The 72,089-nt window shown below is 35.3% G+C and overlaps 1 protein-coding gene across 2 annotated transcripts; it reads left to right on the top strand.

Moving 5' to 3' along the window:
- Positions 1-32,798: 32,798 nt before the first annotated feature.
- Positions 32,799-33,883, top strand: LOC100246477 (probable glutathione S-transferase). Of its 2 annotated transcripts, none has more exons than XM_059743138.1 (2): positions 32,799-33,162; positions 33,287-33,883. In XM_059743138.1, the coding sequence occupies exons 1-2, from the start codon at positions 32,851-32,853 to the stop codon at positions 33,632-33,634; spliced, it is 660 nt and encodes a 219-aa protein (XP_059599121.1). In that variant the 5' UTR covers positions 32,799-32,850; the 3' UTR covers positions 33,635-33,883. The 2 variants fall into 2 exon arrangements, with proteins under 2 accessions (XP_059599121.1, XP_010646030.1); XM_010647728.3 differs by having other exon boundaries at positions 33,251-33,882.
- The last annotated feature ends 38,206 nt before the right edge of the window (positions 33,884-72,089 follow it).

Below are 72,089 nucleotides of genomic sequence, written 5' to 3'. Positions count from 1 at the left end.
AAAGAAAATAAGCAAGTTAGCTCTCCTCTTGGTGATCACTTCAAGCTTAGTAGGAAATGTTGTTTTACTTTAGATGAAAAGAAAAAGAAGATGAAAAATATTCCTTACTCCTCGGTTGTGGGGAGTTTAATGTATGTTATGGTATGCATAAGGCCAAATATAGCTCATGCAGTTGAAGTTGTGAGTAGGTTTTTGTCAAATCTAGGAAAAGAGCATTGGAAGGTAGTAAAATGGATCTTCAAGTACTTGAAAGGTAGCTTAAGCACATGCTTATGTTTTGGGGGAGCTCAGATAGTCTTTGAAGGGTTTACAGATGCAGATATGATTGGTGACATTGATAATAGAAGATCTACACTTGGGTATCTAATCACTTTTGTAAGAGGAGCTGTGTCATGGTAGTCTAAATTGCAGAAGTGTGTTACTTTATCCACAACATAAGCTGAGTATATAGCAACCTGAATGAATGAAAGAGATGTTGTGGTTAAAGAGTTTTCTCCAAGAACTGAATCTAGAACAAGATGAGTAGATGGTTTATTATAATAGTCAAAGTACCATGGATGTAAGCAAGAGCACCATGTATCATTTCCCTAACCAAACATATTCATGTAAGATATCATTGGTTAAAGGATATAGTTGAAGAAAAGGCAACCAAGTTAAAGAAAATTCATATAAACAACAATGCCTCGAACATGTTGACAAAGGTTGTTCCTAAACAAAAGTTTCAATTGTGCATTGGTAGAGCGGGTTTCAACTCCATGTGATGGAGTTACAAATTGGCATTCCTCCCTCATGTGTTGGAGGGGGAGATTGTTAGGCTATGCTTGTCAGCCTATGAGCCCATATATTAGGCTATTTTATATTTAGGTATTCCCTAAGCCCTAATATATATATATATATAGCATTAGGGCTTTGGTATTATGAGAGAAGGGGATTTGATTGAGAAAAGGAAAGAAAATCAACGTTGTTTTTTGGGCACTGTTCTAAGCCTCAAGGGTGAAGTTATAGGTTTCTTGATCAACTTGTTGGGGGAATTTATGTAGTATGTTTTCTCCTTGATTTCTTTTTGATAATTGTTTTTGCGGTGATGATTATCACCCTAAGCATTAAGATATTTATATAAATTTTCAAGGTGAACAAACCTATGATGACTTAATTATTGTATTCCTATTTTATTGAAGTGAAAGAAATTTTCTTTGTGGTTTTTTACTTCCATTTGGAGGGTTTTTCCCCTTATATTTGGTGTCTTTTTTTTAGTTGAATGTTCTTGGATTATCATTCTTGATTCTTGTTAGGTTATTATTATTGTTGAGTGGTGGCTATTATTGTGGAGAATTTTTTCTTGGCAGGTGAATACTCTAGATCTCTCCTTTTATCTTCCCAACACCTTTATCACCCTGTCATCTAGACTACCCATACCAGATAGATGCAATAGGCTAGTTCACTGGAGTTGTCACACCCCAAATTCTTGGCAACCCAAAATTCGACTCGTGACCTAAGGTCAAAGGTTTGACCCTAAGGGTTACTCCTATACACACTGGCAATCAATCCTGCTAATATGATTTTTCTTGAATAAATAAACATCTAATCCCAAATAAATTTATTAAGCTAAGATTTTATTATATGATTTTTTTTTTCCAAAACCAATCATCACCTATTCATAAGTATCATAAATCTACCAATAAATCCTACCACCTAAGGTGATAACCCAAATATTTACACTAATCTCTAAGTCAAAATTATTTCGAAAAATATTTTACAAACTAACAAAATATAATTTAAGTTACAAAAGTTCATATAACTCAAATTAATACATGAAAAAAGGTAATATAAATTAAAAACAACCATTATTATTGTTCTTTTACTTTCTTAGGCTTTCTAGAACACTTTCTGATCTTTTTGTGGTTTCTTAGAAACTATATCTACATCTAAAAATTTTAAAAAATAAAGGGTCGAGCATTTCCACATTGCTAGATGCTGAGGATACCAAGGCTTGGGACAAGCAAGAACTAGCCACACATACACTATGGTGGCCATGCATGCAGGTTGCATGCACATGAAAAGGACAGTGCATCAAGAACTCCTTTAGCATTTTGGATCTTTGGCAAGCTAAAGTTCGATGAAACAAACTAAAGAGAAGATCGGACGGTTGTACCATCTGTGGTTCAAAGTCGTAGTATCGGTCACTGACTCGAAAGGTCCCAAGGCGTATCGGTCTCGTTGTATCGGCTTGGTATCAGATGATACGTAAAATAAGCTAATTAGAAAATTCAAAAAATTATAAAAATATTATGTAAATCATTAGAAAAATATATGCAATTAAATAAGCTCAAAAAATTAATAAAATAAAATTGTCTCACATTTAACATTATTTAAATAGTTATAAAAGAATATGCTCAAAGTTATTTATGATAATGCTAATAAAAGAAAATTATTTTATTGCAAATATAATAACATTTTTACTAACAAACATACAATGCAATAATCAATTCCATGTTGTGACAAGGGGGTTCAAAATCATCATCATTAGAGTCCTATGACGAGTATACAAATTGGGATGACAATTCTCGTAGTGAGGATGTGGTTGAAAGAGTTGTTCATAACTCGAATATGTTGGCTGAGGTGATTGGCTTGATGATCCATAATCAAGAAAATATGGTTTCGAAGGCTGTTCGGGATTAACACCATATTGATAGCATCTAAAACCTCGATAAGCAATGCTACTACTAGTAGAAGATTGATCATATCCATAGGAATCATTAGCTCGTGTTCCAGTATTTGAATATCCCTTTGGATGCATCATTGGAAATCAAACAAAATAATTTGTACTAAAAGTACTGGAAGAGCTATCATGGTCTCTAAAGTTGTGATATGATCTATCATCTACCCCTCTAAAATACAACCTTGATCCTATACCCAAATTCTGTAAGGGCTCATCAATATGGTGATAATTTGATCTATGATAATCATGCCCACTAGAATAATCATCATCGTTAGGAAATGTAGTTAGTCTTTCCAAATGCTTTCGTTGTTCTCATATCCTCGGTCAATATCGATGATCTCTATCTTATGTGGCATAGCAATTTTCATTTCCTTGTGCCCATGACATGTCAGGATCTACTTGACTAACATAACCACCCCTAGTGCTACCATATCCTCCAGTACCCTCACCAGTGCCACCGACTCCTCTACTGCCCCCACTAGTGCCACCACCCCGCCTATTGCCCCCCCCCCCATTGTCACCATCATCACTACTAGAACTTGAAGAAGTTTTTCTAGGAGCCTTACCTTTATGACATGAATCAATATCTCTTTCTTGTGTAGCATTACTTGTACACCTACTAAATCTACGATTTGTGGCACCATCATCTTCATGAACTGTTTCTCTACCTTCTTCATTAGTGGGAAGACCTTTATCCAGCCAATCCAAATTATCAGATGATAAAATAGGCTCCTCTCATTCTCGTATCCACTCATCTAATATATCATCATGATTAAAGATATGATTCAGATCAATTGGATTGTATAAATCTTCATTGTTTCACTCTTACATCAAATTCTTAACTCGAAGTTGCCTATTGTAGTGCACATAAACTAACTTATGCAACTTTTTCATTGCCAAACGATTGCGCAACTTTGTGTGAATTAATGACCATGTGCTCCAATTTCTTTCACAGCCTGATGAAGAACAAGTTTGGCTTAAAATTTTAACAACAATGTTTTGGAGATGTGGACCTTCGTCGCCATAGTTGTTCCACCATTCATCTATAATAAAGAAAATGCATACTTATTAATCACTATGATATATTTAACAAAAAATGATGATAATTTCTTATTAGTAATAGACGTAAATGTATTGAGTACCTGGAAGAGATTGATTTATTACTTTCTTTGTAAGTGCACTTCCAAATTCTCCTTGGCCATCAACAAATAATTTCACCTACATCATTAACAGTTTTTTTTGTTAATGCACATTGCATATACAAAATGTATTATATAAAGGTCACAAACTATTATTATACCTTGTTAATAGCTTTTGCTTGTCTATCCAAATATGGCTCTAATCTCTTGATAACCTCCTTTAATCCAATTTAATTTCTAAATGGTTGGAGAAATACTTTGAATATTGGAACATTAGATTTAAAAAATATGTTGCCATAAGTTAAATAATGATCAATTTATAATAATTTGTACTTGAAAAAAATAATAAAAAACATATAAAGAATTTTTTTATTACTTACAGCATACAAATCTCTGTGCAATTGACCTTCCCACCTTCTATCAATGACTTCCCAATACTTTTTCCATTGCTTAATCGATGTCTTGATAGCCAATTTAGCGCTATCCATTGCTTCATAAATGACTGATAGTGTGGGCTTTTTATCTTGATCAACTAATTTCAATACTTTGACGAGAGGTTCCATGATGGTTTGAACTTCCCCTATCTTATTCCAAAATTGATCAGTTAAGATAAGGTTGGATACCTTATCTCTTAGAATTTTTCTGCTCCCATCTTTATTGAATTCACGCCACTCATTTGTTGTGCACATTCTCTTCAAATCAGCCTCATAACATATAAGACTCTCAAGTGAAATGAATTCAGTGGCAAAACGGGTTATTCTTGGCCTTAATAGATCTCTATCCTTGGTGAACACTTTCATCAAATTCACTACTTTCAAGCTATTATAAATAAATCATGTGATCATCTTAGCTTGATCTAATGTCTCCTTAATCTGCTTCATGATTGCAATATCTTCAAGTATTAAATCAATATAGTGGGCTACACAAGGAGACCAAAACAAATGTTTTTGCTTCTCCATCAACAACATAATGGCTGCTTTAAAACTTGCCTCGTTATTAGTGACTATTTAGACAACATTTTCCTCCCCAACCTCCTCTACAACTTTATCCATAAGGGAAAAAATGTAGTCTATTGTCTTAGGTATGTTGGTAGTATCAACGAAAGAATGGTATATCATACTTCTATCACAACAAATCATGAAATTGATGATAGGCTTTCTAGTCCTAGAACTCCAACCATCACACATGATTGTGCACCCATATATAGGTCATTTAGCCTTCAATGTTGTTATATATACCTCAAGCTCTTGCACCTTCTCTTCCAAATATGTATTTCCAATTTTCTATCCCGTGGGATCCTTGATGCTTGGACCTACTTTTGCTATGGTATCAATCATTGATTGATAGCAAGGCCCACTGTCAACTGCATTAAAGGGTATTACATTAAAGAGAAAGAATTTAGAAATAGTTTTGCCCACTTTCTTCATGCCTTCAGTAGAAAATAAGCTTTTTATTGATTTCTGCTTTGATGGGAACATGTAGGGATCAATTCCTTTTGGAGGTGTGCTAGCTCCTTCTCTTACATTGAAGCTACATGTTAGTCCATGCTTAATCAAAGCATTAGAAGGTTGTGAGGAACTAGTACCCTTTTGATGCTCTTGTCTACCTTCTTCAAAAATTTGACTACTTTCTTTCATTGCTTGTTTCATTTGTCTTCTTTCAAATTCAGTCATAGCAACTTCCTCAATTTCATAGAAATTTTCTTTATTCAAGGAAATCAAAAGTCGTTCTTTTTTTTTTCTTTAACTGTGCTTTTTCTTTTGAAGTATCAGACATATGTTGTCTAACACTATGTGTCACTTTTACTGGTACACGTGGACATCTTTCCACTTGTCCAAATATATGTACGATGTGTTACTTTAATCTTGTTATACCGCCATGTATAACTTTCCCACAATATTCACACTTCGTGGTTCTTCTACTACCACCAACAGGTTCTACATGCTCTCAACCGATAACATGTTTTGAAGCCATTTTGAAATTTTAACCTAACCATGTATAAAAGGAAAACAACTTATTTTTCAAATTAAATATATATAAACACATTTATATAAGAATTATAACATTCAATTTTCCACTCATATGTTTTATATTGTTACCAAATAAAAATAAATTATACTAAAAAGAGCAATAAACACGATCTCACCTAAGTTCACCATATTTTATTTTCCACTTATTTATATTTTTTTAATTAAAATAAATAATAGTTAAATAAATGAATATTTTTGTAAAAAAATTTCTTTTTAAAAAGTTTGTTTTGATAATTATTGATTTCCTATTGTAATTTAATTGTATAATATTACAAAATAAAAAATCTACATGATATAATGAAGTAAAATTGATTCAAATATAAATGTAATTTCTCTATACCATGTAAATACACACCATTGAATCTGTATTATTAAATCATTACTTTTATAGTTATGATTATTTGAAAAACCAAATTGTTTTAAATAATTATTAATTTTCTAATGTAATTTAATTTTGTAGTATTATAAGATAAAAACATAAATTAAAAATACAATATCTATATCACATAAAGTTTACCATAATGTATTTTATATTAAGAAATATAATTTTTATACCATGCAAAAATAATTTAGTGAACCAATTTATTGTTTTGATAATTGTTGATTTCCTATTGTAATTTAATTGTAGAATATTATAAAATAAAAAGTCTACATGATATAATGAAGTAAAATTGATTCAAATATAAATGTAATTTCTCTATATCATGCATGTAAATGCATAGCATTCAATCTATATTATTAAATCATTACTTTTATAGTTATGATTATTTTGAAAAAAAAAATAAATAAATAATCATTAATTTTCTAATGTAATTTAATTTTGCAATATTATAAGATAAAAACATAAATTACAAAAAATGATATCTATATCATATAAAGTTTACCATATAAATGTATCTTATATTAAGAAATAAATTTCTATATCATACAAAAATAATTTAAGTGAACTAATTTATTGTTTTGATAATTATTGATTTCCTATTGTAATTTAATTGTAGAATATTATAAAATAAAAAATCTACGTGAAGTAAAATTGATTCAAATATAAATGTAATTTCTCTATACCATGTAAATGTATACCATTCAATCTGTATTATTAAATCATTACTTTTATAGTTATGATTATTTGAAGAAAAAAATTGTTTTAAATAATTATTAATTTTCTAATGTAATTTAATTTTAAAATATTATAAGATAAAAAAATAAATTAAAAATACAATATCTATATCATATAAAGTTTACCGTATAAATGTATTTTATATTAAGAAATATAATTTCTATACCATACAAAAATAATTTAGTGAACCAATTTATTGTTTTGATAATTATTGATTTCCTATTGTAATTTAAGTGTACAATATTATAAAATAAAAAGTCTACATGATATAATGAAGTAAAATTGATTCAAATGTAAATGTAATTTCTCTATAGCATGTAAATGTATATCATTCAATCCGTATTATTAAATCATTACTTTTATAGTTATGATTATTTGAAAAAAAAAATGTTTTAAATAATTATTAGTTTTCTAATATAATTTAATATTTCAATATTATAAGATAAAAACATAAATTAAAAATACTATATCTATATCATAAAAAGTTTACCATATAAATGTATTTTATATTAAGAAATATAATTTCTATACCATACAAAAATAATTTAGTGAACCAATTTGTTGTTTTAATAATTATTGATTTCCTATTGTAATTTAATTGTAGAATATTATAAGATAAAAAATCTAAATGATATAATGAAGTAAAATTGATTCAAATATATATAAATGTAATTTCTCTATACCATTTAAATACATACCCTTCAATCTGTATTATTAAATCATTACTTTTAGAGTCATGATTATTTGAAAGAAAAAAAATATTGTTTTAAATAATTATTAATTTTCTAATGCAATTTAATTTTTCAATATTATAAGATAAAAACATAAATTAAAAATATAATATCTATACCATATAAAGTTTACCATATAAATGTATTTTATATTAATAAATATAATTTCTATACCATATGAAAATAATTTAGTGAACCAATTTAATATTATAAGATAAAAAATCACATAATTTAATAAATTAAAAATATAATCTCTATATAAAATAAAAACATTACATATAAATATATTTAATATTATCATAATATATATAAATATATCGGACTCATTGCGGCTGGCGTTGAGGCGGATACAACTCAGCCGAGTTGTATCGAACTTGGCCAATTTTTTGAACCCTGGTTTAAATAGTGAACTTCGGTTTCCCAAAACTTAAAAAAAATATTTAAACCCCAAAGCTTAAGGTTCCAAGAAAAACCCCAAAATGAATTCATTTATGTGATACCCAGTTCTCCAAAATAGACCCAAAAGGGTAAAAGATCTAGAAATCTAAAACCCAACTAAACAAGGGTGTGTTTAAGCCTTAACTAGAATATACACACCTTCGAATCTCTAAGGAGATTCAACGAAACATATCTTTGGGTTATTGGGATCCATCAGAAAGCACATTGTCTCAAGAAAGGCTCTGCTATCATTTATATAGCGGTCCGGATCCAAAATCAGAATTGACATCCCTTTAATAAGAATTCACGGTTGAATCAAATCATTCCTGGCAGAACATGACCAAATTTACAAGACCCTCTGGTCTCATTTTCATCCTTGAAACCAAATAATCATAGACTGATAGTACTGTTAGAGGCATTCCGAAGAACCAAAACAAGTAGGTTGTAAAGCTCCTTCATCATGGTGATCTAACTACTAGCCCTCTCTAAATCTTTGAAACAGGGTGAGATTGGTGTTTGAGAAGAAGGTTTGCATGTATGGACCTAGTGTCAGACTCGATCTCCATGGCAATGGCTCGCACCCATTCGCGTAGTCTTTTGTGCTATTCCAATTGATAGGTGAAGCTCTCAAAATACTTGTCCATAGAGGAAGGTATGGTATGAAGGCGTATCATGAAGCCAAGCATGATAGTTTTCATATACTCCCTACATATGCTCTAATTTTTATCAACAAGCACCGAGTGCTATCTTATATTCATCCATCTCAGTTTCCTCATCCTCAAATATAGCATCAGTAGGCGAATCATGATCATCATATTCTCTGCTCTTCTCATTGACATCTCCTTTGGGCTTCTTCTAGCACAGGGCCTCCCCTTCTTTATCCTCCTAAATTTCAACTCATATGAAACGTTTACAAAATAGTCACTAGAAAACTAGGAGGAAGAGGCCAAAACAAGTATAATGGAGAATAGAGAAAACTAGAAGAGAATAAACAGGCAAAATAAAAATCAAATAAAGCCACATCTCATGATTTTTCAATGGGCTCATACTAGTGGAAAAAATCACAAACAAATTCAAAGCAAAAGTGCAACCAATAACTCTAAATGCCCCATAGTGAACTTGATAAAGAGCCTTACCAAATTTCAAGTCAAGCCAAGGAAACAAAAGAGGAAGAAACAACAACAAATATGTATGAACAACCCATAAATTAACAGAGAATCAAGTAAGGTAGTATTAAAAATGAGAAAACGCAAGGGTTCACAATGAACATACTTGGAAGTCCTCTGCTTCTCCAAAAACCAACGAGCTCCTCTTCTCTTTGACCAGACCCCTATAACCCAAATGAACTCCCTCTCCTCTTCAATGTGTGCTCAAAGTTGAAAACCTCTCCTACCCTCCAAAACCACCAGCCCGTGTTTTTATGGTAATTGGCAGCCGTCCATCATGAGGAGTCCTCCTCTCTCCAAATTCTATGTCTTCTCCACCAGAAAAATCCTTTTGAATTTCAAAAACCAATCCATGCATATCACCTAAGGAGTTCCACCACTTTCAAAAACTTCCTCATCCATGTTCAACTCTCCAAAGGTGATCTTCAATAACACCCAAAAGAGTTTTTTCCTTCTCAAAGTCTTACAAAAATCAACTCTTTCTTATCCATTGGTAAATTTCCCTATAAAAACATAAAATTTTTATATCAAACAAATGAATAAAAATTTTAGATAATGATAAAATATTAATAATAATAAATAGAAAAATAAAAATAAATATAATAAATAAATAAATAAATAAAAGTGATTGATAATAATAAAAAATAAAAATAAATAAATAAGTAAATAAAAAAAATAAGCCACGCAAGCCATGCAACCATGTAAGTCATACAAGTCATGCTAAGAATGTCTAATGGGCCCAGTGTGCCTAAGTGAGCTAAGTGGGTCTAAGTGACCTACGTAGGCTTAAGGTGGTGCCTAATGAGCCCAATGTACCTAAATGGGCCTAAGGTGAGCCTAACCGAATCTAACCTAAAGTGCACCTAAGAAAAAGTCTAATCTAAACTCAAATGGCAGCCAAAGTCACAATGAGGAGCCAGATAAACCCTCAACCAAAGTTTCTAAGGTGGCTTAGAAAATATAAACTACATGAGAAGTAATGGGCCACCAGGGAATCGCTATAAGGTACCAAACGAATACCTAATAGGACATGTGATAGGAAGACAAAATGGAGGGTCTACAAATATGCCCATCCTCGGTAGAGATCACAAGTGTAGGAAATGTGAGTAGAAATACAAATAATGAATGGAATGAGCAAAAAAAAAACACTAGAGATTTTGTCCTAGCACATGACAAAGGTAAGCTTGGAACATAGGGTCGCAATGACAAGGATGAAACAACTCTATGTGGGGGAAATGACAATGAAGGGAAAAAGGGTATGTAATGAGTAGCACAAAGATGAAAGGGGTGAAAAAAAGGACTCAAGGTCATGGATGAGATGAATGGCTTTAAGTCATGGACAAGATGAACGACTTTGGATCAGAAATAGGATAAACGAATCTAGGTCAAGAGCACAGGACCCTAAATATAAATAAAAACCCTAGGTCATGGATGAAATAAAAGACTTTGGGTTAGGAACTCTAGGCTTTAAGTGCTATGAATGACTCTAGGTCGAAAGCTTAGGGCTTTAAATGCTATGGAAGACTCTAGGTCAGAAGCTTAGGGCTTTAAATGCTATTAATGACTCTAGGTTAGGGACAAGAATAACAACTCTCGGTCATGAGCTTAGGGCTCTAAATGCTATGGATGACTCTGGGTCATAAATTAGAAGAACGACACAGGGTCTTAAGCTCAAGGCTCTAAATGGATAGTCGATTAGGATGCTTTTTAACTCATGGTGTCAAGTTAAGACCACTCATAGGTGGCTAGAATGATGAAAACAAAACATCTTAGGGATGTAAAGGATACGAACGACTCTAGGTCGTGAGCTCAAGGTTTGGAATGCTATGAATGACTCTAGGTCATGGATGAAATCAGTAACTTCGAGTCACGATGAATAGCTCAGGGCCATGGATGACATGAACGAATTTGGGTCATGATGCAATGAGTAACTTTGGGTCACAATGAATAGCTCAGGGCCATATGAATAGCTCATGGCTAAGAGCTCTAGGCTCTAAGACTAATCTGCTAAGAGGAGAATGCAATATGCAAACCCCAGGTCAAACCACTCATGAGTGACCAAATGATGAAGGCTTAGCTCAGAGTTGGAAAGGTTTTGAGTCTTAAGAAAATGATAGCTCTAGCTTACCAGACTGAGAGCCTAAAAGGAAAAATGATAGCTTAAGGCTACTAAGTTCAAGGTCTATAATGAATGGATAGTTCAGGGCTATGAGACTTAGGGCTTAAGAGAATTCAAACTCAAGTTTATAGTGGTTCGGCACTTCCTTGCCTACGTCCACTCTCCTCAACCTCCTAACCGAGTGAGGGTTCCACTAACTTGAAGCTTCAACCAAGCTTCCAATCTTCTTACAATTGGATTTGGCTCTAATGGGCTCTTAGACAACCTCTTCAAGATTCAACCCTCTTGAAGGCTTTAACACTCAGATTTTTACAAGATATATTCCCTCGACCTAGCTTAAGGATAGCTCAAATACAAGACAAAGCTAGGATGACACACAAGAGTGCTCTAAAGGATATGCAAGTGGTGATTTAATGCACTATGAAAGAAATGAGAGCTTTTTTATCAAGAACATGTAGGTAGGCTATTGAATGCAAGTGTTCTCTAGTCAATAAATGAAGTGGAGCTCTCAATTTATAGTTTTCCAAGCTTGGGAGTTAAAAACAGCAAAAGGTAACCTCGTCCAGTCGAGCTAGGGGTCGACCAGTTCACTAGCCGTTGGAGCATTTAATGCATGGCAGGTTATCGTTGCCTCAACCGGACCTCGACCGGTCCTCGGCAGAACATCGACCAGTAAGAGAAACACCTTGACCGAGAAGAGAAAGTTACTGAGAGAGAAAAGGTTTTTGACCTCCCTCGACCGGACGAGCACAACCGGTCGACCGATTCCTCAACCGGTTGAGCCTTTTTGGCCCTGAAAACCTTTTTTTTAATTCCTTTCTTCTCTAACACTTAGGCAAGGTCTTTAGGTAAATTATTAAGCCAATTTTGAAACATTTTGCCTAAGGTACATTAGTTAAAAACTCGGGTTTTAATGAAATCGACATTTTAAAGAATAAACCGAGTTTTCAAAGATGCATGAAACGTGTGAAAATCCTAAGTGCACTTATGCATTCATCTTACATTAGTTTCCTATTATCACAAGTCTTCCAAGCGTCTCGATCTTGTATCCATTTGGTCATTTGATGAATTTTCGAGTTTATACCTGAGATTCTTAATCATTAAACCAATTAGTCACTTAACCATGGTTTGTTATCATCAAAACCTGATTAGGAGAACCCTTGGGCTAACAAAAAAGATGGCTCAAGGCTATGGGGCTCCAGACCTAAGAAAAAAGGGCCGCTCGAGGCTATAAGGCTTAAGGCCTAAAAGGAAAGGAATAATGCAAACTAACTTAAAAGCGAATAGGAAAGAAACGGACTTTGAGTTGCAGGCTCCAAATGCCAAGAATCACACTATTAGGCTTAGGAAGGAAAATATGCCCCAGTATCCAAGGTACTTGCATTGTTGAGACAAATAGTAAATCAGTCATCTGCTGAAATCAATGGGTTGGAAATCAATACATCATGGTGAGAATCTTTGAAAAATCTGAATTGAAAGAACTCTTTGTGTCTTAAAAGTTGCTCTATTGACAAATCTTAAAAGATAAATCTCGAAGTGTGTACATCACAATTCATCTAAAAAAACAAAGCTCAAAGTGCACAAAATACTACTCATCTGGATAACCTAATCTACAAGGTAGCTATGACGAAAATAATTTATCCCATAAACGCTCGACTAGAGAATCCATCAATGCTCCTCAGGTGAAACCTAATGTGATCCATCTCTATCTCAATGAAATCATGTAGGGAAGTCTTAATATCATTAATCGTTGGAAGTCCCAAACTAGTGCTCAATCTAAAACGAAGTTGGTCGTTGTCTCAATCTTAAGGATACTCAAAGAAAAAATGGGGAAATATGCCCAGTATAAGACCTGATGTCAAAGTGATGAGGTAAATCATCCATCCTCATACCTCTACCCAAATAAAATCTCATCAAGGAGAAGGGAATATGCCCCAGTATAATATCTGATGTCAAAGTCATGAGGTAAACAACCAAAAATGATCAAGGAGAGGAGAATATGCCTTAGTATAAATATCTAATGTATAATAAAGAATCTACCAACATCAATCAAACATCTCTATAACTATGAATAAGGATAGCCATACAACCCAACAACTAATAGGGATCTCAATGTAAGAAGGGAATATACCCCAATGTGGATATCTGATGCACAATCGAAAGGATGAATCCAATATCTTGAATCAACTATCTCTAAACTCAAAAACAAAAATCTATCAACCATCAATATGCCAAGCAAGAGGAAGAAGTCGAATGTCTCTACAAGCATCATCCATAAGAGAAAACATAGTAGCAACTATACTTCAACCAATTTTCAAAAGCCTTCCCAAGTGAAGACTCTCAAAGATAACATTTGATCTCATGGCCTCAAGGTGGTCTTAAGACATGAGACGCAATGTAGGCCAGGGTGAATAGATAAAGAAACGAAAAGAAACTAAACTCAAATACCCAATGATCGAACCTATACCTTTATGTATAATGTACAACACATAGGAGAATCTCATGAGCATGTGAACTTAAGAGTAGTCGATGGAAATATCGTTGGTGAAATGAAAAAAGAGAAGAAGTGATCAAGCCATCAATGGATCATGTAAATGATGTGAAGAAAGCTGTCAGGTCAGGAATGTGCATCGGTGTTGGAATGGGACGAAAAAATGGAATAAATAATAGAAGAGAAATTATGGGAAATCAAATGAAGCTAGTGAGAAAGCAAAAAAATGACGATCAACACATATCAATACAATAAAAGAAAATCATATCACCAATGGTAGAACGATGGAGAAGACACTGATTCGAAGACCCTAGTGAAAGGTTACTCAACTCTCATACCCACAATGTATATGAACTTTGATCCAAGAGGCAAATGATCTCATAAAACTCTCGCAACAACTCTCATCACCCCTTAATGCATAACAAAAGTGACTTAAGGAGTGAAAAGCCCTCATGGAAAACTCACATGAACCCTCCATGATAAATAAATCCAATGAACAACCCTCAAATAGCAACAAAACAATGGAGTAGGATACCATATACGAACATAACACTGTGCTTTTTCTTACTTTTTTTTGTTCTTTTTTTTTTTCTAAAATAAACAAATGTGAATACTCTAACCATCAATGAATCATGCCCCAATGAGGAAAGATATAAAGAATGAGAAAACTCTCCCCAATCACTAATGAAAATGTGAACCCCCACCTAGGAGATAACCTCTCAAGCTAAAATCTTAGAATCAATGCCAAATGATGGGATGAATGGAGTGATATGACTGTCCTTTTTGCACCAAGATGTGAATAATTATCAATCCAAGGGAGCGAAGAGATAAGATGAAACAAATAATGATAAAAAAAAGGAAAATAATGGAGAATGATAAAAAAAATGACAGAACCGTGAGATGGGGTGATAATATCAAGGATGAGGAAAGTAGGCTTATAAGTCCAAAGCTCATGAGACTTTCCTAGCAAAGCATACCTATACATCAAGAAGGCCCCAACCCAAGTGTAGAAATGGTAAGCAAGGCTATAAGAGAGAAAAAGGCTATAACATACCACATAAGACTCAATGGGCTAGCAACGATCTATATATATCGATAGAGGTGATAAAGTGTAAGGCTAACTGAAATGATGGCCACCCATCCTACAACCATGGTCTCAAATGTAATACTTCTTCAACTGATCCACATTAGTCGATTTTGAGAACTGGTTTCCATCTAGATTTGTCAACCATGTAGCCCCATCTACAATCAAATCTAGAATAACATAAGGCCCACTCTAACTAGGTCTGAACTTTTCTCTAAGGTCTCTAACCAAATCCTCTCTCTATAATGGTCTTAACTTGACCCGTTTCTTAAAGGTATGGGCCATCTTCCTCTGATAAGCCTGAACATGATATGTTGCTCTCAATCTCTTCTCATCTAAAAGGTTAAGCTAATTAAGTCGAGCCTGAGCCCACTCTGTTCCAGAAATCTACTGCTCAAGAACTACTCTCAATGAACCCATCTTTGTCTCAATTGGCAAAACTGCCTTCATACCATACACCAAAGACTAAGGTGAAGCTCTTGTAGAGGTGCAAAAGGAGGTACGGTATGCCTATAATGCAAAAGGGATTTTCTCCTACCAGTCTCAAGATTTCTTGACCATCTTGCTAAAAATCCTATTAATTTTCTTATTTGTAGCCTCTATTACCCCATTAGTCTATGGCCTGAATGCAGATGATTTGTGATGCTGGATGCCATACCTCTATAACAAAGTGTCAACCTCAGCTTGAAAGTGTACCCCTCTATCTAAAATCAACTTGTGAGGAGCCCCATAACAACAAATGACATGTGATCTGATAAAACTAACAACTCTAGCAAATGTCAACCTTGCATACAATGCAGCTTCCACCCATTTGGTGAAATACTTTATGGCGACTAGGATGAACTCATGACCTTTGGAAGATTTTGGTGAGATCTTCCAAATAATTTCAATACCCCATATTGAAAATGGCCATGGTGAGGTCAAAGCATGTACCTCTAATGGCAGTGCATGAATGAGATCACCATGTATCTGAAACTCTAGGCATCTTTGAACAAATTGACAATAATCTGTCTCCATAGTTATCCAGAAATAACTTGTCCTCATAGTCTTATGGGCTAGCATGTGTCTTCCCATATGTGAACCACAAACTCCTACGTGAACCTCCTCATCACACAGCTTGCGGAAGCTTGATCTAAACATAATAGAAGCATACCATCAGTTGATCTCCTACATAGGATCTCCCCACAAATCACAAATCTAGTGGTCAACTACCTCAATGCTCTCCCATCCTTGGCTGTGGCTACCTCATGTTATGTGCCAAATTTGAGAAACTGATAAATGTCATGATACCAAGGTAGATCATTTCATACCTCTATTTCTCCAATAAGATAATAGTTAGAAGGTGCATACCTCAACTCAATCAGCAATGGACATATATCCACATCAGTTCCACAGAAGAAGCTAGGGTAGCTAAGGCATCAACAAACTGGTTTTGCAATCTAGGCAGATGAATATATCTCAAGTCCTCGAATATCCCAATGAGTAACTCTAAATAGGTGTGATATAACCTAAGCTTTGCATCCTTAGTCCTCCAATCTCCCTGAATCTATCTGAGTACTAGATTAGAGTCACTAAACATCTCCATTTTTCTTATGCTAAGCTTCAGTGCAGTCTCTAAATCGAGGATACAAGCCTCATACTCAACAATGTTGTTCGTGGAAGGATGTCGATCTGAAAATGCCAAATGAGCAGACCTCAGAATATGATCACCTTGAAGGGATACCAACAAAACACCTATTCTATACCCTGAGTGATTAGCTACACCATCGAAGTACATGCACCAACTTGATAAGCTAGTCATAGCAATAAACTCCTTATCTAGAAAGTTATCATCAACTGGTCTGCTCTCAGATATCAGTAATGAGACCAAGTGATCGGTGACAATGCTCCCCCTAATAGACTTTTGAGAAACGTACTAGATATCAAACTCCGTTAAAAATATAAGCCATCTGATAAATCTACCAGTCAATACGGGTTTGTCAAATAAATATCTTAACAGATCTAGGCAAGAATTCAGATGCACTGAGTACTCTGTCATGTAATGCCTCAATCTCTTCATGATCCAAACTAGCGCTAAACAAAGGTGCTCAATCATAACATATCACATCTCATACTCTAGCATCCTCTTACTCAGATGATAAATAGCTTACTCCTTCTCTGAGTCATCAAGTGGAGCTAACATACATCCTAAGGCCATATCTGAAACTACTAAGTGTAGAAGAAGTGGACGTCTTGGTATAGGAGGTACTAAAACTGGAGGGGAAAGAAAATACTCCTTAATCCTCTCAAAAGCAAGCTAGCAATCATCATTCCAAACTGTTGGCTAGTTTTTCCTCAAAAGACGAAAGATAGGCTCACATATGTTTGTCAATCTAGTTATGAAATGACTGATGTACTATAACTTGTCTAGGAAACCCCTTATTGTTTTCTTAGTCTTTGGCATGGGCATGTCAAGTATGGCTCTAATTTTATCTAGGTCAACCTCTTTGCCTCGCTCACTGACCTTATGCCCCAACAATTTCCCAAAAGTCACTCCAAAAGTGCACTTCTTAGGGTTTAAACTCAATCTGAACTTTTGGATCCTCTCAAAGAATCTCTTTAAAGATATTAGTTAATCTGCTCTATCTCGAGATTTCATAATCATATCATCCACATATACCTTAACATCCTTATGCATCATGTCATAAAACAAAATGGTAGCGACCCTTTGATAAGTGGCTCCTGCATTCTTCAACCCAAATAGCATAATCCTATAACAGTAGGTATCCCACTCAATGATGAAGGTTGTCTCCTCCATATCCTTTAGAGCCATCAAAATCTGATTATACCTAGAAAAACCATCCATGAAAGACAACATTGAATGACCTACAATGCTATCAACCAACAAATCAATATGTGGGAGGGGAAAGTCACCCTTAGGACTAGCTTTATTAAGTTCTCTAAAATCAACACAAACTCTAACCTTGCCGTCTTTTTTAGGAATAGGGATAACATTAGTCAACCACTCTAGATATTCAACCACTGATATAAAACCAACATTAAGTTGTTTTTGAATCTCCTCTTTCACTTGTAGGCTCCAACATGGGTGTAATCGCCTCAACTTCTACTTAATTGATCTAACATGTGGCAGAATAGGCAAATGGTGTTGAACTATGGAGGAATCAAGGCCAAGCATGTCCTCATAAGACCATGCAAAGACATCCAAGTATGACCTGAGTAAATGAATAAGTTTATTCCTCTCATCTGTAAGTAGGGGTAAACCAATCTTCAACTCTCTAGGTTGATCCTCTAGACCAAAATAAACAGTTTTAACATCCCCTGTAGCAGGTGAAACTTTCTCGTCTATGGGATCTAAGTCATGATAGAAAGAATCTCTATCTGAATCAGGCTATGCAATCTCATCATCTATATCAAATATCTATAAAGTGGGTAAGTGGGGTGCAGATATAGAGATACTATCATAAGAGACAGAAGAATACTAAAAAAAAAAAAGAAAATACTCAAACCTATAAATGAAGTAATAGAAACATTATCAAAGCAGGAGACAAATCCTGATAAAACATCAAAGGAAAGAGGTGGGTCCACAAGGTCGAACGCTCCCTCAACTAGGCTAACAGTGCCCTCAAATAAACTACTATCATCCTTTAAAGCTCTAGAAAAATGATAGTCTAGATCTCCTCAACAACCTTAATGGTAGACACCCTAAACAAATCAAATGACCAAGTAAGCTCAGACTGAGTAATGCTAGTAATCTAACTCATACCCAACACGTCCATCTCATCTCAATACTCATCATGGGGGACAACTCCATCAATCATCTTAGTGGGATCAACGACCACTCCATCATCAATGACCTCCACTAGGAAGCATAGGGTCAACAAACTAGCTTCATAAGGAAAAAGTGGAGCAATCACCATAGAAACAAATGTGTCAGGAGTCCCATCATCCAATTGTAACTAATGAAATAATAGCTAAAACTCAATCTCTCTATCTGTATCAACCACATAATCAATCTCCTCTAAATGAGGTCAAATCTCTAATCCTCTAACAAAGTAATCGACCAAACTCTTCTTATAAGGGAGAATAGGATAATCAAATGGTACGTGAGACAATTGGGCCCTCACCCTCTCCTTGCGCAGTCACGCCATGAATCGATAATCAGCTTCAGTAGGAATGAACCTAAGTCCAAATCTTGTATCATGATCAATGGTAACTATAAACTCATTAGGCATATGTTGACGTCATTCTAACCTCATGCTAGGTAGAAAAGACATACCCCTCATCATGTTAAGAACCATTGTACTGTTGTGTTGATCAAATGAAATAGCTACAAAATCTCTATAGAAGTCTTCAATCTCAAGAGTTTATACCTCGTCGAATGTTAACCCAATAAAAAATAAGTCATCCTCACTATGACTAATATGAAGCATTGGCTCAGAAGATGCAAACATATCTTTGGTAGATTACACCATGATGACCTGCCCATTATGAATGAATTTCACCTTTTGATGGAGGAAAGAAGGAATTTGTCCAGTTATATGAATCCAAGGTCGGCCTAGTAGTAGGTTAAAGGATGTGGGAATCCTCAAAACCTAGAATAAAGTAGGAAATGCAGTTGGACCAATCAGTAAATCAATCACCAAGGTACCCATAACCTCCCTCTTGGTACTATCATATGCTCTAGCTGTCTGAGTAGAGGGACCAAAACCTGAAGGTGCGAAACCAAGGGCTATAGTGGTGGCTAAGGTGTAGACGTTTAGGGCTGAGCCATTGTTCATCAAGACAATGAGACTCTATAGCTTGAATAACCAATTGAAATGTATAAAGGGCGAGTGTGGTCTGAACCCTTAGGTGGCAAATCATCATCTAAAAACACAATACAAGTGGCTTTGTCAATTGTCATCATGTAAATCAACCCGTGGTGGTAATCTCTACCCTGATCTGACTCAAAGCTTGAATCAAAGCATCTCTATGAGTAATGGAAGATGGCAATAAACTCCAAATAGAAATACAAGTCTGGATGTTCTGCAACTGTCTTAAAACCTCATCATTCTCTTTCCTAACCTCCTCACAAGAGGCTACACCCTCAAATAGCGTAGTTGTTAGAGGTGGAGGTTAGGCTATCCTCCCACTATGGATCACAATTTGAACATCCCTATCCTAAAACTTAACATTCTTCCCACGTGCATACAATCTGCATGCATGGCCACCCCCTCTCTCTTTTTTCCTCCTTAGGTGCACAGTCCCAAAACTTAGATCACTGTAATTCTAATTTTAATAAATACTCCAATGATTTTTGTATGCTTTTGTATTTGTTTTAAAAATACATGTGTCCCTCTTCTTCATTATTTGGCCAAAAGGATGCATGCTTCCCACATGCATACAATTTGCACGCATGGCCACCCTTTCTCTCTCTTGTTCTCCTTAGGTGCACAGTCCCAAAACTTAGATCAATGTGATTCTAATTTTAATAAATAATCCAATGACCTTTGCATGCTTTTATATTTGTTTTAAAAATCTTGTTTTCAATGAAGTCACTTCACTTTTGTAATTCCTTCTTAGAAATTTTAGGTTACTAAAAAAATAATTTTAATAAGCTTGCTGACATACTTCCTTTCAACATGCACCTTTCTTTTACTTTTCTTGATTTTTAATAATTTTCTCGATTTTAATAAATATGAATAAATTCTATTACTCGGAAAATAATGGAATTCATCCAAATTCCTGTGATCCTTTTCCATGAGCATTAGAGAAATGAAATTTATAGAATTAATTCATGTAGAAATAAATTAGGCAATGGTGAGGCCTAACATAGATGATAATTTCATTTGATTATTAATTCTAGTTATTGTGCTTATCGAATGATGATTGTTTATGCCTCTCATTATGAGATATATGCATTGTTTTATACTTGACGCTATACACTAACATTATTTCTCATGAAACACTCAATTAGCTACTCAAGTATGCCCTTTATCCTTTCTCGTCGGTTTGATTATATGTCTATCCATATCTTGACCATTTTATATTGTGTTTATTGCTAATCCATAGATTAACCATCAATTTTCATACTTACCTTAACTTGATTAGTAAAGACCTGATTTTAAGGCTTAGAGGGGTGCTATGACTTATTGCCATACCTTTCAAATAGGTAACCTAATTCCCGAACCCAAACTCAATTTTTCCTAGACCTGTCTTTTCCTTTTAGGAGTTACGCTTAAGGTTTTCTTTATTACTTTGTTTTTTCTTTAAAAAAAAAAAAAGTGATAACTCTAAAAACAATTTTCAAAAAATTATTTTTCACAATAAAAAGCAAGTCTCACCATTGAGTAAGAAAGCACGTGAAAATGTAGGTCCACAGTAGTCATACTTGGTTGAACCAAGTTGACCAAACCCTAATCGATAAGGTCCTGGATAGTGATTACTACTCAAAAAGTGCTATTTTATAGCTTGTAATTAACTCTTTTAAAAAATTTTGAGTAGTATTTATTACCTTTTAACTCAATTGGCATGTTAAGGACCCTTGCAATCGTTTCTAATCAAATTGTATTAAGTTTTGGTGTTTTTGATAGCTTTTTTATCACCAAAGCAATCTAAGATGAGGGAGAGTTTTATATAATCCATGGCAAAGCAAATGGAAGCTCATTTACAAGAAGAATCCAAGCTTTGGAGCTTTGTAGTCCTTTGCCAAAAGCAAATCATGAATGCAAGGAGGAGAAGCAAAGAGAGAAATCTAACATGAAGAAATTCAAGAGGACAACAACTATTGGACACATTTCGAGTACTTCCTGGAGTCCATTTTATGCATACTATATTTTTTTTTTTTAAGCTTGGGAAGTCAGTAGTCCAACGCTTCAAACAGTGTGCGAATTGGAGCTAAAATGAAGAAGTTATGGTCGTTTAAAGACAACCGCGCAAAGCTGAACGAAAATTTTGCAGCTGTGTGCCACTTGATAAGCTATGGCCGTTCGAAACCACCTGCAAGCACACGTGTGCCACTTCACAAGTTGAAACTCCATCTTCGCAGCTGTGAACCACCTTGCAAAATCACCTCCAAGCTATGAATCAAGTTGCAAATCACCTTCAAGTTGTGGAATCACCTCCAAGTTGCGAAATCACAAATTCAACTTGCAAAATCAAAGTTTAAACTTGCAAAATGGATAATTCAACGTGTGAATCACCTTGCGAAATCCACCTGTGCAATCTCAGATATTTGCAACCGACTTAGTTAGATTTTTTCTCAAGATATTTTGTGTAAATTTCTATTTTCTCCTTGTAATCAGTCAAAGATATTATTGGGATATTTCTTAGAAAATATCTTTTGTATATATATCTTTGAACCAATGTAAAGAACCAACGAATATATGATAGATCACATATGTAATCCGACGAGAGGAGGATCATAGTAAGAAATATATTTTACAGAGCACTTGCTCTGTTTTTCCTTCATATTTTTGTTTTCTCGTTATTTTTATTTCTAACCAAACAAACTCTGAGGATGTTTCCTCAAAGGATGAGTGGCTAGGATTTTTGTCTCTTGGAGTGAAAAAGCCGAGTAAGTTTCCGAATGCAAAAATTGGAAGTTTTGTTGTTTCAGTTTTTAATGAAGAGAAAGTGTGATCCGTTAATGGTTTTTATATTTTTAGTTAACTTAAAATGCCTTGAAATCACCTAGGCCAACACTTAGTAAGGCAAGTGGTCTCCATCCATTGAGATACACTAGTTTATCTCTTACGAGCCTTTGGGAGGTGGTTTAAAGGTAGGATTTTCTAGAATAGCCAACACTTGGTAAGCTTTTGGACTCCAAGGAGACATCTATTAGTTATCTTTTGCGAGCTTTTGTCGGGTAATCCAAGGTTGAAGATCACCTTGAATGGCCAATACTAGGTGAGAGGTATGAACCATTGTAAGATGCATCAGTGAGAGGGATTTAGTGTTTGAACCCATTAAAGGGAAGCATCTGTACCACATCGGTTCGAGAAATAACTATATGTTAAATCCCCAATGCGAGGAAAAGATTCAAGTGACCGGAACTCTATTTTTGTATAAGGAACCTGAGCCTAGTGATCTGAAACTCCAAGAAATGCTTTTCTTTGTAATTAAAATCAGTTACTATTTTTAGTTAGCTAAAAACCAACCTTTTCAAACATCTTTATGTTTTCTTTTAAAGCTAACCTTGAAATGAAAAATCACCAATTCAACTTTGAATTAATATCAATTGTGGAGTGAAAACCCATCCCAGTGAACGATCCTAGAGCCACTATGCTATGCTAGCTGAGGCTATCCTAGTACATGGTATAATAGGTTATAAATTTTTTTGATTACTCCCATTTGAGGACCGAAATCAAGGTACACCAGCTGGGCATGAATCAAATGGCGCCGTTGTCGGGGATGGTGCCACTTTATAGTGATATCACCTTTCCAGAGTACTTGTGATCTTCATCACAAGTTTGGTGGCTTTTCTTTTCTTTTTACTAACTCTTTTTATTTGTTTCTTTTTCTTTGTTCATATTTTAGTATATCTTTTAGTTAGCTTTTAGTTTACCTTAATTTTTTTTTCTCCTAGAATTGTTTTTCTTTTGTTTTCTTTGTTTTTATTTTAGAAGTTACTAGTTGTGCATGCTTTATTGGATACGAGATAGCGGAGGAAGCCATGGACTTCTTGAGTTATGTGACTGAAGTTTCAAGAGGATGGGATGAACCAAATGCTAGAGATAGGGAAGAATGAAGTCTCAGCCTAATACCAAGGGTGAGATGTATATTTTGAATGACGACATAGACATGAAGGCAAATATTGCAGCTATGACAAGGAGATTGGAAGAGTTAGAAATGAAGAAGATGCAAGAAGTGCAAGCCATCTCTCAGACACCATTGCAAGCTATGCCTTGTGCCATTTGTCTATCTTATGAGCACTTGGTGGAAGAGTGTCCTACCATTACAATGACGAGAGAAATGTTTGGTGATTGCAACACCTACATTCCAATTAGAGGAACCATCCAAATTTCTCTTGGAAACCACAGCCACCTCAGTACCAGCAACCTGCTCAAGCACCTCAGCAAGCCTCGAACCTTGAACAAGCTATGGTGAATCTTAGCAAGGTCGTGGGAGACTTTGTTGGAGCTCAGAAATCCATCAATGCTCAACTCAGTCAAAGAATTGACAGTGTAGAGAGTTCATTGAATAAAAAGATGGATGAAATGCAAAATGATCTATCTCAGAAGATAGATAATCTCCAATATTCAATTTCAAGGTTTTCCAACCTCAACACAGTGCAAGAAAAAGGAAACTTTCCTTCTCAACCTTATCAAAATTCCAAGGGTATCCATGAAGTGGAGGCTCAAAAGAGAGAATCTTCAATGTTGAAGGAAGTTAAAGGGATTATCACTTTGAGGAGTGGTAAAGAGGTTGATTTTCCCACATCCAAGCTAGAGCATAAGGTAGAGAGTGAAACAAAGAAAGAAAAGACGGAGGAAATCAAAGGAAAGAAAAATGGGAAAAGCATAGAGAAAGATGACTATGATCTTACTATAGATGAAAAACCACAGAGGATAGTTATCAAGGAAGAAATGATGAAGAAACACATGCCTCCACCTTTTCCCCAAGCTTTGTATGGTAAAATCATACAGAGCAAGTCTCAAGTGAGAGATGCAAACTTCATATGGGATCCAGGCAAGTTGAATCAGGATCAAATTTTTTGATAGACTTAGTCTAGCTAGTCTATATCTTTTTATTTTATTTTATTACTTGTTTTAATTTTGATTTCAATGCTTTAATTTTACTTTGTTTTGATTTAACATAGGTTTTTGGATGATCAAAATTAGGAGGAATTTCAAAAGAGGTGAAGGAAGGTCTAAAGGAGCCAACAGGAACCAAAAGCAAGGAATTCCAGAGCCCTGCGAAATTTCGCAACCAAAAGAGCCCCCTTGCGAAAAGGGGCTTCCCCTGCGAAATGATTTCGCAGCCCAAGACCCCTCTCTGCGAAATCAAGGTTTTCGCTGCGAAAATGGTCATCCTCTACGAAATCATTTTGCAGCCCAAGCCTCACCCCTTGCGAAAATTTTCACAACTGTGAAACGCCCCTTTGGCACATGAGTGCCATTTCGTAGCCCCACACTCCCATTTTCCAGCTGTGAAATGGCCTGCGAAATCACCTTTGAGCTTCGAAATGGGCTGCGAAATGGCCTGCGAAATTGGCCCTTGGCTGCGAAAATGGCCTTTGACTGCGAAATCACCTTTGAGCTACGAAATTTCCCTTTTGCTGCGAAATCCCCTTTTGACTGCGAAATAGCCTCCAGGCTGCGAAATTGACTTGCGAAATGGGAGGGGTTTGCAAAAACACCTTGCGAAGTCAAGGAAAGTTGCGAAAATGCCAACAAAGCCCCACGACCATGCATATGAAGAGGAAAGCCCCATGCACCCTGAGATCACACACACGAAGCCTCTCACTCCATCTCTGACCTCCCTAAACCATCACAGCCCATAGCTCCAGCTGAGAGCTCCAGTTGAGGAGACTATGGCATCCAAGGAGACTACTAGAACAGAGGTCAAAGTCCTGATCCAACCCACTTAGGAAGCCACCACAGATGCATCAGCTCCACAGGACCTTACCATTACTTGATCATCTCTTTACTTTTTGTCTTTACTTATTATATTAGTTTAGATAATTCCATGTTTTTATGTTTTATATTCTGGGATTGGATGTATTACTGATGATACATCATATATAGACATCATTTTTGTTTAAACTTGGCAATTTTCTATTTCCTCTACTCACTAACTCGTTTGTTTTTTTGAAACATGTGGTTTCTCGTATACAACTCAGACTCCATGTCACTCAGGAGGTACCACTTTCTCCACATTTTTCAATCGCTTTTGTCACATTGAGGACAATGTTCAGCTTGGTTGAGGGGAGAGTTGAGGAAGGAAGTCTTATTATTAATGCTAAGTTATTTTGATAATTTAGTTGCTTTTTGCTTAATTTTTAAAATTTTTTAAAGTTTTTATTCTACTCTCCATGGTTATTAAGGAAACATTCTCAAAATGAAAAAGGAGAAATTGAATTTTTGTCTTTTTACTTGACTTAGATTTTGTATTATGCTTACTAAAGTTGATGAATTGTTGAAACTTCTATTGAGTTCAACCTTAGTTCTTCCACTTTAAGCTATTCACACACTGTGCACAATAGGTTCCGATTATAAGATGAAAAACTATTTCCCTCTTGACTTCGGAAAATTTAGACTTGGTACCTTTGACCTCATTTTAATAGTGTTGGGACACCTTATAAAAGGCCAATGAGCCTTTGAAAAAAAGCAAGAAAAAATGTTTTACTTGCCTTGAAACCTGAGCAAGGTCTGAGGGGTATATGGTGAAAATCTTTAAAACCTGGTGCCCTAAGCCTTAATTGGTTGGGAGCCACCGGCCTTAATGCTCGTTACAAGGGTGAATAGGTGAGTTTAACATACTATAGGTGCTTGGGTATTAAATTCATTCTCAAAAGTCCGGGGTAAAATCCGAGGAGTTAGTGGTTGAAAGATCCTTAAAGCTTGATGCCCTAAACCTTAATTGGTTGGGAGTCATCGATTGATGTGACTCATGGTAGCTTAGCTTTAAAGGCGTATCAACAAAATTTATACCTTAGATACTATTACTAAAGTAGCCAAGCTACTATAGCATAGTGGTTCTAGGATCGTTCACTGGGAAGGGTTTTCGCAAACACAAGTGATATTCAAATTAGGAAAATAGGTGATTTTCTTATGGATGTTAGCTTTAAAAGAAGATGTAAATGTTTTAGAAAGATTTAAACTAATCTAAGCTAACATTAAACACTAAAATGAAAGGGTGTAAAAACAAGTTTCTCAAAGATAGGATAACTATGCTCTGACTCTTATGCAAATTGGAAATCTTAGGATAGGCTTCTCGCGTTGGGGTTGCAACTATGGTGATGCTTGCTTCCCGAACCGGTATGGATTTAGCAAATCAAGTTTTAATCCTTTAAAATGGCAAAACAGATGGTAGTGAATTTCATCGATGGTTATTCACCTTAGACTTCCTTTGAATGGCTCGTAAGAGATAACTAATGGTCTAAAGCCAAAAGCTTACCAAATATTGGCAACTCAAAGTCATTCCAGGTGATAAACTCACCTTTCAATGGCCATTGAAATTGGTTCTAACGGATTAATGAAAAACTTGGAATTGAAAACCTCACCTTCCAATAGCTCGTAGGAGATAACTAATGGATAGAAATCCAAAAGCTTATCAAGTATTGGTCGTTGGAAGTTGTCCAAAGGAAATAAAAACCAAACTTTGCATTAATGACCCTTTAATGAAAAATGACTACCTTACCTTCCGGGTGCGAGAAATTTCCATGGGATTGCATCCAAGCCATCACATAACATCCATACTTTGAGAAACTAAAAGTTTTAGCCAATCATCCTTTGAGGAAAAGCCCTCAGAGGCTGTTTGGCTACTAAGAAAATAGAAATGGGGAAGAACAAGTGAAGAGAGAAAAATAGAGCTTTATATATTTCTAAGTGTGAAACGTAACACGCATGTTATATAGTCTTTACAAAAGCAAAAGCTTGTGATTGGTTAGTTACAAGGATAAGAAAGGAAATTACATCAAAAAATACATAAGAAAATATCTAAAGTGGAGTCGGCAAAAACAGAGCAAAATTCGCACCACGCATGGGCTGTGCGAATTTTGAAGGTGTTGTGGGAATTTCGCACAACACAAGGTGTCGTGCGAATTTCGCACAACACAAGGTGTCGTGCGAAATTTTCGCACAAGCCTGGAGTAGTTGGCTTCCGAAGGCCATATCTTCCTTATTTCAGCTCCAAATCGTACACGGTTTGAAGCGTTGGATTCTTGACTTCCTGATCTTTGAAATGGTATATATAATGTAGAAAATGGACTTCGGAAAGTGCTCCAAAAGTGTGAAAGAAGAATGCAGCTGCTGTCCTCTAATTTTTTCACTTTGCTTTCCTTTTCTCCATTGTTCTTTACTTGCATACTTTGAACGACTTTGGAAAAGGGCTATGGAGCTCCAAAGCTTGGTTCTTCATGAATTTGAGCTTCCAAAAGCTTTGCCATAACTTGTCCAAGTAGCTCCTCCATCATTTGGCATGCTTGAATTGATTCATAAGCTGATAAAAACATGTAAACTTGCCACAAAATGGTTAAAACCAATTACTAAGGACCTTAATGAATTAATTGGGTTAAATGAATATGATTACTACTCAAAGGTGCTTAAAACCATTATAATTAGGTCTACAAAATAGCACTTTTTGGTAGTAATCATCGATGGACCCCCGTTACATGGACAATTTAGAAAACAATACCTTTTGCTTTGTACTCCTACAATGAAAAAAAGTGTGAAATAAATGAGGTGCATTCTTAACCTATTGGAGGTTCATCAATTTGCTAAGCTTTGAAAAAGAACTAGGTTATGGGGAGAGATTAGTTCAACATACTATATTCAGAAGCTAATAAATAACACTTAGATTTTTGTGGAAGAGTAAGGTTTGACCCTTTGGGAGTGGAAACTCTTTTAAAAGCTTAAATTTGCATAATGTCTTCTCTTTATGAATTGTGATTAGACAAGTTATTTGATAACTCTTGTTGAAGTTTGAGTTTTATTTCTTTAATGTTCCATGTCAGAGTTAGATCATCATGCCACTTGAAAATTGTTTTTTGATCAGCATGATGTTGTAAATTATAGTATTGTTTATTTTATTTTTCTCTCCTTTATTGCTAAGGGACTACCAATATGTCGGTTAGGGGGAGTGATTACTACTCAAAAAGTGCTATTTTATAGCTTGTAATTAACTCTTTTCAACACTTTTGAGTAGTAGTTATTACCTTTTAACTCAATTGGCATGTTAAGGACCCTTGCAATCGTTTCTAGTCAAATTGTGTTAAGTTTTAGTGTTTTTGATAGCTTTTTGATCACCAAAGCAATCTAAGATGAGGGAGAGTTTTATATAATCCATGGCAAAGCAAATGGAAGCTCATTTACAAGAAGAATCCAAGCTTTGGAGCTTTGTAGTCCTTTTCCAAAAGCAAATCATGAATGCAAGGAGGAGAAGCAAAGAGAGAAATCTAACATGAAGAAATTCAAGAGGATAGCAATTGTTGGACACATTTTGAGTACTTCCTGGAGTCCATTTTATGTATACTATATTTTTTTCGAAGCTTGGGAAGTCAGGAGTCCAACGCTTCAAACGGTGTGCGAATCGGAACTGAAATGAAGAAGTTATGGCCGTTTGAAGACAACCGCACAAAGTTAAGCGAAAATTTCGCAACTGCAAAATGAAATGCACTTGCGAAATTTCGCAAGGTGTTTCGCAGCTGCGAAACCACCTACAAGCACACGTGTGCCACTTCGCAAGTTGAAACTCCATCTTCACAGTTGCGAACCACCTTGTGAAATCACCTCCAAGCTACGAATCAAGTTGCAAATCACCTTCAAGTTGCGGAATCACCTCCAAGTTGCGAAATCACAAATTCAACTTGCGAAATCAAAGTTCAAACTTGCAAAATGGATAATTCAACGTGTGAATCACCTTGCGAAATCCACCTGTGCAATCTCAGATATTTGCAACCGACTCAGTTAGATTTTTTCTCAAGATATTTTGTGTAAATTTCTATTTTCTCCTTGTAATCAGTCAAAGATATTATTGGGATATTTCTTAGAAAATATCTTCGGTATATATATCTTTGAACCAATGTAAAGAACCAACGAATATATGATAGATCATATATGTGATCCGACGAGAGGAGGATCATAGTAAGAAATATATTTTACAAAGCACTTGCTCTGCTTTTCCTTCATATTTTTGTTTTCTCGTTATTTTTATTTCTAGCTAAACAAACTCTGAGGATGTTTCCTCAAAGGATGAGTGACTAAGATTTTTGTCTCTTGGAGTGAAGAAAGGCGGGTAAGTTTCCGAATGCAAAAATTGGAAGTTTTGTTGTTTCAGTTTTTAATGAAGAGAAAGTGTGATCCGTTAATGGTTTTTATCTTTTTAGTTAACTTAAAATGCCTTGAAATCACCTAGGCCAACACTTGGTAAGGCAAGTGGTCTCCATCCATTGAGATACACTAGTTTATCTCTTGCGAGCCTCTAGGAGGTGGTTTAAAGGTAGGATTTTCTAGAATAGCCAACACCTGGTAAGCTTTTAGACTCCAATGAGACATCCATTAGTTATCTTTTGCGAGCTTTTGATGGGTAATCCAAGGTTGAAGATCACCTTGAATGGCCAATACTAGGTGAGAGGTATGAACCATTACAAGATGCATCAGTGAGAGGGATTTAGTGTTTGAACCCATTAAGGGGAAGCATCTGTACCACACCAGTTCGGGAAATAACTATATGTTAAATCCCCAATGCGAGGAAAAGATTCAAGTGACTGGAACTCTATTTTTGTATAAGGAACCTGAGCCTAGTGATCTAAAACTCCAAGAAACGCTTTTCTTTGTAATTAAAATCAATTACTATTTTTAGTTAGCTAAAAACCAACCTTTTCAAACATTTTTATGTTTTCTTTTAAAGCTAACCTTAAAATGAAAAAGCACCAATTCAACTTTGAATGAATGTCAATTGTGGAGTGAAAACCCATCCCAGTGAACGATCCTAGAGCCACTATGCTATGCTAGCTGAGGCTATCCTAATACATGGTGTAATAGGTTATAAATTTTATTGATTACTCCCGTCTGAGGACCGAAATCAAGGTACACCAATTGGACACGAATCAGATAGCATGCCAAAGAGTAGTACAATGGTTTGTATCATTTCATAAGCCCTAATTTATACAATTGAATAAATAGAAACCTATATTTAAAAAATTGAAACAAAAAAGAAAAAAATAAATGAAAATAAATAAATGAAAAAAAAATGAGAAGGATGTAACCCAAACATAGCAAAACAATCTCGAGCAAAAGCTTAAATACAATAAACTAACTTCAAAACTGTTTTGCTAAATCTAAGAAAAATATTAAAGGAAAAAAATATAGAGATAGCTTCCTTAGAGGCTTGTCACCCATACTTATCCTAACAAAGCAATCAAAGAGTAATCACTAAATTGAGATAGTTGTAGAGTTGACTTCCTCTTTTGCATTGTCTCCCATCACCTCAATCAATCATTCAATTTAAAGCCCAAATAAAATGAATAAACAAATTGGAAAAAAAAAATACAGGATCAAATCTTCAATTTAACACTACAAATATCAAAAAAGGTTTTACCTATACTTGACTGAAGAAAATAAAGAATAGATGGGTGGCTATGAATAGTGGTTGCGGTAGCTCGTGGGTATAGTGGAATGTGGACCGGCATCGAAGATGAAGAGGATGGAATTGTGGCAATGGATGGAGATGGCAGCAATAGCGTGTGGGTATCTACAAAGATCAAAAAATGTTTTACCTATGCTTGATTGAAGAAAATAAAGAATAGATGGGTGGCTATGAATAGTGGTTGCGACATCTCGTGGGTATAGTTGAATGTGGACTGTCATCGGAGATGAAGACGATGGAATTGTGGCAATGGATGGAGATGGCAACAATAGCATGTGGTTATCTACAAAGGTCAAAGAAGGTTTTACCTATACTTGATTAAAGAAAATAAAGAATAGATGGGTGGCTATGAATAATGGTTGCGACATCTCGTGGGTATAGAATTTATTTTTCATTCTTCTTTAGCATCATATTTGTTTATTTTCAATATCAATTTCACAAATTCTTTTGCTTTTGCATAATAATTCCCTCTTGGCCATATCATTCCTTATTAGTTCTCCTCATTTCTTTTCCAATTTTGGTTACCATCTTTATTCTCTACTCCATTTATAAACTTCTCTACATTTTGCTCTTTTCATATACAGCTTCCATCTGTATCATCAGCCATATGTCTCTATTTCTTCTGCCTCTAATCCATATCAACCCCTTCATTTTTTGGTCCAAGACATGGCAGTTGCTCACACCATTTTGACATTAATTCTATCTGCGAGGAGAGTATATATACCTCCATGTATCTAAGGATAGTAAAAATTCCCAAACAATATTACCTAATCACGTTAATAATTATACTTATATAAAAAGTTTTAATTCAAAAAATTGAGAAGAAATTGGATTAAAGTAGTCTTATTTCATGCATAAAGGCTTTAGTTCTATCAATTATTACCTAAATTATTTTAAATTACAATTTTATTTTTCTCTATCTAGGAATAATTATGGCTAAGAGTATGCCCATTTAAAGTTTAGAATTTAATTTTAGAGTTAACATCGTTTGCTTCTATAAATATCTAATAAGTATGAATCTTATTGTAGCTATACTATATGTTCATAATGATGAAGAAATCATCATCATACACTCGTGGTTATAAAAAATCTTTCACCATGAGTTAAAGTAGAGGAAAAATTGTGTAGTTATACATTCTATCCAAAAGTATAATTGTTTTTTTCTAAGATATTTGAATATATATACATTAACTAGGGCCATGCACATCCTTACGAAGGAGTCCACCATGTGACTAAAAGTAATAATTAATCAGTCCAAAGGCTTCAAACATAATGAAGAAGACTTGTTTGAGGTTTGCCTTTATTACTTTTTCATTTTCCCAGCGTCATCACTGACGTTTGGACATTACTTTTATTTTCCAAACGTCATCGATGATGTTTGGACATTGGATAGAAAGGGAATTCTTGACCAATATTTCTACTTTGGTTGGATGTATTTTGAACAACTTGTATTATGTAAATTTTACAGCCTAAATGCATACATAAAGGAGCTCAGCTGCTATTTCATTTGCAGATATCAAAACATTATGGCAGAAGAAGTGAAACTTTTCAGAACATGGTCCAGTCCTTTTGCCCTGAGGATTGTTTGGGCTCTCAAAATCAAAGGCGTAGAGTATGAAACCATATTTGAAGATCTCTCCGACAAGAGCCCTTCACTTCTCCAGTATAATCCTGCCCACAAAAAGATTCCAGTTCTTGTACACAGTGGAAAACCCATCGCTGAATCGTATGTCATTCTTGAATACATTGATGAGACATGGAAGGAAACTCCCTTGTTGCCTGAAGACCCTTACGAGAGAGCCATGGCCCGCTTCTGGGCCAAATTTGGTGACGATAAGGTTGTTCTTTGTTGAAACGGAATTGGAAATGGCCTTGTATAGTTTAATTTGATCCATGTTCATTTGTTTTGTTTTGTTTTGGACGTAGGTTTTGACATCAATTGTTTGGGGTGTCTTCATCAAGGAAGGGAACGAACAGGAGGAAGCTATGGTTGAAGCCATGAAGAATCTCTGGCTCTTGGAAGAAGAGCTGAGAGGAAAGAAGTTCTTTGGTGGAGAAAGAATTGGGTTTGTTGATCTTGCATTGGGTTGGCTTGCTAACTTGATCAGCATATTGGAAGATGTAGCTGGCCTGAAAATCGTGGATGAGGACAAGTTTCCATTGCTGTCGGCATGGATGAAAGACTTTGCGGATTCTCCAATAATCAAAGACAACTGGCCACCTCGAGACAAGATGATTGCCAAGTTCCAGGCCCTTCGCGATGCCAAACTTGCAGCAGCAGCATCATCAACCACCTCACAATGCCTATAACAAAGATTTGGAGTCCATGAAGCAGTATGAATAAGAATCAAAATGATACATGTCATGATTCACTGTGTGCGCGCTATTAATTTTATATTTCCAAGTATCATAAAGAGAGGCCCGATTCTCTTCTTTCTTAATGAAGAACGGTCCAAGGGGTCATCATCTCATCATCATAAATATTCTCAGCTCTTTTTAGCATGCAACAATATGCTTCAATGATATGTTGAATATGGGATTAATGAAATCTAAGATTATAACCCCAGAAACAGTTTCATTTTCAAAATTAGACTACATCATGCTTGTTTGGATACGCTTCTTTTATTATTTAGAAAAAAAATAATTGTGACTTCTATATAAATTACAAAATACAAGAACTCTTAGGTCATATTTAGATTGCTAGATATAGAATGAGAATGGAAAAAGGATAATAGGATATATCTTATTCCATACTTAATCAAACATTAGTTAGGATAAGTAATGCAATATGCTATACAACACCCACTATATGGAATACAATTATCCTAAGTTGAGATATGAGATGTACACATCTCATGGATCATAAATTTATTCTTCTTATCTATTTTTTTTTTTAAATTATATCAATCATTCTGATTAAAAAAAAATTATAGTTCAAAATAACTTCTTAACATGTAATTTCCGAAGTGTAGACATTTCCCTAAGACTTAAATTCCCAACAAAATACACTTTCCTACAACAGTATGTAGACTCCAAAATCTGAACTTATTCATGAAGTAATAATACACATTAATTGTGTACGGTGTTTAATAGATAAGCTTAAATTGTATTCCTAAGAGGCCCCTTAACTTAGACTAGTTAAACATCAAGCTTTTCTTTGGTCCTAATGAAAGTTTCTAACTTCACTGGTTTGGTGAAGACATCTACAATCTGGTCTTCTTTTAGAACTTTATTATACCTTTTCCATCTTTAACTAAATATCTAACAAAATGATGCTTGATCCTTGTGTCCCTTCTCCTTATGTGAAACAAAACTAGATTTTTGGTTATTGCAATACCTACACTACTATATATCACATCATGACAATGTTCCTTTCTCTTGATGATGTTTTAATTTCATCAAACGTCCATCTCAACAAAAGTGCTTGGTATTCAGCTACAGATAAAGAAATATACTCTACTTCTATAGTAGAAAGTGCAACATTAAATTGTTTCCTTGAAATCCATGAACCATAACTCCTAAACCTATAGTGAATACATTAAAATAAAGTCTTTAAAAACATAATATGATATAACAATACAAGATATTATTATTTATAATATCATTTCAATTACCTTTTTTATCTATCTTATTCATGTATTATATACTATTACGACATTCAAGTCCAACATCTCTTGTATTTTACATAAATTGAGTCTATTGGAAATTATACGAAAGATCTAAGTCATGGGTTTCTTGCAAGTAGATTAATTGTTTACAATTAGTTCATGGGTTTAGGCAATCCACTTGAAATTGAAATATATTACCTCATAATCGAAGGGATGACTTAGTTTGGTTATCAAAATACTATGTTGAATGAATTTTCAACCTTAAGAGAATATTGAGATAGTACTAAGGTCTCCAATGATTTTAATAAATGAGACCCTGAGGTGGTTATTTCAGTACAAGAAAGTTTGTTATTACAATTTTTTTAGTCATAATTATAAAATTTAAAAAAAAAAAAAAACCACTAATCACATGTAAGCTTTAGTTACAGTGAATGAAGTCGTGACCATAGATTTGTAAAAAATATTAAAATTAAAAAATGATTCCTATTTTTGTGAATGTTTGAATGAAAATAATAACCTTAAAAATCATCATATATTTTTTTAGGATAATTGAAATTGTGACTAAATATGTATTCATAAGTTGAGTTGTGGTCATAGTTTATTTTATAACTATAACAATATTAAAAATGTATATATTGCAGACCCTCCATTTTGTTCTCCTAGCAAATGTCCTATTAGGTGTTTGTTTCATATATTACAACAATTACCTAGTGACCTATTACTACTCGTGTAGCATATCTTTTCTAAGCCACCTTGGGGACTTTGGTTGAGAGATTTATCTAATTCCATTGTGACTCTTGGCAGTCCTAATTTAGACTTAGGCTCACTTAGACACCTTAGGCCTACTTAGGTGCCCTAGGCCCATTTAGATATACTTGGCCCATTAGGCACCACCTTAGGCTCACTTAGGCACCTTAGGCCCACTTAGGCATAGTTGGCCCATTAAGCACCACCCTAGGCCCATTTAGGCACCACTTTAGGCCCATTTAGGCACGTTAGGCCCATTTAGATCATTTTTTGCATGAATACATGGTTTGCATGGTTTGTATGGTTGCATAGCTCATATGGCTTGCATGTGTTTGATTTTGTTTTTGTTTTTTTATCTCTCTCTATTTATTAGTTTTATTAATTTATTTACTTATTTTTAGAAAATTGCATGAGCTTAATAATCATATTCATTTCGTTTTTATTTATCTATTTATTAATTTATTTTGATAGAGAGTTGCTTGAGTTGATAATTCATTTTAAGTTATGCATGTAATTTATATTTTTTTAAATTTCGTTTAAAATTACATATTTTGGATTTTTAATTTTTAGTTGCATGTTTTCTTTATTATTATTATTCTAACCCTAGTTTTCTTTTATTTGTATTTTTATTTTCCTTTTACTTTTTTTATTATTTGTTTTGCATGGATCCCACGTGCTCCATAAAACAGGAAAGACACCATTGAAAAGGAAAGATGGAGGCAGCCGGTAATTGGAGAGAGAGTAAGAGAGAAAAGGAAAGACTATATTAATAGGAAAGATGGAGACAGCCGGTAATTGGAGAGAGAGGAAGAGAGAAAAGGAATGGCAAAAGAAAAAAGAAAAAGAATGATTGGAAGGGATTGGGTGTGATCCGAAAGTGGGAAGGAAGACCTTTCCTGCTGTGTCTTCCATCACCGTGACTGGAGACGAGCTGACGAAGTGATTGAGAAAAGATTAAAGAGAAAAAAAAAAAAAAAGAAAGGAAGGAAGGGTAGGGATGATGCTGGACTGACGCGGATGATAGAGGCTTTCTCCGGGCTGTAGATGAGAGGATGAGTAGCACCAGAACTGGGGGAGGGGGGGCATGATCATGAACATGAAGACGGTTTAGAGGCATTTTTATGTAATTATTATAAATGATCAGCTGTTTTATATTTTGTGATTTTCACAATGTTACTCAGTTTTAATTATTCATAAGTTGAAGATATTGACAAAAGACTAGTAAATTTATAAATAATACAAATCAAATATCCATAAGCTATATGAAAGAAAAAAAATTATTATGTAAAATTATGCATGGCTAAAAGATATACAATTGTTTAATTTTAATTATTCATATCCTGAAGTTATAGGTAAAAAGGTTAGTAAATTAATAAATATTAAAACTCACATAGCCAAAGCTATATGAAAAATATTTTATTATAAAAAAAATTATGCTTAGCCAAAAACTATGTAATTGTTATTATACATAAGCAAAAGTTATAAATACAAAATAATAATAATAATAATAACATTCATTGCAATAGTCAAAGGTTATGTTACAATTGTTAATATGTATTTTGGTATAGCCAAAAGCTATAAAGAATAAAATTATTAATTCACAATTTTGTACAACTTTGTGAAATTCATATAAGCAGAAGTTATGTGAAAAATATTTCAGAACCAAAAGCTATATAGAGAATATTTCATAACTTGAAACTATGCAATTTTCCTATTTTCTTATAATGATTGTTTTCATTAGGCAAAAGTTATGAAAAAATATTCTTTTATTTTATTTATTAGTCAATACTATTGTAATATCTCAAGCCCAAAAGGTTTTAATATTTAATTATGGGCTTGGGCTTAAAATAAGTAAATAAATAATTAATAATTAAAATATAAATACTAGACTCACATTCTGAACAACCATTTCCAAACTCTCAAACACTGCAAAGAATGTAAGAAAACTAGGGTTCTAGATTTAAGTGAAGAGAATGAGGATTTTTAATTTTTTGTTCTTCCACGAAAATTTCAAGGTAAGTGACACTTCTTAAAGATTCTTTTTATTATTATTATTATTTTAATTTAATTTTTCTTCTTAAAAACTTTAATTTCCTAATAAGATTAAAAAATAATTAATGAAATCAAGAAATTAAGAAAATAAATTGAAAGTAACTAAATGTAGAATGATAGAAAAATAATAATAATAAAAAATAGAAAACTCGATGCTTTGTTGCCAAAACATAGAAGAAAAATTCTATGTGGAGTAGTGGAGTTTATTTTTTTTTTAAATATAGGATTTTTGAGAGAAATAGGTATCCTTGTAAATAGAAATTCTTATGTGCAGGAGATAAGAATTGTATTTAGAAAATAAATAAATAAATACAAAAATTGAAGGCTAAAACCTAGAGATTGGAATTTGTACAGTAAGATTCCAAGTATACAAGAAGTAGAATTACATGAAACCTAGAATTTGGTGCATAGTAGGATTCCTTATTTAAAGGAAATAGAATTTGTTGGGAGATACATGAATTGATTGTTATGCTAAGACTTTTGTGTGCGGTATTGTGTATTAGTGTGCGTGCATAGTGACAGTGCATGGGAGAGAAACTTTTGATGGTGTGTTTGTATAGGAAATAGAGTTTAAAAATAAAAAAAAACTAATATGGGTAAAAATTTAATGAATATAAAAATATTGGAGACCAAATTTAATTATGTTAGGATTCTAGAATGAATTAAATTAGTCTAACTTAAATAATTTAAATTAAATCAAATTAATTTAATTTAATCTAGATTAGATTAATTATAAATGAAGGAATTTGAAAAGTTTAGGACAATAAATTCAAGACAATTAAGAAATGGAAACATGATTTTTTTTTTCCCCAAATGACTAAATAATTTATATATGTGTTAATATATATATATATTTAGAATATAATTATTATTAGAACATTAGGTCAAAGAACTCTTCTAATTTCTTAGATGATTCGTAGGAAATTCTATTGCGTTAATCTTTGCACTTTGAGTCCAAGTAAGGGGACAAACTAAAAAATATTTCTTTTATATTGGTCAAGTATAATTTTCTTTTGAAAGTTTCAAAAATAAAATAAGATTGGTCAAGTTTGTGAGATATTGAAATTGGGAAATATTTTTTCATATTATATATGTTTGCTTACATGTGTAATACATGTGTGATATAAATTTTTTGTTTAAAAAAAAAAATAGGACTCCGATAATCTGACCCTTGTTAACAAGGGAAAATGTTTTAACTTTCATTACCTTTGGTAGAGTAAATGATAATTTGTAAACTCAATCAACAGGGTAGTTACTAACTTATGGTATACCATTAGATTGGTTTTGGTTCCGCCCACCGTCATGTAAGGAAAACATGAGGCTAGCCACTTCTGTAAGTCCCATTACAATGGGAATCTCTATGTCTCAATTTGATGGGCATTTTCTGTGAAAAGCCAGAGTTGTTCATTTAATATGTATATTTACAAAATAATGTTATGCTTAAATTATTCTGAAAATGACACATGTAACATTAGTTGTTTGTTGTATTTGAAAGCATGCTATAAAGATTCCCTATTTTATTTCTGGAAACATGTATACTTAATCTTTATACCCCTTATTAGGCTTTAAGCTCACTCCTTTTTCTAAAATGTTTTCAGGTACACCTAATATGGAAAGGAGTGATTTGGGTAAGAGGGGTTTTTCAGAAATCCATTTAGTTCTTAGTTTAATGTTTGATTGGCAAGGAGTGACATTTTGTGATTAGTAGTTTAATTTACCACTACTATTTTAGATAATTTCTTATATTTGGATTATGGATTTCATGTGAAAGAATAATTTCTTATTATTTCTTTTAAGATATATGATCATTTTGGAAGTTTGCTTGTAAAATGACCTTGTTGCTTAGCTTGTGAGTTAGGGTCGTTACAGAGTGGTATTAGAGTTATAAGATATGGTCTTTTAGACTTCTTATCATAGTTAAGGTCGAGTTAGATTATGTGTGACAAGAATCTTTATTCATTTAATTATTTTTATCATTATTTCTTATTTGTTTTGAATTTTCAAGTTCTTTTAGTAATTAAATTATTTTATTCCAAACCCTTTCAATATTCCTTCAATTTCTAATCCTCTCATAATTGGAGATGAATAGGTTTTTATAGCTCCTAGACATACTACTTCATCTCATGGTAGTCAAACATCAAAAGATAATGCACCATCAAGAATAGTTGGAAATGTAAATGCTCCAAGTAGGAACACTGAAGAAGTACCGATAACTCCCCCAACAGTTAAGAGAATAACCCAATTTATGGGAAACTATGAGAGATTGATTGAGCACTAGACTCATGTTGTAGAAGTTCAAGTTTAGGTTGCTGAGGCTCAAGCCCAAGCTGCCAAGATCTAATCACAAGGTTAATCATTTATTTCTAGTGAGAACACTTTTGAGCAATTTAAGAAGTTATACCCTCCTTTCTTCAAAGGGGAACTAGACCCAATAGTGACAGAGTCCTAGATTCTCAACCTAGAGAAGTATTTTGATGTTTTGGGTTGTTCTGAGATGAAGAAGGTAATGTTTGCTACCTTTATGTTAGGAGGAAAGGCAAAACATTGGTGGAGAATGGAGAAAAGGTTTTTATGGAATCAAGAACCTTTAGTTTGGGATCAATTTAAGGAAGTCTTTTATAACAAATATTTTCCTAAGTGTGTTCGACGTCGAAAGGAGGTTGAGTTTACATAGTTGGTGCAAGGTGATATGACAGTTATTAAGTATGAGGCTAAGTTTACCCAGCTCTCTCGTTTTGCTCCAAATCTTATAGCCAATGAGGAGCATAAGGCATTTCATTTTCAAGATGGTTTAAATCCATTTCTAAAGGATAGACTTTCTCTTCTTGAGTTGGAAACATACTCAGAAGTGGTAGACAGTGCCCTCCTAGCTAAGAGAAGTAGCAAAAAGCTTTAATAGTATAGGAAGCAACAACGTAAGAAAAACATATGTGATAATTCACAAAGTAGTTATGCTTAGAAAAGATACAATCAATCAGGAAATAGGAGTAAAAAGCCAACTCAAGAAATAAACCAAGGATTTCATCCACTTTGTACTAAGTATGATAAGAGGCATGGTGGTACCACATGCTATAGAGGGACCAGTGCATGTTTCAATTATGGGAAAAAAGAACACTTGATTTGAGATTGTCCACTAAAAAAGGATTCTCAAGCTTAGAAATTTAAAGGAGGAAAGTCTAAGTCAAAAGCTCAAGCAAAAGTATTTGCGATGCCATACTAGGATGCTCAGGCTTCATCAGATGTTGTCACAAGTATAGTTCAGTTCCATTCATAATCATCTAATTTTTATTTTTATTTTTACCTAATAGCTACTCATTCTTTTATTTTTGCATCATCTGTTGATATGTTGAATTTGCCTTCTAGTTTGTTAAAGTTTGATATGTTTGTTTCCACACCAGTTGGGAAGTTGGTTCTGGCTACTAGGGTTCTCAAAGATGATCTTATTTTCATTAAAGATAAAGAATTGTCTATAAACATTATCCTTTTGAATTTAAAAGAATTTGATACTATACTAGGGAGGGATTGGTTAGCAGCTTACCATGCCCTAGTTGATTGTTTTAACAAAAAGGTAACCTTTCGAATTTTGGGTCAACTTGAATTTTGTTTTGAAAGGGGTTCTATTGATATTCCAATGCAATTGATTTCAGTTATGAAAGCTCAATCTTTGCTAAGGAAAGGGTGCCATGAATATTTGGCTTATGCTATGGGCAATGACAATGATGAAAAGTTGGATGACATTCCTATAGTACAAGATTATCATGATGTTTTTACTGAGGATTTGCATGGACTTCTGCCCAAGCGAGATGTGGAGTTCACTATTGAGTTAGGGCTAGGGATGACTCCTATTTCAAAGGCACCTTATCACATGCCGGTTCTAAAACTCAAGAAGCTGAAGTCATAACTTCAAGAGATGCTTGACAAAGGCTTTATAAGGCCTGATGTATCACCTTGGGGAGCCTTGATGCTTTTTCTTAAAAAAAAAAAAAATATGGCACATTGAGATTATGTATTAATTATAGGGAGTTAAATAAGGTGATAATTAAGAACAAGTATCCATTACCCATAATTGATGATTTGTTTGATCAGTTGCAAAGTGCTAGTGTTTTCTCCAAGATAGATCTTCGATCTGGTTATCATCAGCTTAGAGTTAAGGGTAAGGATGTACCTAAGACTTCTTTTCATACAAGATATGGACACTATGAATTTCTTGTGATGCCCTTTGGCTTGACTAATGCACCCACAACTTTTATGGATTTGATGAATTGGGTATTTAAACCCTACTTAGATCAATTTGTGGTTATTTTTATAGATGACATCTTAGTGTACTCACAAAGTAAGGAAGAGCATGAACAACACCTGAGGATTGTCTTAGAAGTTTTAAGAGAGCGAGAACTCTTTGATAAGTTCAAGAAGTGTGAATTTTGGCTTGGCAGGGTTTCCCTTATTGGTCATGTAGTTTCTAAGAAGGGGATATCAATTTATCCTAGCAAAGTGGAGGTTGTGGTTAGTTGGAAAAGGACTACCACTATAAATAAGGTTAGAAGCTTTTTACAATTGGCTAGGTATTATAAACATTTCATAGAGAGATTCTCTAAGATTGTCCTACCTCTAACTAAACTTACTCAAAAGAAAACTAAGTTTATATGGTCTGATGAATGTGAGCGTTGTTTTAAAGAGCTAAAAAATAGATTGGTGACTGCTCCAAAATTGACTATTCCTTTAGGCTCAGGGGGTTATGTTATTTTTAATGATGCATCAAACTAGAGACTTTGTTGTGTATTGATGCAACATGGAAAGGTTATTGCTTATGCCTTTAAACAATTAAAACCTTATGAGCGAAACTATCCTACTCATGATTTGAAGTTAATAGCTTTGGTTTTTGCTTTCAAAATTTGGAGACATTATTTGTATGGTGAAACATGTGAAATTTTATACAGACCATAAGAGCCTGAAGTATTTATTCTCTCAGAAATAATTGAATATACGACAAAGAAGGTGTATTGAACTCCTTAAGGACTATGATTGCATTTTGTATCATCCTATTAAAGAAAATGTAGTTGTTGATGCTTTAAGTAGGAAGTTTGTGGGATTTTTAGCAGCCATAGCAAGAAGACAACCACATTTATTGCATGATTTAGAGAACTTGAGAGCTCAATTTATAGTTCGGGATTCTGGGGTATTGTTAGCTAGACTTAGTGTACAATCCAATGTGGTTAAGAGAATTAAGCTATCATATAAGGATGATCCATAATTTTTACAGATCATGGATAGTGTAAAAAAGAACACAAAGCATAAGTTTTTACTCTCAAATGATGAAGTCTTGAAGTTCAGGAACAGAATTTGTGTTCCCCAAGTTAGGGATTTGAGAAGAGAAATTCTAGAAGAAGCTCATAACTCTAGATTTTCGATTCATCCTGGTGGGACAAATATGTATAGAGGCATGAGACAACTCTATTGGTGGCTTGGTCAAAAGCAAGATATTGCCCATTTTGTAGCACAGTGCTTAACTTGTCAGCAAGTGAAAGTTGAGCATCAACACCCAATAGGACAATCGCAACCACCTCCCATTCCTAAGTGGAACTAGTAGCATATCATGATGGATTTTGTTTTTGGGCTACCTAAGTCATTGGAAGGTAATAATGCAATATGGGTGATTGTTGATAGGCTGACAAAATCAGCTCGTTTCTTACCTATTCAAACTACATCTCCTCTAGACAAATTAGTTCCCTTATATGTTAAGGAGATTGTAAGATTATATGAAGTTCTAATATCCATTGTTTCAAATAGAGATACCCACTTAACTTCTAGATTTTGAAAGAGGTTATAGAGAACTTTGGTGAATCAATTGAGTTTCAATACTGCCTTTCTTCCACAAACAGATGGTCAATAAAAAACGGTGATTAAGATATTAGAGGATATGCTATGAGCATGTATCCTAAACTTGGGAGGTAGTTGGGAAGATCACATGCCTTTAGTGGAGTTTGCTTATAATCAAGCTAGTATTGATATGGCACCATACCAGGCTTTATATGGTAGAAGGTGTAGGTCCCTAATTTGTTGGGATGACATTGGTGAGAGGAAGCTCCTAGGTCAAAAATTAGTTCGGGTGACTATAGAAAAAGTTGCATTGATTAAAGATGGATTGAAGATTGATCAAAGCCGACAAAAAAGTTATGCAGACAAATCAAGACAAAATTTGGAGTTCCAAGTTAGGGATCATGTATTTCTCAAGGTTTCACTATGAAAATAGTAATGAGGTTTGGAACGAAAGGAAAGTTGAGTCCTAGATATGTGGGACCTTTTGATATTTTGGAAACAATTAGCCCTTTAGCCGATCGAATTGCCTTACCCCCAAGTTTAGAGAGGATTCATAATGTCTTCCACATTTCAACTTTAAGGAAATTTGTGCATAATACTTCTCACATAGTAGAACTTGAACCCCTCACCTGGAAGAAAACTTAAATTATGAAGAGTTTCCTCTTCGAATTGTTGAAAAAATGGACAAGGTTCTTTGCCATGCAGTAGTTAAGTAGGTGAAAGTTCAGTGGAGTAATCACTTAGAAAGGGAGGCTACTTGGGAACTAGAGGAAGAGATAAAGGATAAATTTCCAAACATCTTTCATACTTCAAGTATGCATGTTTAGAGGACTAATTTTTTTTTAAGGAAGAGAGGATGTAATACCCTAAGCACAAAAGGTTTTAATATTTAATAATGGGCTTGGGCTTAAAACAAGTAAATAAATAATTAATAATTAAAATATAAATAAGTAAATAATTAATTAATAATTAAAATATAAATATTAGACTCACATTCTAAACAACCATTTCTAAACTCTCAAACGCTACAAAGAACATACGTGGAGAAATATGGGGTTCCGGATTTAAGTGAAGAGAATGAGGATTTTGATCTTTTTGTTCTTCCACAAAAATTTCAAGGTAAGTGATACTACTTAAAAATTCTTTTTTTTTATTTTAGTTTTTCTTCTTAGAAACTATAGTTTCCTAATAAGATTCAAAAAGAATTAATGAAAAGAAGAAATTAAGAAAATAAATTGAAAGTAATAAAATGTAGAATGATGGAATAATAATAATAATAATAACAATAGAAAGCTTGATGCTTTGTTATCGAAACCTGGAAGAAAATTTCTATGTGAAGTAGTGGAGTTTTTTTTTTTAAATATAGGATTTTTGGGAGAAATAGGTATCCTTGTAAATAGAAATTCTTATATGAAGGAGATAAGAATTGTATTTGGAAAATAAATAAATACAAAAATTGAAGGCTAAAACTTAAAGATTGGCATTCGTACAATAAGATTCCAAGTATACAGGAAGTAAAATTACATGAAACCCAGAATTTGGTGCACAATAGGATTCTTTATTTAAAGAAAATAGAATTAGCTGGGAGATACATGGATTGATTGTTAAGCTAAGGCTTTTGTGTATTGGTGTGCATGCATAGTGACAGTGCATGGGAAAGAAACTTTTAATGGGGTGCTTGTACAAGAAATAGAGTTTTTTTAAAATAAAAATAAAAATGAAAAAATAATAAAACACTAATCTGGGTAAAAATTTAAGTAATATAAAAATATTGGAGACTAAAATTTTATTATGTTAGGATTCCAAAATGAATTAAATTTGTCTAACTTAAATAAATTAAATTAATGTAATTTAGATTAGATTAATTATAAGTGAAGGAATTTGCAAAGTTTAGGACAATAAATTCAAGACAATTAAGAAATGGAAACATGATATTTTTTTCCTAGATGAATGAATAATTTATATTTGTGTTAATATATATGTATATATACATTAGAACATTAGTTTAAAGAACTTTTCTAATATCTCAGGTGATTCGTAGGAAATTCTACCACTTTAATCTTTGGAGTTTAAGTCCAGGTAAGGGGACTAACTAAAAAATATTTCTTTTATATTTGTCAAGTATCATTTTCTCTTGAAAGTTTCAAAAATAAAATAAGATTGGTCAAGTTTGTGAGATATTGAAATTGGGAAATAATTTTTCATATTGTATATGTTTGCTTATATGTGTGATATGAATTTTTTATTTAAAAAAAAAAAATAGGACTAGTAATCCAACCCTTGTTAACAAGGGAGAATGTTTTGACTTTCGTTACCTTTGGTGGAGGTAATAATAGTTTGTAAACCTAGTCAATAGGGTAGTTAATGACCTATGGTATACCATTAGATTGGAAAAAGCTACACTTGATGCTGTCATTGCAATAGCAATCATTTGTCTTGATCTTGTAATTGCTAATAATGCATGATATAAAAATGTTTTTCCCATGCTTCATAGATCATCGATAAAGAAAACACCACTCACACTAGAGTTGATTCGATCAAGGATAGTTGAATATGCAATTAGCTGTTATGGATTTAAAATAGTCGATGCATGTAAATCCTCAAGGCTGATACTTAAAGCCAACTCATCAGAGATCTCTCTATTCTCAATGGTATTTGCATTTGGGTCACTGAAATCCATGAATGTAAGTCATAGTCAATACCATTTTTCCCCATGCTCTGTAAGAAGAAGTTTACACTCTTTAATGTGCTTGAAATTTGAGTTTCATGTGGAAATTGATGGATGGTTAAAAAATCTTCTAACATTGAATCAAAATGAGTATCCCACAAGTTTCTAACATCAGTAGGTTGACAATGAACTAATGTAGTAGCAAAGAGATGATGCATTGCTAAGTGCATTTGAAAATATGTAGCTTCACGTAAACATTTTGATATAGAGTCATCAGATTCTAGCAAACCTCCTTTTTGTGTAGCCTCCTTAAATGACAAATATTGAACTCCATTGTAACTTAATAAATCTTGAGAAGAATTTGGTCCTTTAATATGATTCAACAAAAGTCTCAAATAATATCAATCGTTCACCTTTTGATGGATTTGCTCCATTTACTCAACCAATTACCTCTCGACTTTTCCTTTTATTCCAACACTTACACTGTTTATTCCAAACATAATACTATAGGAATTCTCTATATAAATACATTCTTCTCATCTTGAGAACATGTGTTGAAAAATTTTGTAAGCATTGTTCTAGATGCAACATCAGAGTAAAGAATATTTTCTAAATTTTCGTTTTCCCAATAAGAGACTACTTGCTTATTTGGCAAATGCAATTGTAAGTTGATAACTACCGGATATATTTAATTTAATTCAAATTCAAAAATCCTCCAAACAGCTTCTTGTGCTAATACCATCGAGCATCTTGAAATTGTTGAATTTCATCAACTAAAATGGCATCATTACTATCAACTATATAAACCACAACTCTATCATGCCCCTTATATATGTATTTGTAAAGATACTTAACTACCTTGATGCTTGAACATACTGCCACATTAATATGACAATTATATCGTGTTATAAGATATGGATTGGAAGGCACTACCTAATGATTATCTAATGTTGCATTACAGATAGATACTTGTCGTCTATCATCCCTGCTACAGTAAATTGGATAAGAGTCTTTACTTTGCATTGTTTTATTGCAAAAAGGGCGATGATAATTGTTTCCACATTTACCATCTCGCATGCATGGATTATTTTTCTTCTATGCTCCACAAGGACCATGCATAATGTGTTTTACAACTTTTTCATGTAAAATTGGATGTCTTATAGAATCTAGGATTTCAACACTCACAAATTTTTCATATTGATCAATACTCATAATTTTATATTTTGGTCTTAAAATTATCAAAATGTGTCCATGAGGTAATCCTCTTTTTTGGAATTCTATCACATGAACATGTACTACAACTTTTCCAAATATGTGTTTCTTAAACAATTGGTCCTTCAAATCTTGTAACTTTGCTCAAAAAAAACCCATGAAGTTAAATCAGGTCTGTCTTGTGAGACTTGATATTCTTTTAATTCATCTTGAATCTCCTTCCACTCATGATTGCATGTCATTGTTATAAAAAGATCAGGTTTTCCAAATCGTTGAACTAAAAACATAGCATTTAAATATCTACAATGCATGTCTCTAGGACCACCTACAAATGATACAAGCAAAACAATTCTTTTGTGAACTTTACTTGTCCTCCTTTCTCCAGCTAGCACACTATCTACGATTCCTTGGTACAACTCCGCTCTAATTTTTTACCATTGTCTTCTATAGTAATCTAATCGTGTTGTTGTAGACCCTCCATTTTGTCATTTTAGCACATGTCCTATTATGTGTTCGTTTGGTACTTTACAACAATTCCCAAGTGGCCCATTATTACTCATGTGGCTTATCTTTTATGAGCCACCTTGGAGACTCGGATTGAGAGGTTTATCTAACCCCATTGTGATCCTTGGCAGCCCTAATTTAGACTTAGGTACTCTCCTAAACACCCTAGGTCCACTTAGGTACACTTGGCCTATTAGGCACCATCTTAGGCCCACTTAGGCACTCTTGGCTCATTAGGAACCACATTAAGCCCACTACCTTAGGCCCATCTAGGTTCACTTAGGCCCACTTAGGTTCATATTGGCCCACTTAGGTTCACCTAAGCACACTTGGCCCACTTTGTTCCCCCTAGCACACTAGGACACCCTAGGTCACCTTTAGGCATTTTTGCATGGTTGCATGGCTCGTATTTTTGCATGGTTGTATGGCTCGTATTTTATTTTATTTTTTTGGTTACATGGCTCGTATGGCTTGCATGTGGTTGATTTTTATTTTTATTTTTAGCTAAACAATTTAAATTTCTTTTGATTTTCAATTTCATGATATTTATTGATTTTAATCTTTATTTTATTTTTATTTTACTTTTTATATATATATATATATCTTTGTTTTATTTCTTGTATGAGGAAACGACTATCGGCTATTTGGAAAGAGGATCACCGAAATTATTGACAAAGGAAAGTCCATGGCTGTAGATGGAGTGTAAATATTCACACCCCATGGAAACTCATCCAAAGGGAATCACCACTTGAGAGAAAAATGAAGGTTGAAAATGTGTTTTGGGAAGATTCACGGATTATTTTTGGAAAGGTTCCACAAGCTATATATATATATATATGGGAAAACGTAAAAAGCATAGACAGTTTTGGAAATAAGTAGATTTGGGACCATAAAGAGGAATCTTTTGAGTCTCCACCAAAAAGACAATCGTGCCATGAAAAATGAAGACCTTCACTCATTCACATAGGCTGCCACCAAAAAGTTTCCATGGAGAGACTGCAAGAGAGGATTTCTGGAGGAAGGGCGGTGCAGAGAAGAAGAGGGGAAGAGAGCAAAAGGATTTTAGATTGGCTTCCTGAAGAGAAAGGACGGGTGTTAGTTGGTTTTGGAGAGGTGCAATAGCCCGAAGCCAAGCAATTGGAGTGGAGATCGTCCAGCGGCTTGGTCATTATCTAAATGTTGAATTGGAGGTGTGAGAATGTGTATATGAGTAATGATAAAAAGGTTCAAGACATGCAGCAGATATCGCCCCTCTTTTTTTTGGGTTGGAAACAGTTGGAGGAATCAATGAATGTTGATTAAGATCTTCTCATCCCTAAAAAGTTTGTGTTTGAGGACTCCAAGAACTATATTTATGAGAATCTTCATCGAATGCAACCTGGAGAGTCCACACAAATCCATTTATTTGACATACTGCTAGTATGGAAGGTCTACAATAGAGCCCTATGGAAGTTTGTGTGTTTGTCTCTTGTTCTGTGGGTAGGAGTATTACAAATTTAGGCATAATAACATGTTGGTCTGTTAGTGAGTAGAAGAGCATCTAAACCATGTTCAATTTCCTTTGGAAGACTTGGAGAGTAAAGTTGTTGAATTTGATTGGTTCAGTCACACGATATGCACTTCTCCCACCCTTGGTCTTGGTTGGAAGTAATTGATCCTTGTAACACTTGACAATCTGCCGAGAAAATTCCAATATGCAAGTTGGTCAGAGAGAGGTGCATCCAGATTCTATCACAGGGTTATGGCTGGAAGACGACAAACAAAAACCCCAGCTTTTGTTGAATCTATTATTGGCTCCTCCGGCACAATCTCAACGATCTCCATCACCTTCTCAACCTTCTGGAAAAGGTGAAGTCTCAGATTTAAAGTTGCAGCTCCGACAGCATGCTGGCAGCCGGGCAACATGTGTCATCGCTTTTTGGTGAGATGGTGATGTGTTCAATGACACCTAACATTATTATGGAGAAGATGTGTTATCTTTATGTCGGGAACTACGCTAAGGGAAATCCTAATCTTGCACTTCTAACGATCAATTTCCTTCAAAAGGATTGTAAAGATAAGGATCCAATGATTCGTTGGCTTGCTCTAAGGAGTCTTTGTTCGCTGCGAGTGGCAAATTTAGTGGAGTACTTGGTGGGTTCCTTGGGATCAGGGCTGAAAGATAGTGATAGTTATGTAAGGATGGTGGTAGCTACTGGGGTTCTGAAAATATCAGCTTCAACACATGATGCAGATTTTCCAGCAATGCTTAAGTGTTTAGTGCTTAACTATCCAGATACTCAAGTAGTTGCAAATTGTTTATCATCTCTACAAGAGATCTGAAGCTCAAAAGCAAGTACCTTTTGTAGGATCCCTCCCGAGTCCGCCACGTGGCCTTCCCTTCTCCGGCCCTGCAGGCAAGTCCCCCATTGACACGTGGCATCACTGTGTTTTTACCCGAAATGTATTTATCCGGCCGATGATTCAACTTCCCCGGACATTCCTTATCCGGAACATACTATCGACCGAAAATTCAACTTCCCTAGACATTCCTTATCCGGAACATACTGTCAACCGACGATTCAACTTCCCCGGATATATCCTATTCAGAGCATACTGTCAACCGACCAGATTCCATGCCTGCACGGAATTGGGAAAGAGACTCAAACAGTGTCCTTGACCAAGCCTCACAAGTCATCATTCGCTTTCAATTCAAGACATGCTTGATTGGACAATCACAAGTCTTCTCAGGCCGCCTGACGTATCCCACGTGCTGGTGATTATAGCTTGAGGTGACGGAGGCGCCGCCTGAGCGCCCCTCTGACAATCACCACCTTGCACTAGGAGGGTCATGATTGCCCCGCCACCCTATGAGCAGCAATCATGACCACCATGGGTCCCATTGGCCCCATTGAGACACGAACCCTCCTATCCATATAAAAACCCTGAGAGAATCCTCAGAAGGTAAGTAATACAAAAACTACGAAGCAACTCTCTAAAGAGAGGATATCCTTAGTCAATAAAAAAGCTAACTTAAGCTTTGGATGGTGTGCCCGGACGGCTTGTCCGGACATCTTTTTGCAGGAAGAAGGAAGGAGATACATCATTCAGTTGATCAAATCTTCATTTTCGGCAGGTATAGCTAGCACGGTGGATTTTGTCATCAACACCTTTGAGGAAGCATCTAAGGAGAGAGGGGCAGCACGCATTCATCATAAAAAATAAAAAAAAAATGGGAAGGAGGCAGCCATCATGCATTCACCATTGAGCACTAGCACGCACCATGAAGAGGGATCCACCATTAGAACTTGGCGAGGAATAAGGCCACACACTATGGTAAGGTACAACCAACAGCATGCCATATATTCTGATCTTTCAACAGCCCATGCATGGACTCTTCCCCACAGGCTGCGATTGAAGACAATCGCATACCACTATAACACACACAAGCTTGTAAGTGAGGGGAGTAGCAGCCGCACCACCACAGAAGGCGCTGGTGGGAGAGCAGCATACACAGCAGGCCGAAGACATTCAAAGTGGGATTTTAGAGGGGACTACTTTCATCACCACAGATTTCTGGAAGAGGACCCATGCCCTCATCTTCAAAGACGCATGCATATCATGCATCCACTAGGAAGGAGCATGGACACACTATCGAACAAAGAAACCCTCCTACAGTCGCACCATTGAGGCTGCCACTTTGAGACATGGGATCATGCATTAGGTTTTTTTAAATAAGAGGGGCAGCCACCAAGAAGAGATCCACGCTGCCAGTCCACCAAAGAGAGATCCACGTTGCTGATCTATAGGGGAAGAAACCAGCCGCCATGTTTACAAAGATCCGAACACGCACACTAGGGGAATGATCCACACAAAAGGGTTGCAATTCTAGAGGAACCCCCTAATTTTTTTTAAAAAAGAAGTTGTGCACACCAAAGGACTCCACGCACAGGTTTCTTCATGGGTTGCACCCACTTAAACCATGCACCATCCCAAATTCGAAGACAGCTGCACCATTCAAAACTTGAAGGCTGCCACCTTTCAATATCTCACATGGATGAATTGGAGCTTTAACTAATGCACCAAGAGATCCCTTCACAGTTGCACACACAGCCTACAATGCAAAGGTAATTTGGGACTTGATGGAACCCTACATAAGAAAATTTTTCAAAACTCTTCCTTGCTGCCAGTTTTCATTCAACCACTGACGTTTTAAATTTAAAATTTGTTTTAACAACTTTATAATATTTATAAATAAAAAAAAATCCAAAACTTGTATGATTTTCCTCACTTTTTGAATTGAATTTAAAATTTTGTTTGAGTTAGAAATCAATTTTGGAATAGAAGATATGAATGAGGTTTAGGAAAGCTCTGTTTTCACCCAGTTCTAGACACTCGAAATATTTTTCTAAAAATAAAATAACAGATGACTTTTTCAAATTTGATTCAATATTTTTTTCTTAATTCTAGACTTCTTGAAATTGATCTTAGACATATAAAATATTTAAAAAAATACGCATTTTGGAGGGAGACATGATTTTTCAAAGTCATACCTATTGTGCATGATGGAATCTGGACATCTGATTAGGTGGAGTGTTCTAAAAATATTTTTGAGTACTACCCGACCCTGGATTCATTCTGTGATATAAACACTTTGAACGATGTGTATGTTTTTTTTGCATGATTTTATGTGATCTCTTATTATTTTTAAAAAATTTGTTTATGCATGCCACTTTTTTTTATCTAATCTGGACTTTGTAGAACATTTGGGTGTCTTTGCTACAATTTGTCATTTGAATGAGTGTTTGGCTTCTGGTATCTTGTTCTAAATGTGTAAGAGTTGTTTTTTGAAATTTTTCTATAATTAAATTCAACTCCAAGATATTTTTTTAGAAATTGTTTTGTGATGCTCTCTTTTCTAATTGCATGCTGACGATCTTGTATTTTGCTTGAATTTGTTATTTATTTTTTAGAGTCATTCGACTTACCTTGGCTCAATTTTGGCTTTGGTACTACATATTAGACATAATAAAGATGTTATATAATTTATACTTGTCCTAACCAGTCTAGAATTTTTGGAGGAATCTTATAAATTATGCATGCTATCCAAGTACGCTCTCTATCACTTACTTTTCGGAATTTTATGAACATGCATGTTGTTGTGAGCCTTATCCATGTTTGATTCCATCCTTAGGTGCCTAGATGTCTATTTGATTTGCTCTGATTAAATGCATGTTGTGTACTATATTTTTGTGCTACCTTTAATGTCTTATGATAGCACTTGAGAGGCAGTCCAGGTACACATCCTAACCTTCCTTTACAATTATAATTTGATCTCTTTTTTGGCATGCTAGTTTTGAAATCACCTTAGCCTACCTAGGTACCTTCAATCAATTGATTAATTTTCACTTTTCCCTTGACTTAGTCATTAGAGACCTCTTTAGATCTTAGAGGGGTACTACCTTTTAGAGGTACCTTCCCAATAGGTAACCTGATCCTTGGACCAAGACTTGGGTTTTTCAAGACTTGCTTTTCCAAAACTATAGAGTCACTTCTTTAGAGTTTTCTTTCTTGTTTTATTTTCCCTTTTAAAATAAAATAAAATAAGTGGCAACTCCAACTTTTCCAAAATTAATTTTTCACCAATAAAAATGAGTCTCGTCATTGAGTGGGGACACACGTGAAAAATGCAGTTCCATAGTTGTCTCAAGTTTGATATACATGTCAATTACGTATTGTTGCAATAAACAACCAGAATACAATAAGATCGATTGATAATCACTTATTTTTAATTTGTAACAATAATATTGTCGACATGATACCTTCTGGTTTCCACAACCATCTACACATCGTTGTTCTCGATTCATAATATCTTCCACAGATTCAAAATTACCTACTTGTGAATCATAATGTGTTTGTGGTACATCATTGCTAGTCTTAGTAGAATTCTTTTCCAAGATGTTTTGATGCCACCCAACATCTCCTTTCAGAAATAATAGAGGATATTGTAATGGATCATAACAACCATAATAGTGTTTAATAGTATGTTTGTGCCCTAAATGTGTATGAACAATAATATCACGTTCATGAGCAAGATTAGCATTATTTCCTTCAACCATATAGCAGTCACTTGATCAACTGATGAGGAATTGTAAACTCTTTAATCCAATTTAATGTCACTACGTGTGTGAATTTCATAAGCATTTAATGGAGGATTTTCTAATCGGCAAAAAAAATTAAGCATATGGGTTTTCTAACATTCTCCTTATCAATCGCTAAACAATAACCTCTCTAAGTGCAACATCTTTCAGGACTCATAACCTATTTTAAACTTCATTATCAGTTTCATAGAAATATAATTGAAAGAAGCATTGGAAATCATTTGATGGTACTAAAGATGGGAGGTCATGCTATATTTGTCCTTGTGCACAAAATGTATGAACCCCTTTTCTTGAACTTGCGAGCTCTTTGTCCAACTTTATTCCAAATTATATAAATGAAAATAAGCTATTATAAGCTCGAATATGCTGAAGAAACTCTAAAGCTTCTTCACTTTGAGAAATGTATAAATTGTATAAGTCTTTGAGAACTTGGGGGGTAAAAAACACTACTTGCCCATTGTAACAACAAAAGCTTGGTGTCTCATATTGGAAACACTTTGCACCACAAAAACAACAAGATTGTCTTTTACTTAACTCATGTAATGAAAAGCATATGATGTGAGATGTTACTTCACCTACATCAAAATATTTTAGTGTTATTTCTAAGAATGTACATGAAAATAAACAAAAAAAATTGTGTAATAAATTTTTTTTGTGCACCTTGTGGTTCTTCTAGAATTAGATATGGTTCATTAGAGGTAACGAGTTTTATTCCATCCACAATAGTTGTCAGACCATGCTCCTACGAAGTAGCTTCCATCAACATCACACTTGTCTTTCTATTTTTTCGATTATCCATAACATGTATATATTCTTCTTTTTGTTCGGTTGTTAACCTAGCATAACGACTTCTTTGATAATTACTTTTTATAGCTTTCATTTGATCTACTATTTTGTCATACATTTAGGAAAATGCAATACATTAGTGAATTTTTAATGTAGTATGATTTTAACTATTATGTGAAAGGCATACTTAATTTTTATACCTTCTCTAGATTCCATTTTGTAGTTGAGTTGAAAGGATGAGAATTTTTTGTTGATAAGCTGTTTATATAATGAAAAAATATATAAAGAGATTAATACAAGATTCTATTCTAAATATTAAAGTAGGTTAAAGTAAGTAAAGAACAAGAAACAAAAGAGAGTCCTCCTTTGATATGACGTACAATGGTTTTGACATTCATACAAACCCCATGCTATCAAAATTTGGAAAAATAAGTTGGTTTGAAGACAAAAATATACAAGCAGAATGCTATAAGTTGCATGATAAGTGACTAATAAACATATTAACTATTATTAAAAAGTTTTTAAAAGGTACAAATATATAAGCAAAATGTTATAAGTGACTAATCCATACATTAACTATTCTTAAAAAAAAAAAAAAAAAATCTTAAGAATATGGTAATAGAAAATGATAAATGAATGAGGACAAAACTACAAAAAAAAAATATATGCATTATATTCAATAGAGAACTTAATTATAAAGAGCTTGGAAACTAACCAAAATAAGAGAGCACTAATTGAAAGGTAGAAATATATAAGCAAAATGTTAAAAGTTCTATAATAAGCTCTCCAGTTTCTTTATCCTTTCTTATCTAGAACATTAGCTTTCATGACTACTCTCCACATCAAATGTTGCATTGGTTTTTAATTTTATTTCCTGGTTTCTTTTCATAGTTGATAATTGAATTTATTTATATTATTATTACCAAGTGGGTTCTAAAATTCTACAGTCATGGCCAAAAGTGAAATAATAAGTTGACTTGTAAAAGTTGTTTTCTATCTCACTTTAATGTACAAAGGAAAATTTTCTTTTATTTGCTAAACCCTTTTTAAAAGATATTTCTATTTGTGCTAACTTTTCTAGCTTCATCAAAGAAAATATTTAGGGATTTTTGGTATGTAAAATTCCTAAACTTCATTAATGTAAGGAAAATGGGGAAAAAATGAGGGGAAAATTGGTATAATTTATATTGAGTTGGTAATAAAAATTTATTATCATAGTTATATTATACACTAATGATGATAAATATTATATTATTAAACTAAAAATGTTTATGATATTTATGAAATGGATAGAAGTATAAAACATAATTTAAAAACAAAAAACAAAAAACAAACCCTTAGAAAATAGAGGAATTTTTAATGCTTGCTGAAAAGGACAGAACACATGGCTGATTTTGGTTTTTGGGTTTCCATGAGCAGAGTTCTTATTAATGGTTGGGTTGAGTTTAATTCTGAGGGTTGGATTGATTGTTTATGTGTTTTATAAGAAGGTTGTAATAGTTTTTTCCTTTTTTAAAAGGAATCAATTAACAATGTCTAGCAAAAGGTATAAGACAAGAATTCAAATGTATAAAGACATTGTAGAAAATATCATGAAATAGACATAAAATAATGCTTTTGCAAAAACAATTTCATCATAGAGTTGTTTGGAATTTTTTGTTTTCAACTCACACATGCACTTTAACCATCAAACCAAAACTTGAGTAAGAAATCAAAGTATGAAACATGAAAACATTAAACATAGCTCCAAAAAATTGAATATAGCTCCAAAATCAGCACTCTGAAATATATGAAAACATGATAAACTAACAATCTTTACAAATTTACATTTAACTATATTATATCTGAAAAATTAAAACATGAAGTAATCAAGTACTAATTATACTAATAGATGGGTATTAGTAATATTGCAAATAATTAAACACCGTGATCCCTTATCTATATATACATATATACTACCTCTTTCCTATCTATATTCTATCATGATTCATCCTGATGAATCACCACCATTAAACATACCCATAAATGCAATATCACTTCTCATTTTAAAAAAAAAACACAATCACACACATAACAACAACAACAATTGAAGGAAGGGAAAAAACAATAATTCTGATTCTTTAAATTCAATAGTGCATTAAAGATCAAAAAACAAACCTCAAAAAATTTACTAGGAAAAATGACATCAAGATAACATGTCACAATACTATTTAATTACCAAAAACTAAAAAGATAACATGCAAATTTTCCAAAAACACAATCAAAACTTGTTTTCCAAAAACCCTCATTTAAGCATTACTCAAGATAACAAAAAATTATATAGAGGAATATTTTCCATAATTTTCTCGTCAACTAAGCATGAATCACCACAATTAAACATACCCAAAAAATGCAACATCATTTTTCATTAAAAAAAAAAAAAGAAGAAGAAGAAAAAAAAACACACACACACACAATGACACACACAACAACAACAACAATTAAAGGAAGGGAAAAAAACAATAATGTTGATTCTTTAACTTCAATAGTGCTAAAGATCAAAGAACAAACCTAAAAAAATTTACTGGGAAAAATGACATCAAGATACCATGTTACAATACTATTTAATTACCATAAACTAAAAAAATAACATATAAATTTTTCAAAAGCACAATCAAATTCTAGCACTAAAGCAACATATTCAAATTAAGTAGATATTGATCATTGAATAGGAAATTACCTCGAATTGGGAGTAGATGTTTTGTTTCAAATTAGAATCAATGGTTGTCAAGAAAGAGGGGAAAAACAATCAAACCAATAAATAATAGATAGATAGTGGATATTGTAATTGAAAGTGGGTAAAATGTGGGAAGGTTGGAAGGAAAAGATTTAAAGCATGTAGTCGTTTGATCTTCAAACAAAAGTATAAATACATTAGACATTGAAGAGGCAAACCATAATGGATGCATGATGAATCATTCTCATTATGATGAATATCATGGAAAATCAAGTGGTTAGAATGGATAAAAATTTAATTTGAAACGATCACATGATTGAAGAGTAATAATTGAGAAGATTGACCCAAACAAAAAAGGGTATCGAAACCCATATCAGAACCAGACATTTGGAACTTATATCTAAAGCAAAACAAGTTTTTAATTTTTACAAATTACCACGCTTTCCCAGCAACTAAACAATCCACACTCTAGAGTCTATACTTTATAATGGACTTACTCAAATCAGAAAAGCCAAAGCCTTTCCCAAACCAGTTTCTACTGCACCAAGAATATCTTGGATACAAACCATGTGGTAGCCAAGCGCTTTGACTCTCAATCATAGTCACATACTTTGAATACTTCAATCCATCTTTTGTGTTTTACGATAGCAGTAGTAGAGTGAAATTATTCACAACCAGCATATGGAGAGTACGAAACATCGTTACGACAAACATATGTTGACCCATGGGTAAACAACTAGATAATGAACTAATTCATGCCCAGTCAGGTGTTTATCAAAACATTTATAATACCTACAACACCTTATACTAGGGTGCAAAGACAAAGCTACTATAGCATAGTGGCTCTAGGATCGTCCCCAGGGATGGGTTTTTTTTGTACACATGACATTAATGAAATGAGAAATGGTGATTTCCTTTTTTGAAAGTTAGTTTTTAATTGAAAATAAGATTGATTGGAATGGTTGATTTTAAGTGAAGCAAACATAAACAACTGAAATTACTACAAAGAGAAAGTCTCTTAAAGTTATGGTTACTAGGATCAGGTTCCTGTTGCAAAATGGAAAATTATGGATCTTCTCCTCGCATTGGGGATAATAACATAAAGGATGGTTATCTCCCGAACCAGATTTGTATTTAGCAAATAAGTTTTAATCCAAAGGATTCTTGAAAAATGGTAGTTGCTTCCCATTAATGGCTTCAAACACTAAAGACCCTCACCTTGAACCACCTCCCAATGGCTCGTACTTGATAACTAATGGACATCCATGGATCTAGTAATAAGAATCCATAGAATCCTAAAAGCTTACCAAGTATTGGTCATTCAAGGTGATTCTAAGTTATTAAAGCTGAAACTTGAAATACAAACCATTAATGATACACAACTACCTTCATTTAAAGCAAGGAAACCTCTCACCTTTGCATCTGGAACATTTACCTAGCTTCCATCACTCCAAGAAACGTGACACTTAGCCACTCATCTTCTAAGAAATCATCCTCAAAGGGTGTTTGGCTAGAGAGAAAGTGAAGAGAAAATGATAAGGAAAGGCAAAGAAAAACCAGATTTTACAAAATATCTAAAACATAATATCTAACATAACATAATATCTGAGAGGTTTTCCAACCCCTATTTATAGTTCCTAAACAAACCCTAATGTCTTTTATCTATTATAAAAGGAGTAAAAAGGAAAAAATTACAATTTTGGAGATTTTTCCCAAAGGTCGGTGTGCACAAAGTGATTTTCGTACACCCTGCAAAATTTTGGCACACCTTGCGAAAGTTTGGCACACCCTGCCAAAATTTGGCACACCTTGCGAATTTTGGCACACCTTGCAAATTTGATGATTTTACCTTGCGAAATGCTCTGTTTCCCTCCATCTTACTATTGATAGCTTTGCCAACCCCTTTCCAAGTTTGGCAAGGGGTTCTGAAGTGCTCCAAGGCTCGGATTCTTCATGTGATTGATCTTCAACTTGCCTTGCCATAGCTTGCACAAAACTCTCCCTCAATCTTGGCATGTTTCGGTGATCAAAAAAGCTACCAAAAAAACACTAAAACTTACCAAAAATTGGTTAGTAACATTCGCTAGGTCCTTAACATGCTAACTGGGATAAAAAGGTCTAACTACTACTCAAAAGTGATTAGTACAATTAAGTTTAAGCTTATAAAAATGCACTTTTTGAGTAGTAATCATGAACTGAGACAATGGTTGTGGCTAAAAAAGGGGTACTCAGTTGGGTTTGACGACGGTGATGCTTGGGATAAGTTGGTAAGTTGATTTTTTATTTATTTATTTATTTATTTTAAGGCTCGGACTTGCTTAGGATAAATTGGTAAGTAGATTATTTTTTTTAAAAAAAAAAATTAAGGATTGGGCTTGGGCTTGGGCCTAGGCATAACTATAATTTAGATGTAATAATATTGGGTTAGGGTAATTTGATTTAAGTATGGGGTAGGTTACAAGCACCTAGCATAAATGATGGGTTGAGGGGTATTTTTGGAAAAAAAATAGATAAGGGCAGTTTTGGGAAGAAAATGTGACAAAGTCCACCGGAGCAGCAGTGTTTACCTAAAGTTAGGACTCAATCAACTAAGAGGGGTGTCTCTTCCCTTCTTCCTGTAAAAGATGTCCGAACAGGTTGTCCGGACACACCCTCCGAAGCTCAAGTTAGACTGATAGTTTAAGATTATTCTTTTGTGGGAGTGCATCTCAAATTTTTCTTACCTCCCCCTTGGTGAGTTTCTTCCAGGGTTTTATATTGCCTGGAGTGTTTGTGTCACAACGAGGCTAATGGGGCCCACAGTCGTCATGATTGCTCATAAGATGGCGATGCAATCATGACACTCTCAGGTGATGGGTGGTGACTATCAGAGGAGCACTCAGGTGGCGCCTCCACCATTCTAAGTCGCAGGCGACATAATGCATGTTGTGTCAAATGGCCTGAAAAGACCTAAGGGTGTCCCATCTAGCACACCTTGAACTGAAGGCAAATGATGTCTTGCGAAATTTGGTCAAGGATGTTGTTTAGAGCATGCCTTGCGATCCAGTGAGAGCACGAGCACCGAGCTGTTGACGATCTGTTCCAGATAGGATGGATCCAGAATATATGCTATTGTTGATGGGTCCTACCCAGATAAAAATGTAAGGGCCATGTGTCTACAGGAGCCTTGCATGTGAGGGTAAGGGAGTCGCCACTTGTCAGCTCATGAGGGGATCCTACAATGCCCCTTTTAACTCATCTTATTTGCCTGGACAAAAAAGGCGGGTTAAAATGATTTCTTCAAAATTTTCTTTTTGGGGGTTGCGCAACACGTGGCGTCCAAGGGGGGATATTTATGATGGAATGTCAACTTTGGAATTGCTATCAGGCGGCGTGTCCTTTTGAAACTGGCACTGTTGGGCTCCTTGTCGTTTGGAGTCCCTAGGGATTCTGTTCTTTATAAATAGGGAACCAATCCCCCCCCCCTCCGACGGTACTTTTTCCATCTTGTCTCTTGCTTTCTCCAGAATCACTCTAGCCACCTAGAAGCAAATCTGTTGGCATTTTCCTGGCAATGCCTTCTCCAGAGATTCCTCAACTGGTTACTTTAGGCAACTGTAGTTTAGTTCACCCTCGTCTTCTAATTCCCCACAAGGTTCATTTCTTCTATCACTTCCGCGTCTTCTTCTTTTTGTCTTTTGTCGATTGGGATGCTTGTTTATGGTTAGGGGATTGTGGTGACTTTTGGGAGATTCGGTGAGTTGGGGAGTGATGTGGTTGTATTCTGATAGAGAGAGGTGTAAAGAGATTTAGGAGTAATATGTCCCGATGGGGTCGCACCTTAACGGGCCTTGTTAAGGTATGTTTTGCCTGCTTTCGCATTTCGAGGCTATCTCAAGCATGTTGGATGCGCGTCTTCCTTTGGTGTGTTTGCGGACCCCGGGGAGTCAATTCCTAGTTAGGGTTAGTAATTTGGCTTGTGGAACTAGAGTTCCTAACTTGGGATGCCACTGGGTTGGGTGTATTACCCAGTATTATATCTTGATAACGCTATCCTTGGGGGCCGTAGGGCCGAGTGACCGCTTTCTAACTGTCGGCTTGGTGCCATGTAGGTTTAACTTGGTCCAACGTTCCAAGATGCCTACAAAAAAGGACATTGCTTCTTCCAGTGCAGTCGGGCAAGGTGGGGCAAGTAGTCGGACAACTGGGAGTCCCGTACACCCCTATCCGGGGAAGCCCACTGAGCTCCTTAACAAGCAAGAGTTTCGAGATCGTTTCTGCTTCCCGAATGGTATCTCTGTCCAACTAGTGGAGGTGATCTCATACCTACAGAGAAGGCTAAGCATAATGCCATGTATTTCACCAAGGAGCAATTCAATGCAAGGCTTCGCTTTCCCCTTCCATCCATTTTCAAACAATTCCTCCACATCACCCAAATTCCCCCAACCCTCATTCATCCTAATATTGTCCGGGTGTTGATGGGATGCAGCATTCTGAATATGCTTTTCCGCCTAGACCTCTCCCTGTTGGAGGTCCTCTTCGTCTACACCATTAAAAATGGCAAGAATGATATCTTCAGCATGTTCGCCAATATTCCATCCCTCCAGCTAGTGACGAGCCTCCCTGATTCGAACAAAAGGGGGGGGGGGGGGGGGGGGCAAAGGGCACGCGTTAGTCAAGGGGGCATAGGCAGGCTTGATGAAGCACCCGGAAAAGGATTTTTCTCCTAACAAATCGCTAAAGGTTCTAGGTAGGGATGATCTTTGGGCATCCCTTTTCATATTAGCACACCAAAAGTGAGTTAATCCCATTAGGTTGTTAACATACTCCACTTTGGTTGGTGCAGGTACAGATAAGAGGGGTCGTTTGGTTGAGTGGGTAGAAAAAACTGCTTTTGACCGGTTGAACAGGCTGTTTGAGATTATCGCGGGTGAGAGGAATTACCAGATGCTTTTTTCTTTTTAGAATCTCCTAGTAGTTGTCCGAGAACCTCAGTCATATGTCCTCAATATTCTTCCTAGGTGGCTTCCTAAGGTTGTGGTATCCGGGGAACATTTCGTCTTAAGGGACCTCCCTTTTTATAAAAGGGCTCACAAGGCGGACGCCAAGGCTCGCTAAGAGCGTCTCAGCCATCGAGAAGAGAGAAAGTAGGAGGGAACCTTACAGAGGGCCCCTGGTGAAAAACGTTGTGCACCGCCTTCAGCGGCTCATCCCCTAATGGAGAAAAAGAAGAGGACCCTTGTGAAGGTTACCAAGGTTCCTGTTTCAATTCCTTCATCTCCATCTACTTCCACTTCCTCTGCTCCGGATAGTCCCGCCCACGGTTCTGAGAGCGTCTCTAGCTTCTCTAGGCATGATCCTAGCGATTCGAGGACTGGTTCCTCCAACCCTGAACCGGAGCCCCTAGCGCTTGCAGTTATAGACAAGCCGACAATAAAAAAGTTGGGCATGTCTCATGACTGAAGGGTCGGCTTTGGAGAGAGGTATCACAAACGCCTCTATGAAGCCATTGACATAGTCCCTCCCTCGGCAGAGAAGGCTTACTCGGAGGGAGTTCAGGAGGAATCCAGAAGGGAAATTCCTTCAATGTCAGTGCCCCCACTGGATGTTCCGGGGTGTAGTAGTGCGCTAGCCGCTAAGGAAGAGGCTGGTCCGGTCCCAAGAGGGGCTTTTGGCAATGCAGCTCTTGTTGAGGGAATCTCTGACCCGAAGGAGATTTCTGCTCCCACTTCCCTTCCCGATGAAATGATGGAGACACTGAAGTGTGTCCCATGTTTTATTGATGGTGAACGACCCTCCATTGAAAGATCTAAAACTGTAGAAGTGGTATTTTCTCACACTTTGCCCCCTTTTCTAATTTGATGCACACTCCACTTAGTTGATGTTAACTTTATCTTTGTTGCAGTTGGTGGCTAGCATTCGCAACATGATGCGGCAGCGTGAGTTGCTTTTTGAATGACTAAAGGTCGTTGAAACTATGCGGTCCTTCATTGCTCAGTGTCTAGATGATAGCAAGGATTTGTGCTTGAGGTTGGAGCAATCTGAGATTGATCTTGTTGCTATCCAAAAAGTCATTGCAGAAAGAGCCGAGGCACTAAAAAAGATTGAGGAAGAGATGGAGGCCTTCCGGATTGAGTCGGAGAGGATGAGAAAACGGGAGGAAGTTTCAGAGGCGCTTGAGGAGGCTGAGTAGGGGAATTCCCAATTGAAGAAGGAGATAGAGGAGCTCCGGACTAGGCTTTCTTTTGAGAAAAAGAAGAAAGAGGAATTACAAGTGTGCCTCGTCACCCAAAAGAAAGAGTTAGAGGTCGGGTTCATCGCTCAAAAGAAGAAATTGGAAGTGGAGTATCAGAAGCAGGTAGACGAGATGTACTTCGGCTACCGCTGCTGCATGAAGAAAAATGGTATTATGCATGATATCCCTCCAATTCCTTCTGATGATGAGGGTAAAATACCCGGTGGTCCCCCTCGATGAGATGGTGCCTCCTTCATGTAATTTTTTATTTTTAATGTAAACCTTTGTCGTGGAATGGCCCGGCTGCATACTTTGTGAAGACAATTGCTTGTAAAGACAATTTTTGGTATACGTAAATCATGATTATATCGTTGCTTCACTTTTCTTCTTTTGCCTTTACTGATAATATTGCTTTAAATTTGCCACATTCCATAGACGAATCAAAGGGGTTCCATCTAGCTTTTGTAGATGGTATGCCCCATTTTCAGTTGCCTTTGTCACCACGTAAGGGTCTTCCCAATTTTCCTGAAGCTTTTCGGCTCCTTTATCAACCGTGTTTTTGAAGACTTTTATGAGGACAAGCGATCCGACCTTGAAGGTGCGGGGCCACACCTTTTGGTTGTAGTATGAAGTTGTTCTTTGTTGATAAGCGGCCAGTCGGATGGATGCGCTTTCCCTTGTCTCATTCGTCTAGTCCAGGTGTTTTGCAAGTTCCATATCTTCATTTCTCTAACCTTGTACGATAGTCTAGGTTGTAGGCATGCCTATTTCTGTGGGATCTACATCCATTCTGTATGCGAGAGCAAATGGGGTGTTTCCTATTGGCCATCCGGGTATGGTTCGATAAGCCCATAAGACACAGGGTAACTCCTCCACCCATTTTCCTTTGGCTTGCTCTAGCCGCTTCTTCAATGTGGATAACAAAGTTTTATTGGTTGCCTTTGCTTGTTCGTTGCTTTGGGGTACTGAGGGGTGGAGTATAGATTTTTGATGTTAAGCTCCAAACAAAAAGTCCTAAAGGCAGCACTATCAAATTGAGGGTCATTGTCAGCTATGATCGTTTGGGGAATTCCAAATCGGCACACGATGTTCTTCCAAATGAACTTTGTGACATCTTTATCTTTGATGTTGACATAGGCTTTGGCTTCTACCCATTTGTTGAAGTAGTCAATGGTAACAAGCAAGAATTTCTTTTGAGCGGCTACAGTAGGTAAGGGTCCTACAATATCCATCCCCCAATGTGCAAATGGTTAAGGGCTCGTTACCGAGTTGAGGGTTTCAGAGGGCATATGTGGTATAGGTGTGTGCCTTTGGCACTTGTCACATTTTCTAGCATATGCTTCTGCATCTTGCTTCATGGTGGGCCAATAATACCCTTACGAGTGTGCTCGATATACTAAGGTTCGACCTTCTGAATGGTTACCACAAACGCCCTTGTGTAATTTTGCCAGCACGTACTAAGCTTTCGACTGGTCCAAGCATCTAAGGTACGGGCCTCCAAAAGACTGTCTATAGAGGTTATCTCCAATCAAAGTGAAGCGAGCCGCTTGTAACCGGATCTTATGAGCGTGCTTGGAATCTTCAAGTAGAGTTCCTATCCGGAGATATACCTTTATAGCGACCATCCAGTCCTGGCTTTCCTTGATAACACTACAGATGTGCGACTCTACGATGGAGGGAGCCGTTTAGACATATATGGGTAGCAATATGGATTCCCTTATGGGAAGTGAGGCGGTTATTCTTGCCAAGGCATCAGCCTACATGTTAGCTATCCATGGGATCTTCTCAATGGCCCATTTATCTAGCCGGCTCAAAGAATCCTGCACTTTCATCAGATACTTGGACATGTGCTCGTCCTTGGTCTCGTATTCTTTCTATATATGCCCCACAACGAGCTGAGAGTCGCTGTGGATTTTAACCTTGGAGGCGAAGAGTGCGATCGCAAGGCTTAAACTGGATAGAATGGCCTCATATTTCGCTTCATTGTTCGATGCAGGGAATTCAAAACGGATAGATTGTTCCAGTTGTTCTCTAGTTGGAGACTCAAGAAGAAGGTCGACCCCCGATCCAGACGATCAGGAGGCCCCATCATCATGCAAAGTCCACCATCCCGCCTTGCTAGATTCTATGCTTGGGGTCGACGGCTGTGGCACTTCAGCTATAACGTCAGCCATGACTTGACCCTTCATGGACAATCTAGGTTGATATTCAATTATGTACTCACTTAACTCTATAGCCCATTGGAGTATTCTCCCCGATATATCCAATTTATGAAGGACACTTCTGAGGGGTTGGTTGGTGAGCATGGTTATGGGATGAGCTTGGAAATACAGACGAAGTTTCTGAGCCGCGATTCGCAAGGCTAGGGTCGTCTGTTCCATTCTTAGGTACCTAGTCTCCACATCGGTCATAGCTCTGCTGATGAAATAAACGGGTCTTTGTTCTTTAGGCGATATGGAGCGAAATAATACTATGATGACTGCCTAGTTAGACACTGCCAAGTATAAATAAAACCGCTCGCCAGGTTGAGGGCTGCTCAGAATGAAGGGTTGCGCAAGGTAGTGCTTGATTCCCTCGAAAGCATTCTGGCAACTTTTCGTCCATCCCATCGCATTGGCTTCCCTGAGTGCTAGAAAGACACGTCGTAGCTTGTCCTTGAATCGAGCTATGAAGCGCCCAAGCATGACGAGCTTGTCGATGAGGTGTTGTAAGTCCTTTTTATTCTTTAGTGCGAGTGCACTTGCAATTGCCTTGATTTGGTCTAGGTTGACTTTGATTCCTCTTTGGGTGACCATGAATCCTAGAAGTTTTCCTGAGCTTACACCAAAAGCACATTTAGTTGGATTGAGCTTCGAAGGGTGTGTCCATGTTCTTTGTGGTAAGCACATTTTTTGTTGTGATCCATTTTGGCTAGGTCCGATTTCAGTGGTTCTGGCCATCTGAAGCCAGACAGCTTACGGATCAAAGGGAATAGTTTCTCATACGTCAAGGTGAGAGGTGTAAGCAAGGCTTGCTGGTGTTGCTCGCCTTGCCTCCTGTCGAGAGGCCCTCTTTGGCTTGAAAGTTTGAGGCTCTTCACTGCCTCACTTCTGGCAGAGTGGCCAGTGACTAGGATTTGTTGTGTGGCGGCCCGAACATCATCTTCCAGCATAGAGTATTTGTTCGCATGCCAGAACAGGTCATCCATAGTTGTGGGGGATTTTTTAGCGAGAGATTCAAAGAATGGGGTCCCCGGGCAAATGCTTTGCTTAAAAATTTGGAGGACGACATCCATGTTATAAGACTCTACTTGCAATACAACCTGTCCAAAGTATTTCACAAATTCCCTCAAGGGACTCACTTTCCTGCACCTTAATGTTTTGCAAGGTGCTAATATTCTGCTTATGTCTAGCTAAGCATAGGTATTGCCCTATGAAGGCTTCTGACAGATCCCTGAAATTATCGACCGAGTTTGTGGGAAGCCGATGAAACCACGAGAGGGCTTGACCTTGGAGGCTGGCGGGAAAGACTTTGCACAAAAGCATGTCATTCCCTATATCCAGGGTCATGAGTTGTTGGTAGTGCATGATATGGTCAAATGGATCGCTGAATCCATCATACACAGAAAATTTTGGCACAAGGAACCCTTTTGGGGGCTCATAGTTGATGACACGAGGACTAAAAGGTGTGGAGAGCATGTCATCCAACCGCCTGCTAATAGAGCCTAGAGAGGCTTCATTTACCAAATCTCTACCAACCCGCAGTATTGGTTGATGTGGAGTATAACCCTATGAGATGGGCGTGGTTAAGGGCCTGAGGTATGCCTCTTGTGCCATGGTAGTGTGTGGTCTATCTTTACCGGGAGCTTGAGGTCCTAACCTTGCACACATCGCGTCAAATAACTAGGGTCTCTTTTCGCGTTGTCTCTTCGATGAGACACAGGTAAAGTCAGAGCTTTCATATTGCGGTGCATGATACGTAGGCACAGGTCCTTCATCAGGCCATACACCGCGTACGTTAGGGGGGGAGGGGGGAGGGCTGCGTTTCCTGGGTATGTGGCCTCCTGGTTGTGCCTAGGGTCCTTTAGTATCTGACTAAGGGGAGGTCCTGAGGATGAAACTTGGATCCTTAACACCTCGTTTTCTTCCCTAAGCTTCCTCGTTTCTTGGAGCAGGGCTTGTATCTGTCGCTCGCTTTCTCATTGTCATTTTTCCATGCTTTCACACCAGTCAAAATAACCTTCATCACCCCTAGCTAACAAACGACTTCTCGAGGGTGTGGACATCTTTGAAAAGAGAAAGCTTCAAGAGAATCTTCCCACAGACGGCGCCAATGTTGATGACAAAGTCTACCTGAGCAGCAATGTTTACCTGAAGCTAGGACTCAATCAACTGAGAGGGGTGTCTCCTCCCTTCTTCTTGCAAAAGATGTCCGGACACACCCTCTGAAGCTCAAGTTAGACTGATAGTTTAAGATTATTCTTTTGTGGGAGTGCATCTCAGATTTTTCTTACCTCCCCCTTGGTGAGTTTCTTCCAGTGTTTTATATTGCCTGGAGTGTTCGTGTCACAACGGGGCTAATGGGGCCCATAGTCGTCATGATTGCTCATAGGATGGCAACATAATCATGACGCTCTCGAGTGATGGGTGATGACTGTCAGAGGGACACTCAGGCAGCGCCTCCGCCATTCTGAGTCGCAGGCAACAGAATACAGGTTGTGTTAGGCGGCTTGAAAAGACCTGAGGGTGTCCCATCTAGCACGCCTTGAACTGAAGACAAATGATGTCTTGTGGAATTTGGTCAAGGATGTTGTTTGGAGCATGCCTTGCGATCTAGTGAGAGCAAGGGCACCGAGCTGTTAACAATTCGTTCTGGATAGGATGGATCCGGAATATATGCTATCGTTAATGGGTCCTACCAGGATAGAAATGTAAGGGCCATGTGTCTACAGGAGCCTTGCATGTGAGGGTAAGGGAGTCGCCACATGTCAGCTCATGAGGGGATCCTACATACTGCACCAAGAATATCTTGGATACAAACCATGTGGTAGCCGAGCTCTTTGAATCTCAATCATAGTCACATACTTTGAATCCTTCGATCCATCTTTTGTGTTTTACGATAGCAGTAGTAGAGTGAAATTATTCACAACCAGCGTATGGAGAATACAAAACATCATTACGACAAACATATGTTGACCCATGGGTAAACAACCAGATAATGAATTGAGATAAGGGTTGTGGCTAAAAAAGAGGTACTCAATTGGGTTTGACGATGGTGATGCTTGGGATAAGCTGGTAAGTTGATTTTTTATTTATTTATTTATTTATTTTAAGGGTCGGGCTTGCTTAGGATAAATTGGTAAGTAGATTTATTTTTTAAAAAAAATTTCAAGGATTGGGCTTGGGCTTGGGCTTAGGCATAACTATAATTTAGATATAATACTAGGTTAGGGTAATTTGATTTAAGTATGGAGTAGGTTACAAACACCTAGCATAAATGATGGGTTGAGGGGTATTTTTGGGAAAAAATGGATAAGGGTAGTTTTGGGAAGTAAATATGTAAAACATCTCGTGCTTTTATAAGTAGTACAAATGATACTTTTAATAATGATACCTTTTAAATATAAGAGTAGTACCAATTTTCTTAAGGGTCGTGTCGATTGGTGTTATTGTGTAATAACATTCGAATATGTAATGGGTAGTAACATACTTCAACATAAACAAAAGAAGAGTGATACATCCTTCCCATCACAATAATATTTTTTTCATAAAAGAGTGATACCCTCTTTTCCAAGGGTTATGTTGATCGTTGGATAACTTTAGTATGTAAAAATTTTAATTTTTAATAAAATAAAGAAAAAAAATAATATAAATAATTAAATAAAACTTTTTGTGAAAAATATTTTTAAATTTTTATTTTATATAAATAAAAAATTAAAATATTTAATAAAGCAAAATATTAAAACCACAACCAAATTTTTATCTTCTTTAATTAAAAATATTAAACATTTTAACCAAGAAAAAAAAATTAAAATCACAATGAAGTTAGATTCATAAGCAAAAAGTTAAAACCATAATCATCAATTATGATTTTAATATTAAAATTTAAAAATTTTAAAAATATAAACAATAAAATAATATGACAATATAATAAGACTTATAAAATAAATAAATATTTTATTTAGTAGAAATATAGAAAATTTTATACCCTGAATCTCTAAATTTGTTCATTATGTATTTATTTTTATATTAAATTTGTTCTCATTAATAATTTATTATATATTATTATTTTATGTTTAAAAGATCCATAAATAATTAAAATCAATAAATATGAAAAGATGAAATGCTGAAAAAAAAAATTGAAATTAAAATATTTCATGAAACCAACACATTAAAAAAAAGGTAAAAAAAATAAATAAATAAATAAATAAATAAATAAAAAGAGATACTATGGAGGAGAAAAAAAAATCATGTGACATAGTTGGTTGCCATATGTCAATTTTAAAAAAAAAAAAATTGTGGTTATTGGTGGCAAGTTGAGGCAATGTTTTGAAAATTGGAATGGTCATTGAATAAAAAAAGTTATCATTTCACAGTTTACTAGTCAGATCGATGGTCGAATCGATAATGTCATAAATATATAATTTATATTTTATTAAAATCAAAAATAATTTTAAAAATTAATGTATGTATGTATATATATATATATATATATTGTTGAAAAATAAAAGAATAAGGAAAAGAAAAGATGAGAGAATAAACAAAGATATTCAAAGAAAAGTATAATAGAATGTAGGAAGAGAACAATATCAATTTTCATTACAAGTATCTCCCTTTTATAGGGAGTTACAAATAGATATACATCAATATGGATGATCATCCACAAATTCTCATAATCTGATAAATTCTCATATTTTATAACACTCCCCGTTTGATGATCATAAAAATATGCCTCATTAAAACCTTACTAAAAAAAACCTTATAGGAAAAACCCTAATGAAGGAAAAAGAGTACAATATTCTTTTGGATTACTATAACTGCTTCGTTAAAAACCTTGCTATAAAACCCAATGCGACAAAACCTGGATGAAGGAAAAAAAAGTGTAATGTAGTGATATTTTTATCAATTAGTTCCCCCTCATATTGATATGATTATATTTTCTCTAGTAGCACAACATAAAGATCTTTGAGTCGACGTATTCCAATGAGTTTCTTGAGTATTACAGTTGACAATGCCTTTGTAAATAGATCTACTAAATTGTCACTTGATCTTATTTGTTGAATAATAATTTCATCACTCTTCTAGATTTAATGAAAGTAAAAGACTTGGGTGATATATGCTTAATTCTATTGCCCTTAATGTATAATTCTTTAATCTATGCAATGCATGTAACATTATTAACTTGGTAGCATGACTTCTGATGGAGGGTAGTCCACATGTTTCCATTATTTGCTTCATTGATCTCCATGATATTGTAGTACCACCATAGATAGATACATACCTCATTTGAGATTGAGCTTTGTGGGGGTCTAAAAGATAGTCAGCATCTACATATTCAAGTAATTAAGATTCTAATCCTTCGAAATAACATAGACACATGTTATTGTAGTACATGATTGATTTTATTCCAATGTCTCTAAGTTGGTGCAAAACTATATCTCACAAGTAAATTAACAAGGAATGCAATATATGGTTGTGTATAATTTGCAAGATTCAGCGGTGCACCAACAACACTGTAATATGGTACTTTTGGAGCAAGTAGTTCTTCATTATCTTCTTTAGGACAGAAGAGGTTTTTATTTACTTCCAAGTGAATGAACTATCATCAGAGAACTTAACGGATGTGATTTATCCATATGAAAGTGCTTCAAGACTTTCTTTGTATATGTTGACTAATAAATTAATATTTCATTTGAAAAGTACTCAATCTGTAGGTCGAGGAAAAAAAATTTGTTTTCCAGGATTGTTCATTTCAAATTTACTTTTCAAATAGTCAATTACTTTTGTAAGCTCTTCAAACTTTCCAACAAAATTCAATGTTCCACATATACTATAATAATTGCAAATATTCAACATAATGAATATGCATAGACAAATAAGGTAATACATACATACTTCTCACTTCAAATATTCATTGAACTGATCATACCACATGTCTTTAGATTACTTAATTGATACAAGGTTCTTTGTGGCTTAATTGAGTATATGCTACAATGTTTTGAATTAGTTTCTTTAGGCATTTGAAATCCTTCAGGGGTTTTCATTTATGTGTGTGTGTGTGTGTGTCATTATCTAAAGATCCATGTAAATATGTAGTAATGAC

This window comes from Vitis vinifera, chromosome 15, assembly GCF_030704535.1.
Source record: "Vitis vinifera cultivar Pinot Noir 40024 chromosome 15, ASM3070453v1".
Classification (NCBI taxonomy): Eukaryota; Viridiplantae; Streptophyta; class Magnoliopsida; order Vitales; family Vitaceae; genus Vitis; species Vitis vinifera.
This window is presented reverse-complemented; position numbering and strand designations above follow the sequence as displayed.

Bases quoted from the DNA above. Each gene is read 5' to 3' on its own strand.
- LOC100246477 (XM_010647728.3), top strand. From the start codon at position 32,851: ATGGCAGAAGAAGTGAAACTTTTCAGAACATGGTCCAGTCCTTTTGCC. The intron at 33,163-33,250 runs GTTGTTCTTTGT...TTTTGGACGTAG, and splicing joins CCAAATTTGGTGACGATAAG to GTTTTGACATCAATTGTTTG.